Source organism: Pleuronectes platessa, chromosome 15, assembly GCF_947347685.1.
Source record: "Pleuronectes platessa chromosome 15, fPlePla1.1, whole genome shotgun sequence".
NCBI lineage: Eukaryota > Metazoa > Chordata > Actinopteri > Pleuronectiformes > Pleuronectidae > Pleuronectes > Pleuronectes platessa.
The window spans coordinates 5,138,885-5,210,973 of NC_070640.1; the positions used below are offsets into that span (position 1 = coordinate 5,138,885).

Here is a 72,089-nt window from a genome sequence, read left to right on the forward strand (position 1 = left end):
CATCGCGGCGGCGGATCCCATCCAAAGCATCCGAAAACAGTCCCTGTGCCAAGGCGGTGTGCGGAGAGGAGAACAAACACGCTCCGGTGTCTTTGTTTTACGCGTAAAGGTTAGAAAAAAATCCCCAAGTGCTGCACGGGAGTGGGCTGGATGTCGACACGGTGCGTGCGCCCGGACCCTCCACACTCTCCGCGAGAAGAGCGCGCAGGAGTTTTAAGTTGTGACACTTGAGAGGCTGCGTAAAAGCGCCACCGCCCATCTCTGCGCATATTGGAGGATCCTCCGGGCTGCGCTCCTCAGCCTCGTCCGCGATAGGCAGCTCGGCTGAGATTCACACAGGAGGCAGGGCACCGAGCCGAGCCACACTGATATGATTCATTCATCACTGAGCGGGGACGAGTCCTGAGGGATGTGATAATGTAATGTGGCCCTGGAGAGAAACATAATCATATTATCATTATCATAAAACTGTAACCCCATGGCTGAGAGGATTATCAACACTTTCCATATTAGAGAGAGAGAGAGAGAGAGAAATAGTTAGACCACTAAAACAAAACAAAATATAAGATGTGAAATTATAGAAAAGCCAGATTAGTAACTATAGCTTCACTGGTTTGATAAATGTATGAAGAATTGGATCAATGCAAATGCAAATAACTCTTATAACAGCAAATATTAAAACATTTGTGTTTCTCTCACAGGAATTCAGATCATTTCTGCAGTAGCAATGTGTAAGTGCTCATTCATAATTAAGTATTAAACAATAAAATGCAGTAACAGAGGATTTTGCACATTTTGGTACTTCTTGTTTATATTGTTAAAAAAAACAGCCTTGATCACGTTAGAAATAGCTTTACAAACATTGAGTACTAGATCATACTGAAGTTGAATCTAAGTGAAACAAGGCACTGCCACGATATGTGATTGGCTCCTGATGAAATAAACGTTTACAATCCGTTTGGCATCCTCCTCTAAAAAGACACTCTGCTCATTGTTGGATTAGTTTCCCCAAAACACCCCTGACATCACATAAATCGATAAAAGTGAGATAGTATATAGCTTTTTTTCTAATCATTGTGTTGACCTTTACCTTGTGGTGAGTAAAGCAGGTGGAGGTCGGCCATCGGAAACACGTTGACCTTCGCAGCAGCGAGACCAAGAAGCCACGTAGGACCTCTAATTACCCAGGAGGCAGTGGGGCCCGAGCGACCCCGGCCTTGTCAGTGCGGCTGAGTAAACTGAACTCGATGCAGAGAGACAATCCACAAATAGTGCTCCAAGCAGCAGAACAGGGATATGAAATACACATTCAGATGTCATGGACTCCCCCCTACCCCCTGACAAAAAAAAGATATCGATGCAAATAGTTTCTTAAGACTGGAGAAAATCCATCCTGCCAGATCTCCCAGGTCCTGGGGGGGGGATTTTTTCAGCAAGTTGAAACATCTGTCAAAGCGAAGTCATGAGAGAATAAACTCTCTCCCCCCCCCGCTCTGCCAACAGGCCATTTTTACATATTTTTGCTGAATACTTATTATTTGATTTTGAGCATCGGGGGTGAGGGCCGTGCGGTGGCATCAGCATTGGAGGATGAATCAAATATAAATCAGAAGTCAGAAATTCAAATATTTTCTATTGGATATGAAAGATGTGTGATGACTGAGAAACGTGTGACACTTTTCAGGAATTTACACATGTTGGTGTGTTACTGCTGCATGTGTTGTGTGTTGAGAAGAAGAAGCTCCATCTTGACTTTGCCTTAACTTGACACTTATAAGTTTACGTGTCGTTCTTGGACGCGACCCAACACAACCCGTCTACACAAATTACAACTCGTCCAAAACCTAAAAGAGCAAATGACTCTGATTTGAGCTTTTCTCCATCGGCTCACACTAGATTTTAGATTTGATTTTTGATGCCGACTCTCTTATAGACACATTTGTATAGGCATGCTTTAGTTCTGATCTCCCCTTATAGTGTTTTATTTGATCTTGTTTTTACTGTCTTCTCATCTGTAACATCTTTTATTTCTGTATCTTTGCTCTATGCAGTGTGATCCTCCAATCAAAACAAATGAATTAGTTTCCTATTGTTTTCCTTCAGTTTCTCATTCTTAACTTGAACAGCACCTTGTAGGTTTATCATTATTATTATAATAAAGTTGGAACATGTGAATGTGTGATAGAAGTGACACCACATCCTGCTGCCGGTGTGAGTCAAATTCATTTAAACGCTTTGTATAAATCACTATGAAACTGGATACAAGCAGAGGAATTATCAGGACCAGGTTTCAAACATGAATATTTGAAATACTGTTCTCAGGAGCCCGACAGCCTTGAATTTAAAAAAATGCAGAGCGTTAGAAGTGCTGCTCATGACTGCATTTTGTTCTCGACTCTTCACCACCCACGTTTAAAATGCCAGGTGATTAGAGGGCTTCTGGTGCCTTGTTATTTCAAAGTACATGGCAGCCCCAGCTTTTCCAGCTGTCGCACTCTTTACCCGAGCCGGAGGATTCTGCCTGTGCCTTCACATGAGAGACGCCACTCGGATACGTGAGCAGGCTGGGTGTGCTCTGTGAGGAGCCAGCACATCCACACAGATTGGACTGAATACTGAAAGTCTGATGAGACACAGAGGGAGAGAGAAGGAAGGAAAGACGGATGTATGAATTATTGTTATCAGGCCCAAGATTAGAGACTTTGTTCACCTGGAGCTTGAATCTGCGGTGTTTGTTTCCCATGGAAATGCTTCCTATAGATAAACACATAAGGGAATTCCATATGATGAACAGCTGGTTGGAACTCGTGTCTATTATTTTGGCTCCCTGGACGTCTGGTTGCTTCACAAACATTTGCTCACGTCCCATTTGACTAATTTGCACCCAAACTGCAGCAGCACTTTGAAGAACTTCTTTTCTGGGAAAGTCCGGCCTCAGATTTATGACATATTCATGGAGAACGGTGAGGCGCTGGGTTCCTTCTCCACAGCAGCTGCTGGGCTGTGATAAGGACGCACGTGGAGATTTCTGGTGTTGGAGCCATCGAGAGAGATTCAAACCTGACAAGTAAAGAGACGGCACGAGGGCGAGGAACCCATCAGATTTGGAGCATTGGCATAAAGAAAAACAATCTGTCGCTCCCTGCTTACCACAAAGACTAATTTATTTGAATAGACATTGTGTGACGAGCCGTCTGTCTCCTTTTTAAGTCAAAGGAATATTCACCAATGCAACACACAGGATTATTGCAAAGAAGGGGCTCATTCATCTAAACACATTTTTCTCTCAGTGTTAATTGCCAAAGATTAGTGTTTCCTTTAAATACATATAGAAAATGACTTTATCTTGTTTGCCGGAGATGGAGGTTTTTGTTCTCTGAAACAGGATTTGTTTTACTTTTGTCCTTGTTGCATTTTAATAAACATAAAATAAATGACCCAGAAACAATAATGTTCATTGTGTTAAATTTATTCATACAGAGAATCTATAGGCACAGAAAATATATGCATACATGAGTGGGGGGAATAAAACAACTGCATTTGGATTAACACTTACTTCTTCACTGTATTTCACGTAGAAGTAAGGGAATTTTTTATTCTACTTTATTCAAATCGGGTCACGGAGGGAGCCAGACATTAGGTGAGAGGGAAAGTTTGACCTGGACAAGTCGCCAGCGTATCACAAAGTGTAGAGAGCAGCAGCCGTTCACTCTCACATTCACTCTTAAGGTCAATTCAGAGTCTCCAGTTAACTTCTCACTAACCCTGCATGTCTCTGACTGTGGCAGGAAGCTGCAGAAAACCCACAGAGACCCGAGGAGGACATGCAAACTGCAGAGAGAGAGACCCCCGGGCCAAACCAGTGTTCACACTGTGGCTTCCCACTGCACCACCAAGCCTCCCCACACTAAAACATAGACGGATATTCAAGGCCAAGGCCCAACCGCCGCGTGAAGCCACATTTAAATTCCCCAGACCATAATGTCCTAACATAGATCTAAAACCATAGAAGATACAAATTGTTGATTACCCTGAATCCACATGATCTCAGCTACACATTGGTGGTAGTTACAGGTTTCTATAGCTCTATCTGTCACAGTGCAGCGGCTAAACAAGTCCTCCCCCTCGTGACACCACACTTAAATCCACTAGTTCCTCGAGGAATAATAATCGAGGAAAATGAATGCTCTATCTCGCAATGTTTAAAGAAGTGAATCAAAACTTCCTGGATCTGGACACATAAAGGAAAGAGACTTAAATATTTGATCAGACTGTAAAATTTGATGTGTTATTTTACTTTAAACTACACAACAGGAAATCAAATAGCTACAAACCATTCAGAACTAGAAAAAACACTTAAATGCTCTGTACATATAACTGCAACGTGAACAATAAACCATTAAAGTCATCGAGGTCCGTTGAAGGCGCCGCTCAGCGTAATAAGCACCTTGTGTTTCTGATCACACAGCTGTTACTCTCATGCTTTCATCACTGCACAGGAATGAAAGGCTCGGGCCTCCTGTCACTCACTGCCGCCTCCTCACCGCCTCCCTGCCTGTGACCTGGGACCTGCTGCGTCTTGAGGAGTCCAACGCATAAAATCTACAGCTCCGCGGGTAAAACCAATGATTTTTTTAAGCAGATCCAGTCTGCAATTACTTGATGATTTGTGTCTGGGTCAGCGGAAAGTGTAAAGAGGAAGTTCTCCCCCCCCCCACTCTTGCACACAAACACACACGTTCACACAAGCACTAACAAAAGCATACACACTCACATCTGGTCCATCTTTGTTCCCATGTTACAGTCGTGAAAAAACGTCGGCATTCAGAGCTCACACCAGGAACTCTCTGCTGCAAACAGGCCTCTCAGTGCGGCCGCTGCTCTGTAATCACCGACACAATGAGCATGTGAGTTTACGCAAAGTGCCATCCTGCCCAACGTTTACCGTCTGGTGAAACCTCCGGTCTGTTCCTGCGTCTCCACACACTCATTTACAGCACAGATGACAATGCTCCAGCAGGCCTCCGACTTTCAGTGAGAGGATCAAGGCCCATTATCGGGGAATTGGGTAAATATCTGTTGTAGCTAAGAGGGAATCTTCTCATGGATTCCATTTCTGACAAAACCTGTGAGAAAAAGACACTTTTCAAAACACTCAGCGTCCATTTCACTCAGGACAAGCAGCTCCTGCAGTTCTGTGTCCCACGCTGATAATCACTGGTGTTCTGCAGAACAGCCCCTGGACCGATCTGTCAGCTTTTAATGACTTGTTTACTGCTCACGTGTGATATATCTGTTTCCAGCTGGTTGGCAACGTGACATTTCCCCCCTGCAGAGCATATTCTCTCCACTTCACGTGATTCCACCGAGGTGACGAGACTAATAAGGGACGAGGCTGCCACACTCCATCAGGCGTGAGACAGAGCCCTCAGCCCTCAGCCCGGCAGGCAGAGACAGTTCACCGGGAGCAGGTGGCTGCTCGGCTCTCGTAGCACATCGGAGGTGAATGTTTGTTACAGTACTGTTACAGTAGGAGAGGAAGAGGAGAGGAGGAGAAGAGAGGAAGAAGAGAGGAGAGAAAGAGGAAGAGCAGAGGAAGAGCAGTTTGAAGAGCAGAGGAAGAGGAGAAGAAGAGCAGAGGAAGAGGGGTGGAAGAGGAAGATCGGAGGACAGCAGAGGAAGAGAAGAGGAAGAGGGGCAGAAGAGGAAGATGGGAGAAAGAGTAGAGGCAGAGGAGCGGAAGATGAAGATGGAGGAAGAGCAGAGCTACAGGGGAGGAAGAGGGAGATGGGAGGAGGAGCAGCGGAATAGGGGAGGAAGAGGAAGATGAGACAAAGAGCAGAGGACGATGGGATGAAGAGGAGAGGAAAAGGGGAGGAAGAGGGGAGGAAGAGGAAGATGGGAGGAAGATGGGAGGAAGAGCAGAGGAAGAGGGGAGGAAGAGGAAGATGGGAGGAAGAGCAGAGGAAGTTGAGGCGTTTATAAAGCAATAAGACTTCCTGTTGTGCTTCCACTTTAAGTGTTTTCTATTTTTACCCAAACCTCTTGGAGCTTAAGTAAAGATGAGACAATCAGGCAACAAGAACAAATTAAACTGCTCAGATTCCTCCTGAGACTAAACATTATTTACTTTCTACAATTATTTACTAAGGCCGGATAAATGCCATCTTGCAAATTAAATCAATTAAATTGAGTGATGATTTAAATCTGAGTAATCCGGGAAATAAATGGTGATATTTCTTTATTGGACTACTGCCCTCTGGTGGCAACAAGCAGCAGCAGCAGCTCAGGAGTAAAGAGCTGCAGCTTATCAAACCATCAACGTTCACTAGAAGAGCTTAAAGCTCTGCCTCGGCCCGACAGGCCACTTCAATTCAATCATGCTGCACCAAAGATACCAGTCCACTAAACGCTCCTGATGATTATCATCAAGATCCTTGAATTGTTCCCTGGGAAATTGGTGAAAAAGAGAAAATATAATCACACCTATCTCACCATGTTAAGGAAATGAAAAAATAAATCCTCTATCTGTCCCCTGATCTGGATCCGTGTCAAAAAAAGAAATCCTTCCTTCAGCTGTTGAATAATCCTGCTAACAAACAGACTACTGTCAGTAAAGCACACACCTCTGCCAGGGCCACACAGTCCCCTCATCCAACCACGTTTAAATTCACTAGATCCAGATTTTCATTTGGATCTGCACCATATTGTTCACACCAGTAAGGCCCTACAGAGATTTTTATTTCATCAAGATCCATGAATTATTCTGTGGAAAATAACAAATATTCCCTGCCTGGCAATTAAATGAAAATGTCTACATCTGCCCCCCTGATCTAAAACTCAATAGAATAGAACTCCTTCAGTGTCATTGTCAAATGAGGCCAATGCAACAATAGGTTAAGAATCAGAGTTTAAAATCGTCCTTGCTAATTTTCACATGCATCCCAGAGTTGTTATACAAAATTGTTTCCACAGATCTCGACACAGATATTATCATCTGGGTTTATCGTCCACCTCACAGATCAACGTGCTCAGGAACTGTGTGAAAGCAGCAAGGCGGCTGTATAAGAAAAGAGAGAGAGTCCGAGTCACTAATGACAAAGTTTAAAGTCTCACTTACTTTAAACTTTAACGCTCGAGAGTCGGAGCAGACGCTTCAGCTGGTTTCAGAGTTAACAGCATTTTCTACGAAACCTTCTCCCTCTACTCCAGATCTGCTTTGTTCCAGTCAGCTGTTCTCACACACACACACACACACACACACACACACACACACACACACACACACACACACACACACACATACGCACAAACACACACACACACACACACACACACACACACACACACACACACACACACACACACACACACACACACACACACACACACACAAGAAGTACACATTCACAATTCTCTTTCTCTCTCCTCCTGCTTCATCCAATCCGATTTATACATAATCTCAATCAGCCAATGGTGTTGTCGCTGTGGAATTTAAAGGTTCGTGGTGTAAGATTCAGATCTATTTGCAGAAATTAAATATAAAATAATTTTAGCCATGTTTTCACTTGTGTGTTTCATCTAAATTGTATGAATTGTTGTTTTCTTTCCCCTCGAATACTTATATTTAAATATTTCATATTCACATCGGGAGCGGGTTCTCTCTACAGTAGCCCAAACTGGACAAACTAAAGCTTTTGAGGTTTTATGACAACTGGAGGTTTCCACAGGTTCTATTTCATGTTTGGAAGGGGAGGGTGAGGTGAGGGGTGTTCAGCTGCAACATGCAGCTTCACCACTAGATATCACTAAATTCTGCACACTGAACCTTTAAACACTGTTCTCTCTTCTTCAGCCTTCTCTTCATCCCATTAGCACCCGATTCTATAGCATATTAGTAAAATACCATAAGCTTATTTTAGCATTAAATACGGGGTTTGATTGAAGCTGATGGGAACTTCATTAGTTCTGCAGATATTTGATCATAAACAAAGCTGCCTTGGTGATTTGGTTCATCCTGAGGGGAACATGAACCTGCACCGAATCTCATGGTGCAATCGACCGAGATATTATAACAGGAAACAACAAGGGAAAGTCAGGGGATCGTCAAACTCATATAGGAATAATAATCACGATAACTGTGAATATCTGCATTTGAGTTTTAAAGACAACTCAAAACAGAAAAAGTAGATCTAAAGTTTACGCTACAGGAGATGTCAGGGGCCCGATTCGCAGTTTGGGGACCTCGAATGTGGAATCCGATTTCTGTGGAGACATTTCAGACCCGACAGTGACGTCCACCGAGCTGCCGGCGTGTCTGAAAAGATCAGAACAACACAGAGATACAGAAAAGTGTAGTTGTGCAGTTCTTAAGCGGCCTACGTCTCTGCACCCTCAGCAGCATCATGCACTGTGCTCCGTCACTCTGACTGGATAAGCTGCTGCTGGAGAAGCAGACGGGCTCAGAACTCCCTCTCTCCGTCCGGACCCAAGCTTCACGGGTAAACCGCAAACAAGCTCAACACGCCTGGGGCTGCTGTGTCCTTAAAAACACACTCTCCGAGCGCTTTATTAACACTCCCACAAGCCTGCTACACACACGTCGGTGCAGAGAGAGGAGAGACACAAAGAGAGAGAGGGGGGGATTATAAAAGATTAGCTGTGGGACTGCCTCCACAGATTTAAGAGACCATTCACTGTGACTTAAAGAAGTGAGACGACTTTTTGGAAAATGTTTCTAAACGTAGAAACAGAAGAGATGGTGTCAAATCCCAGCCTGTTGTTTTCACTGAAGAGAAACCACAATACAGCATTGAGTGTTTTGTGTGACTGTTGTCGTCTCAACTGTTTTGTGACTTTACTATAAAGAATGCAGTGATACAATAATGCAGTGATCTCAGACAAATTGAGGTAATATCAATTAAACTATTTTGTAGATTTGTTTAGTTCCACAAGGTTCTTAGTTCACTTCTGTACTCGTGTATAATTGAATGTTTATTGGGATTAATTCTATTTGCGGCTGACATGTATAATTAAATATTTGTATTCTGCATTACAATAAGTTGTCAGGGTCATGTGACTAAAGGAAGGGAAGCATTGGTCCTAAATACAGAAAGGCTTTAACAAGTTCTCATCATGTCCGGCCTCATTGGTTGGAATATTTTGCGTTTTTCATTAGATTTAAATTTGTTTGATACTTTTGGCTTTGATTAATGTGAAGTTTGTTTCAACTCATAGACTCATCGATGGTTCTGCTTTGTTTCTTTACTTGGTTGTTGTGTTAAGTATTTACAACATCTTCTCTGTAGATGGTCTGAGTGTGTGTCCTCTTTTCTTTGTGATTGTCAGGTTGGTTCACTTTTCATCACATCAGTGAGGACGTTGAATTACTTTATTTATTTGTGTTGATTTGACTTCAGGCCCTGAACTGTATCTATTCTCTGTTTATTTTCTATTAATTTCTCAGTAAATAAATCCCTGATGTTCAAAATATAAACTCCTCGTGCCTCCCACCTCAGTCCTTCACAGGCCCTTCAGCCGCAAAGAGGATTAATCCATTTCATATAGAAGAAGTGACATTGTGTTAAATAACTCTGAAAATGAAGGACAAACATTTCTCAGTTTTTATCCGATATGTTGTTCTAGAGTTTTTAACGGGAAAGCAAACAAGAGGAGCAGAGGGAAGAGGCAGACGCTATTTTCCAATAACTCAACAACCGACCATTTGATGAGTCAGTTTTTGGAGATGGAATAAACGGATCATTTTGCATCTGAGGAGCGTGTGTGTGTGTGTGTACGTGTGTGTGTTTGTACGTGTGTGGGCTCTTTCTATACAAAATGTCTTAGAAATGCTGGCAGGTTTATTTATCTTTACAACACATTGGTTTAATATCAACATCAGTGACAAATCATTTTGTCTGTGAGAAGAGAAATACAAAACAAAGTTAAATTTCAAAGAAGAGAAAAACATGATTTTAAAATACAATCTGGATCTTTTTCAAAGCCAAAACATGCAGCCTTGCTTTGCATCCACACTAATCATCCACTTTTCAGGATTTCAGATTCTTAGATCTGTGATGAACCTGAATCTTCCTCGTGTCTCGTCTCATTTCTGGATCACAGACAATAGCAGCACGTCTAAAAAAGTCCATATTCTTTCCTAAATATCTGAACTCCATCAAGACTGATCAGGCGTCGTTCTGCAGAGGAAGATCCAACAGCGGCTGTGCTCCTCTGTGGGAGTTCCCCTCCAGCTGCTGTACTTATTTTAAGACAGAAGGGGGCAGAATTAGGTCATTAATATAAATAAATAATCTTAACGTGGAGCCTCCCAGGGCTTTCAATCAATATCCCTGCAGAGATACACCACCTGGCTGTGTGTGTGTGTGGTGGTGGAAGAAACACACCTGCACCGTGCCATGTGTGTGTGTGTGTGTGTGAGCGACAGATGTGTGAGAATGGGCGGGATGGGTTGTCAGGTGGAGGGGGGGGATAGTTCCCACTCCCTGGTTCGTTCATTTCTCCACACGGCTCACTGACCTGTGGCCACAGTGCTGCTGGTCTTATCTCCACTGGAGTCTGCGGAGGACCATCGGATCTCATTTTGGATTGGCTGCCTTTAATGGGAGGCCGGGGGAGCACACTCGACAATGTCATTTATAAACCAGCGGGGGGGGGGGGGGGGGGGGGGGGGCACAAGGGACCGGGGGGAGGAGAACATGGAGGAGTCGGTGGGAGAGATTCATGTGATCAGCTCATCGTCCCTGTGTCAGCATCGTGTTCCTCTGCCTGTCAACCGTCTTCAGACTGAGACACTCCAAAACACCGTGGGACACTTTGGACCCGTCTCCGGCTCAGATCATGAATCACAACACAGACGGATCGATGAATATAACAACCTCGGTCTCTGTGACATTTGAGAATTCTCATTAAAGTCCTGACAAAGGCTCATTTGTTATTTCACTGTTCTCTAAGACACAACTTGATAAAACAATATATTTGGCACATTCCTGCACCGAGATGCACTCGAGCATTTGTCTCAACTACAGTCGAGTCTCTTCTTCCTCTCATTGTCCAGAAATGAAGCCAAATTATCCCAGATACAACCGCCGCCATCTTGTGCCAAGGAGGGAATTTGGAGAGAGAGGCTGTGTCAGAAATCAACCACTCATTCATTAACCTCTACTCAATATATAGGGTTTTCTATTCAGACGACTATATAGTGAGAAAACGCAGCTTTAAGATCTGTACGATGAATCCACAGTTGTCCACATGTAAAACAGGAAGTAAGGACCATAATGCACTATTGCGGAGTGATGATAACGTTACTCAATGTTGCCACCTTGTGACCAATGTCTGTAATAGCAAGTAAAACAGTGGCAGTCCAGTTAAAAATCAATCACTAAATCTACAGTCGACATGAAACAGTAAAGAACACACTCAGGTCAAATGGAAGCAAGAGCGGAAAATTTAAACTGAATATATTCACCCCCCCGGTTATAAAATCAAAAAACCAACAAACAATATTTTTACTTAATTAATTATTTAATGTTAGCTTTTTAATTTGGTCAATGTCCCATTTGCTAACATGGAGGCGGTGGGGTTTACAACAGCAAGTCACCAGGGGGCCATTCAGACAATTTGACATCACTTCTGGGAGCTTTCATGAGGTTTATCTATATGATCTATAATCTATGGTTTCAACAGATTTGTATTGTGGTTTATTTAGGAAATTCAGATAAACATATCCAAATATGTGTGCGACAACTTTAGTGTCAATCCCGTAGTTCTTCTTTTTTCTATGTTTGTCTAAACTCAGACAGGTGCAAGAGGCCGAGGAGGAAACAGACTCTAAAAGAGGAGAAACTGGAGTGGGGACTTACAACCGAGTCAACTGAGCTTCACAGGTCAGAGGTCAGAGGCCTGAGGAAGTGTGATCCACAGACAATCGACCCCGTCAGCCACATGATAACAGTCATTACAGAAGGTAAGATCACATCCCCTCCTCCATGATTCCTCTTTGCTTCTCCTCTCCTCTCAGCCTCTAACGTGACACCTGCCCGAGAACCCCCCCCCCCCCCCCCCCCCCCCATAGAGCCGACAGTCTGTGTGTTTGCTGCATCATTTGACTCATGTGGAGTTTCCCCGCTTGACCTGACCCCCCCCCAGAGCCGTGACGGACTTGCCGAAGCCTGGAAAAGTGCCGGTGCTGATACAGAAGTGGATCAGAGGACTTTATTTCTTCCTGGTCCGGGTGGCACAGGGATCCACCGTGCAGCAGCTCGTCCCGACTCAGAGCTCAACCTGAAATATGATCATAAAGCATCTTTCTACATGGTTGCTTATAAAGATTAAACGGAGGCACCATCTTTGTTTAAGAGTGAAATTTTTAATTTCATGCCTGAATGGGCATAAAATCCCAGGTTGATGGAAAGAGCTGATTCCTTTGATTTTTTATTAAATGGAACCTTGTTATCTTTTGTCTGCATGTGAAAGAAATCTTATATTTGTGCTGCCATGGGAACAAACATTCAGATTTTAAAGATTTAAACAGATTTTTTTTTTTTTTTTTCATTCATGTTACTTCACCAAACAGACGCAGTAATTAAGCCTTTTTCAGAGCAGCGAGGCCAAAACACTTTCAGGGCTCTCTGTGGTCTTTAGTCATTTCAGACTTCAGGTGAATGAGTCTCACGGTGACTTGATTAAAATAAATGACAAAATCCATTCATGACGGCACACCTGCCCCCCCCACCCGGATCTGAGCCTGCATCCTAATGGAGGCTGAGACACAAAGGTGTGTTTTCTCTTGAGTATTCAAGCTCGCAGGATAGATTGTTCTCTCTTTCCAGGGTGTGAAATGTGTTTTTCACCAAGTTCACAAATGACTCAGACCTTCTCAGATGATAGTGATGAATGTGGAGGGCGATAATAATCTGCCTTGCTTCATTAATCAGTCAGAGGAACAATAAAGCCACCTGCTGCTCCAACTATTACTCAGTCAATTGTTTGAACGGAGAAACGTAAGGTGAAATTATATTTTTCTGCTCGATTTGATGATTTGAATTGAGCCAAAAGAACAAACACGCGACTAAAACACAGAATCAAATACTTTGTTTATTTCCCCGGAACAATCCAGTGCCAGAACTTCTCAGACACATTCAGTGGATTTTGATCGAAGCGTTTTTTAATTCACAGCCTTGTTTTCTCGGCCACCTGCTCCTCGGCTCCTAATGAATCTGGCAGAGCATATTAAAAGGTTTGATGTCACTCAGGCTGATTTATTGTGTGACACCAGGACACGACACAGGGTTTTAGAAGCAGAGGCAGCTCATGTGGGCGAAGGACAAGCTGATGTTAGAATGTAACCTGGCAGAGGGCAGCAAAGATCCATGCGTCAGAAACAGAGACACAGCTCAACAGACACGTCTTTACATTAGCTGGTATATTTTCTTCTCATCTGTAGATACACTCCTCTAGTTATGGATGATGGAATGAAATTATCTTTGTCAACAAGTGCCTGACAACAAAAACAATAATGTGAACAGACATTTTTACAAACATCCAATAAAATGGTTGTTAAAAGCATGTTAAACTTTCTTTTACATTAAAACATTAACATATTAATATATTAACAATATTATTAAAAAGAAAAATAGACATTGCAAATAGGGATGTGCTGTTAGTCATGTTTATTGACATTTACAAAGGTAGAAAAACTACTGTTGACGCAGTCGTTTCTTGATCTTTGCTAAAATATTTCCCAGGATGCATCTGATGTGTTAGTCTATAATGATTACATGATATCTCTGTGAATTCTGGTTACTGATTCCAACCTTCTGATGGAACAACACTTACGGATGGAGATAAAATGACTGAAGAAGCAGGGACCATGCATGAGTGAGTTCAAGTCATCGTCAAGTTTAAATATATATATGTTCTCATGTGAGTCACTGTCAGTTGTGGGCCAGAGAAATAATAACGACACGCACTGAGGAGTTTCCCGGGTCTCAAGTGTCAGATGATTCTGCCGGATGAGTCATTACGCCGTCAACGAGGAAACGCAGCATCAGTCTGCTTGTCCTCCCACTCTGTCTCTGGGAATGATGCGGAGCTCCGAGCCGTGTTTTAGAAACACATTTCCTGAAACACAGGACAGAGCAGCACGTAAAGATCACAGTTGGTGGAACACACTTTCATCAAAAGATACAATTTGTCTATCAGAAATGATGATAATTTTAACTCATGGCACGAGCACACCTGTGTTTCTTCCTCCATTGTTTATTCATTTTACATATTTCCGTGAAGATTTCATCTTTTAGATGACTAATACTGAATCTAGTTGTGCTACGATATGAAAATGTTAATGATTCTTTTTTCTAATCTGTGTTAAATCTACAATAAATAAGTTCAAAGCAAAAAATAAAGTCAGTAAACCAGTACTCTCATATTGAAGCTGTTGTTTTAAAGCAAAAAGTTGCATAGTGTTGCTTTGAAAGTTAATACAAGGATTAATAGATTTGTTTACATAGTAGGTTACAAATCCATTTAGTTTAATTTACCATTTCAGAAATAAGGTCAGACAGATTTCTAAATGGAAAAATAAAACTATTTTCTCGGGCCCATTTCCCAGCCTATTTGTTTGTCTACATCATCTATGGTCTCCAGCATCAATTTATTAAGAAGTGAATAAATAATGTATAATGGAACCACAGCAATCTAATTCATTTACTCCCTCCTCCAGTCAGGAATCACGCTCACTTTTCATACATAACTCATTCTAGGGACCATCAGCATAAGTGCACCTCTGTTATTCCACTGGACTCGTGTGATGTCGACCTTTAATAACGACGTGAGAAGAGAAAATGGTTGTAAAATTACACCAGCGTGTCCTCAGCCTTATGAACATGAGGTGTCTGGGCGAAGGAGGCCACGAGACAGAGGTGTCTGAGCTCAGGCTATTCCTGGCAGCACAACATGGATGTTGCACAGATTCAAAAAGCCGCTGTGAATGCCCACCACTCATTTCCTTTCCCCAATCTTGCCTTTGGTCAAACCAGACATTACCTCATCCTGCTGCATGCAGAAAACCCAGTCATGTGTTAACTGGCCTTGTTTCAAATGAGGACTTGCATAAGGAGAGGTGGGCTACAACCTCAGGGAAACACACCGGAGGCTGACACGGAGAAAAAGTGATTCACTGAGGCTCAGCAATATTATGAGAATCTCAAGTCTAAGTTATTTCTGACTAAACAGCCGGGTGCGTCTACTTCGCCTCCAGTCAGAGGTCACTTTCTGATTACATTTAACATTTAAATACAACCTCTCGGGGGCTCAGCATCTAAATCCATGATTCATTTAACACCAGTTTCATATAAACAACTCTGAGGCTCAAACACAGAGGCAGTTTAAAGCTCATGTTTAGAGAATTCAGTTCTTCAATGCAGATTTCATTCAACTCCAGTTAGATCAGAACAGAAACTAAATCAAGTCGATACTCTGGCTTATTGTGGTTGGCTTTATTTTCAGCAAATGTATTTATTTCTAACTCTTTTGCGCTTCATCCTCCATCTTTATGTTAAGTTTATGTTTCAAACCCGACTTAAATAACCTTGATCCACTTCCCAGACTGATTTGTGGCGTTGCCTTGAGTGAGGATTTCTGTGTTAATCCTTCAGTTTCTGAACATTCCTTCACGGAACCACCCACATGAGTCACTGCCTCTCGCAGCCTTATTGAAGTGATCTTATTAATTATATAATAGATGCATTTCCACCAGCATTACCAAAGTGTCCTCTGAAAGAAGCTTTATTTTAGTTCTGTATTGACTGAGGTTACTTCAAAGAACCTTAAAAAAACAACTGAACAGAGGAATTAAAACCTCTTACAGCGTCTCGAGAGGCTTTTATGTGACAGAACAAATAAAATGTAGAGAAACAGCAGCTTTTCTTGAAGATTATCCGAGGCTCCAAACCAACAACTCACCTGCTGTCTGGGCCGGGTTGATTCCTATTCCGTCTGCGAGGCAACAGAGAAACAGAGAAAACAACAGCAGTGTAAAAGGAAGAGATTGTGATGCAAATGAGCAGCGCAGCAATGAAGGCTATTTACAATATCATCAGTTTATCCATAATGATGTAGTACGAGGCAACGGAAAGGGGCGCGTGCCTCAGCAGCAGGCAATTCCATTTGGAATAATAACAGAACACTTATTAATTTCTGCAACTGGAAAACTAAAAAATCCATTTAAATAGAAATCAAATGTCCAATATGGTTCCACACTTTATGACTCATCTCTACACAAAGTGAGGAAATACATTGGACATGTTAAAACAAGATGTAAACAGACATCATCTCGCTTCATAGTTTAATGAATTAAACATGTTTCCATCTAACACACACAATTTACTGTGTTCATGTTTGGCACTTGACAGAAACTCTTTCTTTTTTTTGCAGTCCAGATCGAGTCAAATCATCACATTTCAACTGGATTAAAAATAAACACCAGTAGCAGTAAATCAAGTAAATAAGAGTTTCTTTGAACATCAGCATCGTAAATCTTTCATTTAGGTTTGCGAAAAGTTCTGAGCTGACTCGTCTCTAATGAGCGAACAAAGTGGGATTCGGGGGGGCTGAGATAAGTGGCATCAGCACTTTCAGAGTTCCAGCTGGTAGCCGATACAGATCAATAGAGGTGGAGCGGAATTAAAAGCAGTAATGAGTAATACTCGTACTCGGAGACGCTGATGGTGAAAACTGCCTCTGGAAGTAAAGAGACAGGGAAACGCAGAGTTTCTCCTTTAAAACCTCAGGAAATTAATATATATTTATATTACATCATTAAATGTTCCATTCATTAACTCTGCCATATGTTTTCACCCCTGTCTGGTTTAATAGTAAGAAAGATTATGCAAAAGCTACTGGACAGATTTCCATGAAACTTGCTGGATATGGGTCAGGATAGAACCAAATGGTGTAGATCTAGACCAGGGGACAAATCCAGGGAATAATTCATAAATCTTGATGAATAAAAAGAATCTGGCAAATTAAGAGAACAGATGCCGCTTGATAACATTTTATGGGATTGTTGGGCGTTGGCGGTGATACACGCTCTACTGAGTCATTATGAATCCATATTTTTTTCATATATGATCAGTAACTCATATCCCCTCTTTGAGGAAAAGGAGTCTGTTCATGTAATAGCAGGAAAGACTTCAATAAGCTATTGAAACTGGACAATTAGTGGGAATTTTAGGGACTATGTCCAAATCTAAATTGAGAAAACAGCAAGGCAACAATGCATTTTCATTTCTTAATAAACACATATATTCTTTAAATAAATCCTTTAAGCTTTAGGTTGTAATAAAAACATGTATAATAAAAACAGATGACTATGTTGAAGTGACAATTAGCAGGTTTGCTGGAGGATCTTCCACTGAACATTAAGATGTATCATCTGACTCCACAGTCTTTACTTCATCGCTTTACTTCAGCATCACTATGCAGTTCAAAGACTTGCCGTAATCTCCCCATCATTTTGTTCGAGCGCCGTCAAATCCTTCCAGCTCGGCGCTGAGGTTTTAAATCTTATCTGGGTTTCCAAACCTCCATGTCGGGAGAATGAGGGTCTGTCTCTGGTGTAAGACACGTCTAGTAAACATCTCACTTTTGCAGTTAGTTTGCCAAAGACACCTTAAAAAAAGCATTGACTCACCATTTGTTATTATTGCACTGGTGGCTGATGGCACTTTGAACTGTGAAAGGGAAAAAAGAATCAAAGATCAATGCTCAAACCCGACTTAAAGAAACAGAAGCTACTCTTTGACATTATCGTGAATTTCAGGATTACTAAAAACGCTTTGCAACACTTTGCAACCCAACTTCTCTTGAGCTGAAACAAGGTGTGAATAAATCATCAAGGCGAGAAGCTTCATCCACTGAGTCAGCGCAAAGAGAGAGACACAGACTTTGTTTGGTGACAGCTTCAAAAAAACAGGAGCTGCTGTTACGAAGACTTCAGGAAAAAAATCTCTGAAGAAAAGGAAAAGAAACTGCTGTGTAGTGTGTTTTGTTTTGAATCCTTTGTCTGCCAACTTTAACGCTTGTCACACACACACACACACATATATGTGTATATATATATATATATATATATGGAGGAAGAAGGGACACAGCCTGAGGGAAAGATAGCCACGCTTGAAATTCTGGAAGAAAATCACTCAGCCTGGTCACAATACATCCTACTTCAGTGTCCATGCGAGGGGAATGTGGGCTGCTGGGATTTGTTGAAAAAAAAGAATAGATGGAGGGATCAGTCTGTCGCCAGGGAGAAAGGGTTAGCAGACTGCTGCCAGGTAGCAGAGCAGCTCACAGGAGAAACACGATCAAACAGGAACACATGTGGACGCAGCTTCGTTTGATGTCACATAAAACCAGTGGATTAAAGATAGTTTGGAAATGGTTTAAGTAAAAAAGAATCTGCACAGTGTTCTGAATCCTGAGCTGCTGATTTCTAAATATAAATCATTTACATTTTTTAGTTACGTCTTTCAGGTAATAACGTTTCTGTTATTTGTAAATCTATAAGTTGTCTCTGTTTCTGTTATAATGACTAGTGCCAGACAGATATTGATGCATTACTAGTATTATTATGTTGTGTATATGTCTAATAAACATGAATGTTAATGCTTATTAAGATGGTGTTACCAAAACCTTATGACAAATCAATTTTGTTGCGGTTTGATTTTTTATAGTTTAATCATAGGCTGAATTTAACAAATACATAGAACCTAAATTAAGAAAATAAATGTATTTTTTATTAAGATAAATGTACATCTTTTCTGCATGGTTTAATCTATAAAATAAAAAGTAAACTCTGATACCATTTTATCTGTGAAAGGCTCATATCTGATGTTCTTATTGGTTAACCTATAAATCAATCAGGCTCTTATATCGATCAACATGGGATTTAGATAAACACCTGTTGAATAAAAGGGTAAAATCCCATTTAACATTACAAACCAGTCTGACGAGTGAGGTTCTCACAGAGAAAAAGCTTCAACCCAGTGCTTTGATTAGAATAATACAGATGATCTGACTCAACGGCCTCTGTTGGGTTAATGGAGCCTCCACCATTAGCCCACACAAGGCCAGATATGAAATGTGAAAGTGATGCTTCATCAGTGTCCTGGTTTTCAACAGCAGCTCGTCAACACCCTGTCTGCACATTATAACAGCAGCACATCACATCAGCAGCAGCCACAGTGATGCTGATGTGTTTGTGTTGGTAGAAAACAGAGCCTAAAAAGAGTCTGTGGGTTAGAGTAGGTGACATGTGGGACATTACTCGACCTGCTCAGACAACTGCATTGATTTAAATACAAGCCAGTTGAGAAAGAAGAGTGAAAAACCTGTCTGGAAGACTTCCTGTGTCTGAACCACTCACGGCTCTAGGACTTAATTTCAGTTTAGAAAAGGTCGTGTGTAATTGCTGACAACAAATCTGCACAATTATCAAGCTGTGTAGGTCAGACTGAGATTAAAACCTGATGAATACTGGGTATAATAAAAACATCAGTTGACACCAAAACAAAAGAGAAAATGATTTATTGGTTGATATTTATGTCAAATCATGAAAATACAAATCATCCTGGATGACAATTCCGTAAATTAGCTTGGTAAGCACTTATTTATTTGGTTATGAATCTTCTTGTGAAGATATTATTCTGATGTTAATTATTAATATTTGTATATGCAGTGAATCATCAATAAATTAAAAAAATAAGTGTGACCAACATATGTGTTGAGCAGATGGCGACGACAACAAAAAACGCACTCTGAGGAACAAAGCTGTGCGACGGTGACACTACAGATGAACTCAAACATCTTTACACACAGCCTCGACCATATGTACATCCATATTCATCTGCGATATGTTCAGCCTAAATTCCCATGAGATCACGGTATTGAAGAGTTGGAAGAGTTATACTTGGTTATTACATTATATATGAAGAACAAAAAATACATAACGTACCTCCTCAGCTGCAAACTTCAAAACTGCAGTGAATGGCGTGCTGTCTGGAACACTCAGTCTGTAATACAAACAAAAATCAGGATTTTTAAAACACCATAAAATCCAGCATGTTTTGATAAGTCACTTTTTTTAAAGGAGGACTTCTTTATTTAAATATCATATCTTTGATCGACAAACACCTGCTTTGCTTTCTGCTCGAGGTGTTCACAACTACAACTTATCTCTGGTGGAAATCTGTAGCCGACACTTTCAGTCGGTTGCTTCTCCAGTGACATGTGATTCAAGTTATCAGCTGGGAGCAAAGAACCCAGAGGGCAACAATAACAAAAACAAAAAACAAAAACCAGAAAGAGATATATCTTGCTGAGATGTGCGATAAAAAAAAACAAGCCAAGTGATATGAAATCCCTAAATAAGGCAACGTGGAGGGAGCCGAGGTGGTGGAGGGCAACAAAAAAAAATCAATGGACACAGTCAGAACAGCAAGTAGCTGAGAGAGGAGCTGAAGATGAGCTGCAGCTTTATCTGTGTGAGTGTTTACAGAAACTATCCCACTGTCTCACCTGAGAGAGAGAGGGGGGGGGGGGGTTCGAGCTCATTTCTATGGCAGATTAACACGTCGCCTCATTTACTTTCATCATCATCCCTTTATTTGTGCTGAGACATTAGCAGCAGCACAGACTCTCCACTCATCAGAGATTTGACCTCCACTGATGGTTTTTCAGCTGCTTTATTTTGCAGTTGCACGGATCAAAATTCAAACTGAAGCTACGTTATGAAATTTGATTTGAAGGGTCTGCCGTGTATATTACTGGGAAAATCTAACTCTTCTATGGTTTTGTTGGTTTGAGACACGCTGCTCTGGTGACAGCTGATTCTTCAATACGACTACGCACTCATACTCGACCATTACTGACAACAACTCTCATTTCATGTCATTGCTGCTCCCTTCATCTCTATCAGACATTCTCTTATGTACAAATACTTTAAAACACACTTTTCCATTATGTTACAAACTGTTTCTTCTAATCAATCTACTGTACTTCTGTCTGTCCTGGGAGAGGGAAATCCTCACACGTGTCTTTCTCTGAGGTTTGTATGTGTTCTCCACGGTTAATAGGTTGGAGTTTGGTAGTTTTTCCTCACTCTTGTTGAGGATTAACAACAGATGATGTACCACCTTATTAAGCCCTATGAGATAAATTACATTTTGTGAATATGGGCGATACAAACTAAAGTTGATGATTGATTGAAAATCTTCCTAATAAGCCTACAAACAATTGATGAAAAGCAGTAGCAGACGAATAAAAGCTGCTTCAAAAACAGTATATATAGTGAATTGCATCATTTAAAAGGGATAATTCACAGAATATTCACTCTTTATTTATTTACCACTATGCTGACGGAGGAGTTGGTTTAAGTGGGTAAATACTTTTGCAGCCAAATCCAATATAATTGAAGTAACTGGGGATCAATTGTCCTGTGTCCGTACGCCCCGACATTCAAATTTGACCCACGAAATGAATTGGATTTGGCTGCAACACGTTTCACCCCTGAAACTCCAGAAGTGTTTTGTGGACTCAAACACTTCAACCACCACCTCCACCTCTAGTGGCGAGTAGAGAATGATTGAAGTTTCATTTTCAGGTGAACTATCTCTTCAATGTGGGCGACAGGGATAGAATCAGGGGTTTCAAAATGTATTTTATTGGACAGTTAATGGTCCGAATGAAAACTGTGTCGTCCGACCAGAATTTGAAGGAAACACCTGAAGAATGAGAGATGGCAACTGACTGGTTTGATTAGGAATTTACATTATGATTACATTCTGCCACATGTGGAGTATATTTTCTGTTGATCATCTTCTTCCTGCTGATTCCAAATCCAATTCAACCGCTTGTTTTGTGAAGATGGATTCAATTAAAAATGCATTGTCACATTTTAGAGATGGAAACGTGTTGGAGACGTGAGGTTATCACACAGATGCATGAGTTAAAGATCCATTAAACACACATCTATGACAACCTGTGATCACCACGTGTAGGGTCACACGTCCATTCATTCCATTAGTGACACCGTTATGAGCACGTGGCATATTAATAGAAAACATCTAAACAAGAGGGGAGGTAAACAGTCAATGGAAACAGCTGTTCTCCCATTGACCACCACAGTGCACGTAGATCTCGTTGAAAAGCACGTTAGCTTCCACATTAGCAACAAGCAGACATGTTGTTTAGCAGTAACATGGAAATCAAGGATTTAAAGAAGTAACAGACGTGGTTCTCGAGCTGTCAGTGATTCACTCACACTTTGTACGGCAGCCGCGGGTCCGACGTCAGGGTGATTTTAAACGTGACTTTAGACCTAAGGACGGAAACGGAACCACGGTTAGCACCAGCGCCATGTTGGGTAATTTAACTTGAAACATGTTCGGGGACATTTTCACTCAGAGCTGGAAGAAAACTCACATTTTTGTTTACGAGGCGACTCAGTCCGCTGCCTGTTTACACACACCCGGAAGTCCGAAGGACCCACAACACACACGTCATCCCGTTAGTGGTTTTTAAACACATATTTAACATGTATGTGATGGTTGTATGTGTATTAAAATATTTTTAGCTTTGTTTTAAATCTTCAATCTTTTAAATGTACGTGTTAGAATAAAAGAAGAAGCTATATTTTGTGCTAATAATTGAAAGGCATAATACTAGACGACTAACATTTACCGTAAGTATCAGCGGTAAAGCGCACTCACATTGAGCACCTATTCAAATGAATGGAGAGAGATCTCAAAGATCAAATTGCACATTTATAACTTCAAACTTTTTTCCCAATTAAATACTAAAATAAATGTTAATTGTGCCTTTCTACCGGCTTCGTGTGTTATTACACTCTTAAATTTGAACCTGTTTGTTTGTTTGTTTGTTTGTTTGTTTGTTTGTTTTGGACACAACATATTGCCACTTGGTCATTGGACCGGAATGTCATGTAGAAGAGTTAATACATTTTCCACTGAAGCATCACATCAGTCTATTTAATAAAGTCACTGGTGAACTTTTCATTTTCTCCAGTTTAATAATGTTTGTCATGTTGGTTTTTCAAGATCCAGTCAGATTTCAACCATTTTAGATTTAGCATAAAAAACGATTATATATCAGATTTTATTGAGGGAATTTGTGGCTTTGATTAACATTATAAGTCCAAATAGTCAATTGAAAGAGATGAACGTATAAAATCACAATTTGTGTCCATATTTCTGTGTTTCCAGGTGTATAACAGCAAAGGGTCATGTCTCTGTTTGCAGGAAATATGTTTGCCATGTTTTCTAATGTCCACTTTTTTGATCTTCCTCAAATAAACTGTTAATTCACATTTAAGTGACACTGACTCCTCATATAACAACAGTGGGGCAAGATACGGCTGTGAAAATACTACAAATCCCAGGTGAATATTAAGATGTGAAATGAAACTCATGTTCTTTCCATGCCAGTTCACCTCCTGCTGCTGCTGCACCACTTGTAGTGAGACACAGAGAGAGAGGGTGGTGTGCAGTGTCGACCGTGGAAAGACACACAGCAAACAGAATGGGAGCAGACATATTATGATGACTCAGAGTTACAATCCAGATGCTCAGGCACACACCTCGGGGGACTTTAGTGATGGGTCCTCTCCAGAACGGAGTACAGACGCAGAGGAGGCTGTGGTGACGCTGGGGAAAGAACAAAAGAGGGAGACCTATATAGAGGCATATGCAACAAAGGCAGCGTGGAGAAAATATACTGTGCAGGATGTCGCTTCCTATTGAAGTATTTTATAGATATTTTGTTTAAGTCTAGACATGAAAGAAAAGCAGACACGGCATTTTTTTTAAATATTATACAATTGGCACAAAGCTAGTGATTTCCTTCGGCGTATCCAGGAAACAGCAGACTGTTTAATAATTTAAGTTTCTTGCCTGATCCCATTCTCCAAAAGAAAATTAGATAATTGCGGTATTAAGGGACTGGCTGTTTTTCAACTGGCTGTCTGAATCCGTTATTGTGGCGTAGGCAAAATATTAGTTTTGAAGCTTTAATTAGAGTTGAAAATACGACATTGCCTTTATTTTTACTCTCAGACCTCGAGTGTGTTCAAAATGCAAAGCACAGGCGCTGCGGTCGCTGTGCAGCCTCCACTGACAGAGTTTATTACAGTTTTTTTTCGATTGCATAAACACTAAAATCAAAAGTATAACACAATTATCAAACCTGACACTCAAGGAGCAAAACAGGGGCCCAGATCTGCACCACTATGAGCACAATGTCAGCTTCACACTTTTTGCAAAACAATACACACAGTGATCTGTAAAACACTAAACACACTTGTATACATTAAACACAGAAGTATATCAAGATGTCACTTCCTTGCAATTCCTAAGCACTGCCTGTCAAATGACCACCCCTATGGGCCAATTGGTTCAACACAGCCATCAGGTGTGCAAACCCAGCATTGCTTAATTGTAGACACACCAATCAGGTTTAAGCACTTTAAAAATGCATCAGCTGAGTTCACCTGTTTTCAACCAAAATGGAGCTTGTGCTCAAAAAAGAAGAAGATCGAGGGTGAGAGGGGGAATCCACAGAGGGGGAGAAGGCTGCGGCTGCAGTATCAGTATTGTTCACTTTAGCACTGTGATGTTGCATACTGCACATATAACTTTCATAATGTAAATGTACTGTATTCCAGGCCTATGCTGAACTACACAATCTTGTCTTTCACTGTATTTCTGAGAGTTTTACAGATGGATGCTGAGGTAATCGCATGAATTCATATACATAGATGAGACAGGGTTCATAGGACAAAATCAAGAAGGAGAAGCAGAAATACCATTGGCCACGGGGCTATAATCCATGTCCCAGGGCAACGTGGGGGTAACATCACCCTTTGCGCTGCCACTACACAGAATGGGGTCCTCCTCCGTCACGCCCATATGATCCCTTACAACACACCTCACATTCTCAAATGTTTGGACCGATTACACAACATCGTCACAGCAGTAAACCACATGCACCAGATGCAATCCATTGTCATCTGGTACAATGAGTCATTCCACCGCTCTGCTCTGGTCCAGAACTGGTTTCAACACCATCCACAGTTTACAGTACCATACCTTCCACCATACTCTCCGTCTCTAAACCCAATCAAAGAGTTTTTCTCGGCATGGCGGTGGAGGGTTTACGATCTCCAGCCCCAGGCTCAGGTGCCCCTCATTGAAACTGTACTGGATACAGAATTTTCTGCTTGTCTGATATTTGTCGAGCATTCAGTGTTATGCACACTCCTGTAGTAGCATGATATCTGGGACATGTTTTGTTGTGATTCTCCATGTTGACATGTTGACTGATGACAGTCCACCAGACCCGTGAACATTGGCTGAGTGACCAAAACACGAACACCACACAATGTTTGTGCTCCATCTTGAATTCCAGTTTTACCTTGAAATTGTCTTTGTTTAAAATACAGCAATGCCTAATTTAATGACCAATGCGTAGGTACACTGAGTGGACCTAATGCAGTCCCATACAAAATGCCATATATTATATAAGAAGACATTTTACTCCAAAATTGAAAAAGTTGAGATCTCAAATTTCCTTTTAATTTAAGACAAACACAATCAAGTAACACTTTATCAATTTACGCTGGTTCTGTGCAGCAACTGTGACTCTTATTCTGAAAATATCTGAAAGTTAGATGCTTACTATTGCTATTTGATCACCAGCCATAATGAGGTTACTCTCCTCCGCCTTATACAGCTTTTGGGACCTAAGTTCAGGTGAAGGTGCCGATGGCTGATGAATTAAAGGAAGAAACTTGCACTTGAGAAACAGTGACATTTCAGCTTGAAAAACAGCAAAACTTTAGTCTGTGTGGAATAAATACTGAGAACAAATAATTCCATTTTAGAAATTTTATTCATTTTTATAAATGTTGGGATAACAGGAGCACCCTGAGAAAACCCATTGGAGAACTTTAGACTTAGTAAAAGCCATGTCAGGAGTAATATCATCCACCTATTATCTCCTGAAGAAGGAAGAGATGCCTGCTCTTAAAGAGGAGAAGAAGCCAGGCTTTTTGCACAGGCGTCTTCTCACAATGGAGATTATTAATATCTCAAGTCCTGGATCTCTTCCAAGAAGGGAAGACATTAGCGTCTTTGGAGAAGGCCACTTCTTACACAGCTCCTTGTAAATGTCCATGTCAAAGCTTCTTTTCAGGATGTAAGGTGAGTCAATGTCTTTGACCTCGGCCCATATTCTCTCCAGCAGATGGTGCCTTGTATCATCATCGTTACAGGTCACCTTTGCCTTTTTATAGATTTGTGTGACGAGCTTGTCCGAGAGAACACTGACGTACATTTTATATTTGACCTCTGCCTGGATCTTTTCAATCTTCTCCCTGGCCCTCCTGTCTGATGATCCTGAGTTCTCACACTCTTTGCTGACTTCTGATGAGGAAGACTGCTTCGATCTTTTCTTCCCACTGCTGCTGATCACTGCTGGTGTTGACTGCTTCGGTCTTTCATTCCCTCCGCTGCTGACTTCTGAGGATGAAGACTGATTCCATCTTTTACTCCCACTGCTGCTGACCACTGCTGGTGTTGACTGCTTAGATATTTTCTTCCCTCTGCTGGTGACCACTGTTGGTGTTGACTGCTTCGAACTTTGACTCCCACTGCTGGTGACCACTGCTAGGGTTGACTGCTTGGACATTTTCTTCCCTCTGCTGGTGACCACTGCTGCTGTTGACTGCTTCGATCTGTTACTCCCACTGCTGTCGACCACTGCTGGTGTTGACTGCTTAGATCTTTGACTCCCACTGCTGGTGACCACTGCTGGTGTTGACTGCTTCAGTCTTTCATTCCCTCCGCTGCTGACTGCTGAGGATGAAGACTGCTTCGAACTTTGACTCCCACTGCTGCTGACCAATGCTGGTGTTGACTGCTTAGATATTTTCTTCCCTCTGCTGGCGACCACTGCTGCTGTTGACTGCTTCGATCTTTTACTCCCATTGCTGGTGACCACTGCTAGGGTTGACTGCTTCAGTCTTTCATCCCCTCCGCTGCTGACTTCTGAGGATGAAGACTGCTTTGATCTTTTCTTCCCTCCGCTGCTGACGTCCGAGGATGAAGACTGCTTCGAACTTTGACTCCCACTGCTGCTGACCACTGCTAGGGTTGACTGCTTCAGTCTTTCATTCCCTCCGCTGCTGACTTCTGAGGATGAAGACTGCTTCGAACTATTACTCCCACTGCTGGTGACCACTGCTGGGGTTGACTGCTTCAGTCTTTCCTTCCCTCTGCTGCTGACTTCTGAGGATGAAGACTGCTTTGATCTTTTCTTCTCACTGCTGGTGACCACTGCTGGGGTTGACTGCTTCAGTCTTTCATCCCCTCCGCTGCTGACTTCTGAGGATGAAGACTGCTTTGATCTTTTCTTCCCTCCGCTGCTGACTTCTGAGGATGAAGACTGTTTCGATCTTTTACTCACACTGCTGGTGACCACTGCTGGTGTTGACTGCTTCAGTCTTTCATTCCCTCTGCTGGTGAACTCTGATGATGGTGACAACTGCTCCGATCTTTTCTCCTCTAGGCTGTTGACCTCTAATGATGATGACTGCGATGAGTCGATGGTCATTAGAGCGACTGACACTCTGTTTGTGTGGCGGTTAACTTGGTTGTTCAACCACCAGCTTATCAAGGACAGAAAACAAAACACCCTGGTCTGAATGTCTGCATATATGCCCCTGTGTGAAGTAGGAACCCGAACCTTCTTCACTAGACCTGAACCCCTGTCTGAATTCTTGCCAGGTGCGATGTGCGAATAGATTAGATCTGAAAGCTGTTTTGTGAATACAATAACCCTTTCAGATCGAGGCTTTTCCAGTGTTTTGAATGCAGAACTTTCATTTCCATCTCCTGGCTTCTCCTTCTCCAGAAGCACAGCGTCAATACTAGCAATCAATGACTGCATCGCCTTCCTGCTAGTGAATTTTGGATTCTCATTGAATTTTTTCGCGACCTTTGACAATATTTGGAGCGTCCCTGCTGCGGCAAAAGTCTTTATGAAAAGCCTATTGATCTTTCCCATCGCTTTACCGTTTGAGAAGTTTGTCTCTGGATATTCCTTTCCATTTGTGCTTTCCTCACTGATTGACTCAATTATTTCATCTAAAGCCAAATCAATCTCTGAAGAAAACAAGGAATTGAGAGAGAGGCTGTCATTGAACTCATTGAAGAAGTCTGTGATGTCAGTCAAACTCTCGTTGATTGTTTCCTGGACAAGCCTCTTCACACTGTCCACACTGCTTGATGTTGAACCTCCCTCTGAGGAACTACCTGACTTGGAGCTTACTCGTGAAGAGTAGGAGCTTGAAGAAGTCCTACTAACCAGAATGGGATCGTCAGAAGGGTCCTGTTCCTCTGAGGAGATGGCCCAACTTTGCTTGACCAATTGGTTGATTCGTCCGTCTGTCTTTAGCGACTCGCAGGCATAACAGATCATCTGTTGGACTTTAGCGGGGTTAATAAGGCGGGTTGGGATATGCTTCTCAGAGCTCACACAGATGGAGCTCGCAGACAAGGTGGAGTTGACAGTCTCCGTCACCTCCTCTACAACCAAGTCTGTGAGCTTATCCAAACTCTCAGATGTTGTTGTGCTGCCTGGTGAAAGACTGTTGTTGAGAGTGTCGCCCAGTATGGACCGAACTTTATCCTCAGACACGGGTGAACGGGGACGTCGCTTTACAATGGCATTTGAAACAGACGTCATTAAGTTCAGCAGAAGTTCTGCCAACATAAATGTTGTAGCTTCATCCGGTTTGCATGACTTCAACCTCTCCCACTGCTCTGCTGTGAGCTTCGTAAAAAAGCTTTCAAAGTACGGGCGGACAGTCTCTGGATTTATGTCCATTTGTTTAACTTTCTGAGTGAATTCCATTGTTGCTGTTTTTTTCGCTGTTCGAAATGTGTTTTGCATGAAAAATCTCTTGTTCTTCTTTGTTCTACCAAATGGCTGGTTGCTGCAGACTGATTTTCAATGAAGCAAAGTGGACACTAGGAATTGAGGCAAAGGGGATTAAAGGAATTGAAGCAAAGGGGATTAGAGGAATTGAAGCAAAAGGGGTTAAAGGAATTGAAGCAAAGAGAGTTAGAGGAACAGAAGCAAAGGGGGTTAAAGGAATTGAAGCAAAGGGGATTAAAGGAATTGAAGCAAAGGGAGTTAGAGGAACAGAGGCAAAGGGGGTTAAGGGAATTGAAGCAAAGGGGATTACAGTTTTTTTTCGATTGCATAAACACTGAAATCAAAAGTATTACACAATTATCAAACCTGACACTCAAGGAGCAAAACATGGGCCCAGATCTGCACCACTATAAGCACAATGTCAGCTTCACACTTTTTGCAAAACAATACACACAGTGATCTGCAAAACACTAAACACACTTGTATACATTAAACACAGAAGTATATCAAGATGTCACTTCCTTGCAATTCCTAAGCACTGCCTGTCAAATGACCACCCCTATGGGCCAATTGGTTAAACACAACATGTTTAACCAATTGGCGTTCAAACACATGATTGCTTAATTGTAGACACAACTATCAGGTTTAAGCACTATAGCAATGCAGCAGCTTAGTTCAACTGTTTTCAACCAAAATGGAGCTTGTGCTCTGTTACGACCCTGGTTGTCTATATGTGTTACTGTGTATATATGTTATTGTTCTGTTCCTCCCTCTAGAGTGTGAGCAGTCTTCTTGAGTGAGTGTGTGTGTGGGTGCCTGATTGCTAGCAGGTTGGACCTGCTGATTGGCGTGAGCCACCTGATTGCTGCTCCAGGATTGGCCAGAGGGAAGAGAGGAGCCTATTTGAACCACTAACTGACTGCAGTCTTCCTTTTTCCACCAATTCTCCCACAACCAACTTGGACCAGTGTCGGATGAATTATTGTTTTGTTTGTGTATGGATGAAAATAGAAAACTGTGTGTGGTAGCCCTGTAGGAGGGAGAAGCCATTTTCTTTTACCCTTTTCTCCTGTGTTTCCTGGTTTAGTAGTTAGGTAAGCTTTTGTCTTTTTGTTAACATTTTTGGTTTGTAGCAGGAAGGTAGGGAAATACCTTGTTTTTGTTTGTTGTTTTGGCCTGTTCTCCCTCTGAAGTGTAAATAAAAAGCTACCCGTAAACATAAATACCTGGTGACACTGGCCTGCTTGGGAGTGGGAGAATGGGAGAAGCACCGTTATGTCTCTGGGTTCCCCTAGACCAGGGGCGTAACAGCTCAAAAGAGAAGAAGGGTGAGAGGGGGAATCCATGGAGGTGGAGAAGGCTGCGGCTACGGCATTAGTAATGATGTTGTGTGTGTGATGTTGCATACTGCACATATAACTTTCATAATGTAAATGTACTGTATTCCAGACCTATGCTGAACTACACAATCTTGTCTTTCACTGTATTTCTGAGAGTTTTACAGATGGATGCTGAGGTAATAGCGTGAATTCATATACATAGATGAGACAGGGTTCATAGGACAAAATCAAGAAGGAGAGACAGAAATATCCAGTGGCGGTGCGTCAATACAGGGCGCTGGGGCGCCGCCCACCCTACAATTTTGAGATGAAAAAAAAAAAAAAAAAAAAATGACATGTCAAAAAACATTATATATCAAATAATTTAATAAGAAATGTACTGTTTTAAAGCGTTAAATGTGTGCCGGAGACCGTAAGCCCCTGTCAAAAACCACTTAAATGTGACCAAATATAATATATTGCCATTCGTTGAATGATAACATACGATAACGTCACTGAGAGAGAAGCCACTCCTCCCTGTGGGCGCCGGTCAAGTGGAAGTCTATGGAAGCCAAAAAAAGGGGCAGGAACATTTGAGCAAGGACAGTTCTCATTGGCGGATGACAGTTCGAGCCATGGGCGCACGTACCTTGCGCCCACAGCCAATGAAAGGGTTTCTAACAGGACTGTCCAATCAGAGACCTTTTGTGATTCCCTCACATCACATATCTACAGGTGCAGCATAGTTAGCACTTAGCAGATACTTGTTTTAATCTGAGAGTATGGCGAATGAAAACTCTATTGTAGCTATTCACAGAACACCATTCAATCGACGATCGGATGTCGATAAAAAGAAACTAAAAGAAATGGGACCTGACCGTCCGGATTTAAAACTTGAACAGATAAGCACTGACCGCGGAAGAACCTACAAGCGGAGCTTCTCCTCCAGCCTTTATGCTAACCGGAGCTGGTTAGCGGGCTGTGCAGTGAGTAATGCGTTTTTTTGTTTCCCCTGCTTGTTGTTCCAATGTACTGGGACTGAAATACTCTGGACTACAACGGGGATGAGGGATCTAAAGCACTTCACCCAGAAATGCAAGAAACACGAATCGTCTCGCTGCCATCTCACTAACAGCATGAAGCTAAGTCTCTTTGGGAGACTGAGTATAGCGGAACAGCTCGACGAAGGGTACCGAATTGGCATCCGTAAACACAATGAGGAAGTAAGGAAGAACAGGCACATTCTCTCAAGAATTATAGACTGTATTAAGTTCTGTGGTGCATTTGAGTTGGCACTGCGTGGTCATGATGAGAGCGAGAGCTCTGATAACCCAGGGATATTTCGTGGCTTGGTGGACGTTGTTGCCTCACTCGACGGTGCACTGAAAGACCATCTCGACAGCGCGACTGTGTTCAAGGGAACATCCAAAACGGTCCAGAATGAACTTCTTGACTGTATGCTGGCTGTTGTTAGGGAAAAGATCATAAGCGAGATTCAAAGCAGCGATTTTCTATCGATCCAAGCAGATGAGACCACGGATATTAGCACACAAACCCAGCTTGTGCTTGTGCTTCGCTACTTAAATGGTGCTAACCTGGAGGAAAGATTCTTTGAGTTCATCCCTCTGCAGTCAGCTACAGCAGCGACCATTGCCATGGCATTAAAAGAACGCCTTGCTGCCATCCTCCCAGGTGAGCAGAAAGTTAAACTCATCTGCCAGGCATATGACGGTGCCAGTGTAATGAGGGGTACCTCTTCAGGTGTTCAGAAGAGAATCCAGGACGACTACCCAACTGCCCACTATATCCACTGCTATGCCCATCAGCTCAATCTTATAATGCAACAGGCCACCTCTCACATTGTTAAAGTCAAGAACTTTTTTTCTGACTTGGGTGGATTAGCTGCGTTCTTTTCAAGATCCCCGAAGCGGACCGTTGTCCTTGATAAAACAGTGGCCCGTAGACTGCCAACGGCCAGCAATGTGAGGTGGAACTTTCACAGCCGTGCCGTCAATACTGTGTTTGAGCACAGAGATGACCTCATTGACTGCTTTGAAAGAATTCGAGCATCAGATGGCTTTGATGACAAGACCAGCCACGAAGCAGGAGGCCACATCAGGCTACTGGAGGATCCTGATTTCAACTTCTTCCTTAAACTGTTTCATCGGATAATGCCACACGTGGACATTCTCTATGCCAAGCTCCAGAACAGAAACATAGATTCAGTCTATATAAATCGCTGCATCCAGCAGTTCCAAGAGGACATACAAAAAATCAGGTAATTTCATTATTGTTATTATTCTGTAAGCTTAGTCATAACATTCTTATTTTACATTAACCATAGTAATAAGACAAATGTGATATTTAAATTATTATTATTTTTATTTACAGAGATTCAGTCCATGCAATGGTGGTGGAGCACAGGAGTGGCTCTGAGCAGCCGAGGAAGCGCCGGGCTATCGATCAAGATGAGCTTAAAAGGATTGCCACAGAGGTGAGTGTCAAAATCAGCAGATGCCTGTGTTAAAGTTCAATGTTTTGTCTTTCCCACAGCAGAACACATGTTGGAAATTGTGAGATTTGTGTGGATATCATATCAGACTATACTTTATCTAAAATACCAATTCGAAATGTTGATGAGCCATCAGACCTAATTCCTGGCTTTTGTGTGTCATGGAGTGGGGGTGTGTGTGTTTCATAGCACCAGGCTAGTTCCTGGCTTTTGTGTGTCTAGAGCCAGAGCTGTTAGACTCTGATTGTTGGCTTTTGTCTGCAGCCAGGACAAGATGGTTGAAGTCAAAGGTTATTAGCATCTAAATGCCCCACACCTTATCTGTCTGTCTCTCTCTATATTTATCTGTAGGTATGCGACACCATACTTGGACACACCAAGGAACGCTTTGCCTTCAAGGACCACCTCATCAGTGCCACCTTACTGGACAGCCCCCAGTTTGACCACTACCTCGATGCATTCCCTGAAGTTGCTCTGGCCACAACATTGAAGGCCTATCCTGTGCTCGATGGAAGTAGGCTGAAGACAGAGCTTACCCTCATCTATGGCTCAGAAGAATTCCGAACCTGTCGTGGTGCTGTGGATCTTTACCAGTTGTTCAAAGACAATAACCTTTCTGAGGTATTTTCAGAGACAGAAACACTGCTTAAAATCATCATCACAACTCCCATGGCCACTGCTGAGGCTGAGAGGTGTTTTTCAACACTGAAAAGGGTTAAAACCTTTCTCAGGAACACAATGACTCAGGACAGACTGAATGCCTTAGCCATGCTCTCAATGGAAAAAAGGCTTGTCACAGACATGATTGACTTTAACCAGAAGGTGATAGAGAGATTTGCCAGCTTGAAAGAGAGGAGGGCTAAGTTTCTTTACAAGTAGTAGGGCCTACTCTTGACAAACAACAAATGTAAAATGTTATGTCTCTTCTGCTCTAAACCTCTTTCGTGTGAGGGTGTGGGCACCTTTTTTATTCTGTTCATCTCTGAAACCCTACCCAATGTCTCTTACCTATGTCCCTACCATTCTGCTCTGAACTGTCATGCCCAAAGTAACAGGTTATTGTTATTGTTGTTGGATACTAGTGTTGAGCACTGTATGTTATTGAAATAAAGCTATGTTTTTTTTAATATTCTAATCAAAACCTCAGTTTTTTTTTCTCATTGCGGTGGGCTATTTAAACCGCGCCGCTCAAGTGCGCCCCCCCCAAAAAAAATGTCACCAGCCGCCACTGGAAATATCATTGGCCACGGGGCTATAATCCATGTCCCAGGGCAACTTGGGGGTAACATCACCCTTTGTGCTGCCACTACACAGAATGGGGTCCTCCTCCGTCACGCCCATATGATCCCTTACAACACACCTCACATTCTCATATGTTTGGACCGATTACACAACATCGTCACAGCAGTAAACCACAGGCACCAGATGCAATCCATTGTCATCTGGGACAATGAGTCATTCCACTGCTCTGCTCTGGTCCAGAACTGGTTTCAACACCATCCACAGTTTACAGTACCAGTTTTGCAAAGGATCTGAGGTGTTCTGCTGATTGGGTGTGTGGTTGTGCTGATTGTGTTTAGTGTTTGAAACACAGGGCCCTGTTTTGAAAATCGTGCTTAAGCAATCGAAAAAAACTGTAACATACCAACACTAGGTCTCGTGGGTAGAGGGAGAAAAACGGCAATTACCTGCAGAGGTATAAGGGTAATCAATGCTAATACTGCTGCCTATGCAGGCGGCAACACTCAAACACACACACATGCACAAATACAGTAGGTGTGCAGTAAATGCATAATACATTTGCTTGTGTGCATACAACAGCCTTCATGGTCAAAAAGGCCAATTTGAAACATTCTGTATTATGTTTTCACTGGATTAGTATTAATATAAGCACGACTACAGACACTCACCTTCAGGAACAGACATAAACGTCACTGTGACCCACTGAAAACAAACAAAGCCACATGAGTATTAAAGTGAACAGTGTGTAAATCAAATTCATCGTCTACAGCCGCTTTTGAAAAACACTTACAAACGCACACATCCTTCTTTATTCATATGTAGGACATGCTGTTAATCTTTGGTGGTTTGAAATCAGGGTGGGATTAATCCAGCTGCTGTACAGCAACAAGTCAGGCTACAAACCTGCAACTGCCACTAATGTGTATCTGAGATAATGTAGATTCATGAAAATAGATATGTCCTCTAGTCAGCACTATTCTTGTCGACAGAAGTATTGGCAGCACATTAAGAAAATATTAAACTTGAGATTGTTGACTTGTAATAATTAAATCTGTAAATAAACGTTTTTATAGCAAAGAGTCAAATCCTTAAAGTGTCACCCCTGAAAGTTGCTTAGATGAAAAAGATTCCTCCGTATTCAACAGTCGACTGTTTGGTCTTTAATCTTTTACAAACCATGATGATGAATAACAATCTGTGAAAACTATTGCAAAGAGACCTCAGGAGCCGACCCCCGTGTGTCACTGTTACCAGGTTTACTTACTTTGCATAATCCCCGGCACACTGAGTTGTAATTAAATTGTAGCTGGGGAGTAAGTTGCCCTCGCTGTGTTGACACGGAGAGAGGGCACGATAAGCAGAGGATTTTTTCCAAACAGTTGAAATGTTACTCAGGGGAACGTTAGGCCACAAAATGCTGATACTCTAAAGAACTCTGCTCCGTCGCCTCATAGCGGCATGAATATTGTTGATGGATCTATCTTAATGCATTCCCAAGATGCTCCTCAGGAGACGAGTCATTATCCTGGTGAGCCCAAACGGAATAAATCACACACGTAAAGTCAAACACACACACACACACAACAGTTACCACCATCTAATGATGCATGACAGAATAATTTAGTTGGTTGCCTGCTCGGTGGGTTCAGGAAATAAATAAAGCAAATGGAGCAAAAACATGTGTTTGTGTTTTAATATTTGTCTTCAAACATCATTTCACATCAGGAATCCACCTTATTCTCCTTGATGGTTAATTCTTCAAAGTAAATAATGTATTTCTGTATTCAAACTCATCATGATAGCAGCAGCAGCAGCTTGTGCTCAGCAGACTGTTGTCAGGTTCAGGTGAGTGAAGAGGCGTCAAGATCATGTCGAGATAGAAACACGTTTTAAGAGCAACAGCTGAGAGGAGAGAAGAGCAGGCTTGGATTTTAATTACATGCTTCATTCAGGCTGGAGCGGAGGTGACGAATAGGAGCTGCTGAATGTGGAACAAAAGGATGCATGAATACAAGAATTAGAGTAAGGAGACGACTGAGGGAGAACAATGTGTGAGGAGAGAAGATAGGCAAGACGAAATAAAAAGCAGTGAAGTGAAGTGTGTGTGTGTGTGTGTGTATGTGTGTGTGTCGTCTTAATGAGGCACAACTTCATTTCTAATCTCCTGGTTAAGGTTAAAGATGAGATGTGAATTGTGGTTATAAAAGTTAGAGTTATGCTTGAATTGGTCATGGTCATGATAAGGTTGGTTTTGGTTGGTGAGGGCATTAAAAGTGTAATTTATAATTTAAATGATTGCTTAGTGTACAAATGCATCAAAACACTCTTAGTGTCAGATTCAGGATGTCACTCAAAGATTCCTGAGTAAAAAAAATATGCTGAGTAATGGCAAACGACAAGATGTTAGTCTAATAAAAAAGAAAACTAAAGTTAACCATTATATTATCATTGAATATAGAATGATAAATGTGGTCAGGATGTGGTGTGCAGAGAATAAACCTGCCCATTTGTAGGTTAATGTATTGAAGTAATGTAGGCAATCAAAAATCGTATTAACGGTAGTGTGTGTCTGTGTGTGTGCGTGTGTGTGTGTGTGTATGTGTGTGTGTGTGTGTGTGCGTGTGTGCGTGTGTGTTGTGCTGGTGACCAACACGTCTGACAAATAATTAGCAGCAGCCTCCATTTCAGCCTGATCAGTGTGTGCTTTTACACAATATGTAAAAGGTGTTGAAATCACAAAAGTGTAAAATGTTTGCAGAAAAGTTGGAACATTCTCACTGTTGAATTTTTAACACATCTTCACCTTTCAGCTCTTCCTCTTCTCCCCTCCTTCTGGAATGAGTCTTTTAAAAATATCTCTTCATTCACGGCTTCCTCCATTCAGCACAACAATCTCCCCCCCACTCGTCCTCAGAACTCTGCATCCAATTTGTCATGTTCCGTCTTGCTGTCACTGTGTTGCCCCTCGAATGTGGGTATTGAACGAGCCTCCAACAGTTGAGCCACCTTAACAGGATTAAGGGGGCTCAATGCTGATGTCTCCCTCCTCTTCAAACTCTCCAAAGGTCGAACCTGAAGCAGCAGCACCTGCAGGATCAATACCAGTAAGACCATTACATGCGGCAGGTTCCTCAGAGGTTTTCCCACAAGCAGCGTTGTCATTAACAACCTTATTAAGTATCTCTCCTCCAGCAGGTTTGTGCAGCTGTCTAAGCCTCATGGTTATTCCAACAAACAGTATGAACAGATAATACATGCATGTGTGTGTGTGTGTGTGTGTGCTTGTGTGTGTGGAAGCATGAGCAGGGCATCTATTTGTGTGAAGACGAGGCCTAAAGCACCAATTAGAGCGTCTATGATTACAGCTCCGTCCCCTTCTTCTCATCACACTCACGCTTCCAGGCTCAACCAACTGCAGTGTGTTGAATAGAGAAAAAAATCTGTTTCTGGAAGAAAGCGCTGCAACACAAATAGTCTGGAAGGGTGATGACTGGCATCTCAAGCAAGGGTTAGTAGTTATTTAGAAACCTGAGCTGTAAATGTGGACGTTTTACATGATGTGTTTTTAAAAGGCGTCCACACAGGAGGAGGAGATTTGCACCAGCGATGGTTTTGTCCTCACTTTACGCATCGGAGCAGATTAATTAGAGAGTTTGTGAAGTCGATACTCACCTGCTTAACATTCGTTATCAGGCTGCACAGACCTTTTCAGGTTGTGTGCTTGAGACAGTCTAATGAGTGAAAACTAAGTTGTGCACGGTTTACTGGCAACAGACCTCGATGTGACTGAACCTGCCAGATACGCTCTGCGGAATAAATAAATGACTGACTTTTAAAAGAGCAGCGGAAACAGATTGATTAACACACTCCTGTAATAAATCTTCTTCTTCCAACTTGCCAGAACAGTTTTATTCATCTACTCAGTAACTTTATTTGAATCCTTTGATGAATAGAACATATTAAAATGATAAATAGCTGAAACTCGGCTATTTGCAAAGATACACTAAATGTCATTGAGGATTATTATTATACTTGGATAAGAATCGATAGGATTTACACTGTGGTCGTTTAAACTCTTCTGTATCGTGCACATTGAGTTTGTTCATGTCCAAGTTAATGAAACTGGAGCCTGTGTATATTTACTGTGTATCATTTTGCAAGCTCAACCATCCATGCAGGGCTGAGAACTGATTCAGACTGGAGGACACGTACTGCTCTTTGTGGGGACCATTGTGTGATGTGAAGGAAAACCAACACTACCTAAAATAATACGACAAGTAAACACTGCAGTGTTATTTACAGTGAAAATCCTATTGGGTTCAGAGATGCCTTCCAAATTTATATGAAAACATGCAACTAGCAGTGAAGAGAGCTGCACATTCAGAGGAAACGTGAACAATGCAGATAATTCTCTTAGAGGAACAAGCAGAAAGTTGTCCAGTTATGCAAATGTACATTAACTGTGACACTCACAAGATTCCTCTGATTAACCGTCATCCTAGATTAGCGTGGCCCAAAAATGAGACAATACGAGTGAAAAAGAATAAAAGAAAAAGACCAAAATAGATTGATGAATGTCCGTCACAACTGGGAATGAAATGCTCGTGAGTCGTGTCTCAAATGTGAGAAATGATGTGAAGCTGCTCACGGTCTGTTTGTCAGACAGATTGATGATGATGGGCTGAGCACTGTCTTCTGAGGAGCTGTGTTCAGCTCTAATGTGTCTGGTCTCTCCATCTACTGGCATGTAAACACTAGCTGGTCATTGCAGATGGCCAGTGTCTCGCGCACACACACACACACACGGAGAGAGAGAGAGAGAGAGAGAGAGAGAGAGAGAGAGAGAGAGAGAGAGAGAGAGAGAGAGAGAGAAAAATCATTGCTCTGGTGCTGTCATGCTCACAATCAATTTCATGGATGTCATTTCCCATCAGTTAACCCTCCTGTTCCTGTTACTGCAGATGTATCACACCGTTTAATGGCTACATGCACATATTGAATATCGAATGCATATGCAACGTTTGCCACCTCTCATATATTTCATAACTGTGATTAACTTCCTCTCTTTCAGTGCGTGCTGCGATGTGGTTGATTAATATGTTCCTGCCCCAGTGAGGAGGCATCTCGGAGACACAGGATTTGATAGACGGGGGACGGGACGTGTCATCTGATGTAACACTTGACATCAGTTAAAACGGGGCAGAGCTTTACAGTTTTTTTCGATTGCTTAAGCACGATTTTCAAAACAGGGCCCTGTGTTTCAAACACTTAACACAATCAGCACAACCACACACCCAATCAGCAGAACATCTCAGATCCTTTGCAAAACTAAACACTCTGGTTAAAAAGTAAACACTTATTTATCAAAACCATATTTTTTGGCCATATGAAACACATACGCTTCGTACTACTTAATTCTGCTTTAGCCAGTTACACACTGCTGTTGCTAACCTTAAACACTTTTAGCAATTCCAGTTCTCAGTTATTAGAGTTCTACAAGTGAAGTACTCTGAGAAATTGCAAATATACAATAAATTCACCAAACACTACACAAGACCAATGCTGCAGTCCCATGAAAATTGAATGTATTTCTCTTCATATCCCCAAATCAGTCAATATGTCAACATGGAGAATCACAACAAAACATGTCCCAGTTTTCATGCAACTACAGGAGTGTGCATAACACTGTAAGCTCGACAAATATCAGACAAACAGAAAATTCTGTATCCAGTACAGTTTCAATGAGGGGAACCTGAGCCTTGGGCTGGAGATCGTAAACCCTCCACCGCCATGCCGAGAAAAAGTCTTTGATTGGGTTTAGAGACGGAGAGTATGGTGGAAGGTATGGTACTGTAAACTGTGGATGGTGTTGAAACCAGTTCTGGACCAGAGCAGAGCAGTGGAATGACACATTGTCCCAGATGACAATAGATTGTATCTGGTGCCTGTGGTTTACTGCTGTGACGATGTTGTGTAATCGGTCCAAACATTTGAGAATGTGAGGTGTGTTGTGAGGGCCCATATGGGCGTGACGGAGGAGGACCCCATTCTGTGTAGTGGCAGCACAAAGGGTGATGTTACCCCCATGTTGCCCTGGGACATGGATTATAGCCCCGTGGCCAATGGTATTTCTGTCTCTCCTTCTTGATTTTGTCCTATGAACCCTGATTCATCTATGGATATGAATTCACGCGATTACCTCAGCATCCATCTTAGTGGGGTTCCGTGTATAGGCAGTATGTCATTTTCATTTCAAATTGATGCAAAAGTTTCGTTTTCACTTCTAAGTTGTTTGTAAGGGTCTATAGAACAATTTTGGTCCGAGGGCCAGAAATGCCGGTCAAAAAATTGCCATCTAGGGGGCGTTGTTGGCTCCGAACCTACCACCAGCCTTAATAAAATATGGTAGCTGTTATAATTCTTGATCAGATTATCTCATCTGAACATAATAAGTATGTATTGATTCAGGATCAGGTGTAGCAACTGATATCTTTATAATATGACCGATATAACCCATATGTATACGAGTGAGGCAGGATTGGTCCACTGCTACCTGCTTCTGTATGTGAGTTTATGCGTAGACATTCTTGGTCCATTCCAGGCTTCTGTGTTGTAGGAAACTGAAAAAGTGAAATCCCAGTTCCATGGAAGGATGAGGTAGCACTACGTGATGTGGGATTATGATCCAGTTTATCCACGGCTGCAACTGTGAATATGCACTGACGCAAATTTGTCTGAAGAAATATTTTTTGCGCTGTTCCTTGTTCGATCTCCAATAGCCTTTGCAAAGCTAGCTTCAATGCTGAGGACCTACTTATATGACACGCTAAGATTATATTTGTGATGGGGTTTGACCAACTTCTTGCTTCTTGTTTGCAAATGCAGTTCGAGGGCCAGGAACACTGCAAGTGGAGGCTCATAATACAAGTTTGAGGAAAGAGAAGTCATATTTAGCATGGCCATCTGACTCACAGAGAGTATCTCCCGAGAATTCTCCTGTTCGGGTGATGATTTGGGTCCTGAAAGGAGATGACGGAAGAAATACTTCATATACGTACGTGGAAGAGATGATTCTTCACAGTCTTTGGGAAATGAACCATCACAGGTACCTTTCTCTTCTGTCAAATCCGGAAAGTGTTTGAGGACTGTTTTCTTTAGGCGTGTCCGGTTCACATTCTTCTGGATTCCACGTCGTTCCAATCGCTTTGTCACCAATATCGGTCAGATCTTGTAATGCAAAGATGTTGCAACCTCCAGCTATTTCTTCCTGTATGAATTGGAGCAACTTATTTTCGGCTGTGACTTCAAAGTCTTCACTAGCTGTATCCCGTTTACAAATTGCATTGTAACGACGTTTGAACCCTGTGTAGCAATTGCGAAGATACTTGGCCTCAATAGTGACAAGATCTCCCTCTGAAAGGAGTACCACAATACGATCTTCCCCCAGTGCAACTGCCATGTCGTGTATCTGATGGGATAGTTCTACCTTCTGGAAAGAATGGTCTGCTCTATTTGTTTCATCACCACAGAAGATACATATTTTACGATCTACAGGTGCACCAGTTTGGCAGGATCTTCTTGTGGCAGGAGTCAGTCCTTCAGAATAACGTTTTTTTGCATTGTCAAGTGTTGTTGGCTGGTAAAGCTTACGACACTTGTGCCGTGTTTTGTGCCAGGCAGCACCATTCTGATGCATGGATTCATCATCTGGAAGTTCTAAATTTGGGTGGGGAGCAGCACCAATTGCTCGGAACTGACGTGCGAGGCTGATAAGATCTGTAAATGCTCCCTCTCTACGACTGACAATTGGATTAGCAACAGGGCAAACAAGTTTTTCCATTGTTTGGTTTTGGCAAAGAATGCATAGCTGCCAATTCGTTGTCCAGGCCATCTCATACTACCTGTTACATTTAGTCGTTCACCCTTTTAGGGTTGGTTCAGCAGTAGCAGTAAAAGAAGGAATACTTACTTTCAATGTTCAGTGCAACGTATGCAGTCACTTCAAACAGTACAATGAGAACTTATTCCGTAAAGAGCCAAATTGTTTAGTGAATTTTGATTACTGGGGGGATTACTGATGGAATTACTATATTCTTCAGGCATTTATTCACTCATCACACATGGACTGAATGGACTTTCCAAACGAGGAACACAGACGAAAGAACTTTAATCTATCCAAGCAGTAGAATAGAGAAAATAGTGAAATGAGAAGATAAATAACTAAAGGGCATGAATTGTAAGATTGTAAAATATTCTTGACATACATCAAATGACTGTATATGAAATAGAATAAATAATAAACACCTTCCCTTATTCAAAATACTCAGGACATTCTCCAAAGTTACTATAGCTATTAAAATTATTTATTTAAAAAAAAAGTATGAAAATTGGTAGCCCCCTTATTTTTTTGCCATAACATGATTTTCATAACTTCCATATTTCAGCAAAAGTTCATTCCCAACATAGTACTGACTTGCAATACCAATAAAAAATAATATATCATAGCAAATGTAAGAAAATTAAGACCTTTTAAAAAATATATATTTCCGATTTTGGCCATTTTAGAAAATGGGCCCAAAACCAATTTTTTTTAAATCTGGTTTCTTGGCCCTCAGACCAAAATTGTTCTATAGACCATTATGTTCAATTTAGAAAAGAAAATATAACTTTTGCATCAATTTGAAATGACTGAGTGCCTAGGCACCCCACTATCTGTAAAACTCTCAGAAATACAGTGAAAGACAAGATTGTGTAGTTCAGCATAGGTCTGGAATACAGTACATTTACATTATGAAAGTTAGGTGTGCAGTATGCAACATCACACACACAACATCATTACTAATGCCGTAGCCGCTGCCTTCTCCACCTCTGTGGATTCCCCCTCTCACCCTCACTCTTCTTCTCTTTTGAGCACAAGCTCCATTTTGGTTGAAAACAGGTGAACTAAGCTGCTGCATTGCTATAGTGCTTAAACCTGATTGGTGTGTCTACAATTAAGCAATCATGTGTTTAAACGCCAATTGGTTAAACATGGTGTGTTTAACCAATTGGCCCATAGGGGTGGTCATTTGACAGGCAGTGCTTAGGAATTGCAAGGAAGTAACATCTTGATATACTTCTGTGTTTAATGTATACAAGTATTACACACTTGTATAATGTATAACAGTATACAAGTGTGTTTAGTGTTTTGCAGATCACTGTGTGTATTGTTTTGCAAAAAGTGTGAAGCTGACATTGTGCTTACAGTGGTGCAGATCTGGGCCCATGTTTTGCTCCTTGAGTGTCAGGTTTGATAATTGTGTAATACTTTTTATTGTGTTTATGCAATCGAAAAAAACCTGTAATCCCCTTTGCTTCAATTCCTTTAACCCCCTTTGCTTTAATTCCTCTAATCCCCTTTGCTTCAATTCCTTTAACCCCCTTTGCCTCAGTTCCTCTAACCCCCTTTGCTTCAATTCCTTTAACCCCCTTTGCTTCTGTTCCTCTAACTCCCTTTGCTTCAATTCCTTTAATCCCCTTTGCTTCAATTCCTTTAACCCCCTTTGCTTCTGTTCTTCTAACTCCCTTTGCTTCAATTCCTTTAACCCCTTTTCCTTCAATCCCTCTAATCCCCTTTGCTTCAATTCCTTTAACCCCTTTTGCTTCAATTCCTCTAATCCCCTTTGCTTCAATTCCTTTAATCCCCTTTGCCTCAATTCCTAGTGTCCACTTTGCTTCATTGAAGAATCAGTCTGCAGCACCCAGCCAATTGGTAGAACAAAGAAGAACAAGAGATTTTTTATGCAAAACACATTTCGAACAGCAAAAAAAACAGCCACAATGGAATTCACTCAGAAAGTTAAACAAATGGACATAAATGCAGAGACTGTCCGCCCGTACTTTGAAAGCTTTTTTACGAAGCTCACAGCAGAGCAGTGGGAGAGGTTGAAGTCATGCAAACCGGATGAAGCAACAACATTCATGTTGGCAGAACTTCTGCTGAACTTAATGACGTCTGTTTCAAATGCCATTGTAAAGCGACGTCCCCGTTCACCCGTGTCTGAGGATAAAGTTCGGTCCATTTTGGGCGACACTCTCAACAACAGTCTTTCACCAGGCAGCACAACAACGTCTGAGAGTTTGGATAAGCTCACAGACTTGGTTGTAGAGGAGGTGACGGAGACTGTCAACTCCACCTTGTCTGCGAGCTCCATCTGTGTGAGCTCTGAGAAGCATATCCCAACCCGCCTTATTAACCCCGCTAAAGTCCAACAGATGATCTGTTATGCCTGCGAGTCGCTAAAGACAGACGGACGAATCAACCAATTGGTCAAGCAAAGTTGGGCCATCTCCTCAGAGGAACAGGACCCTTCTGACGATCCCATTCTGGTTAGTAGGACTTCTTCAAGCTCCTACTCTTCACGAGTAAGCTCCAAGTCAGGTAGTTCCTCAGAGGGAGGTTCAACATCAAGCAGTGTGGACAGTGTGAAGAGGCTTGTCCAGGAAACAATCAACGAGAGTTTGACTGACATCACAGACTTCTTCAATGAGTTCAATGACAGCCTCTCTCTCAATTCCTTGTTTTCTTCAGAGATTGATTTGGCTTTAGATGAAATAATCGAGTCAATCAGTGAGGAAAGCACAAATGGAAAGGAATATCCAGAGACAAACTTCTCAAACGGTAAAGCGATGGGAAAGATCAATAGGCTTTTCGTAAAGACTTTTGCCGCAGCAGGGACGCTCCAAATATTGTCAAAGGTCGCGAAAAAATTCAATGAGAATCCAAAATTCACTAGCAGGAAGGCGATGCAGTCATTGATTGCTAGTATTGACGCTGTGCTTCTGGAGAAGGAGAAGCCAGGAGGTGGAAATGAAAGTTCTGCATTCAATACACTGGAAAAGCCTCGATCTGAAAAGGTTATTGTATTCACAAAACAGCTTTCAGATCTAATCTATTCGCACATCGCACCTGGCAAGAATTCAGACAGGGGTTCAGGTCTAGTGAAGAAGGTTCGTGTTCCTACTTCACACAGGGGCATATATGCAGACATTCAGACCAGGGTGTTTTGTTTTCTGTCCTTGATAAGCTGGTGGTTGAACAACCAAGTTAACCGCCACACAAACAGAGTGTCAGTCGCTCTAATGACCATCGACTCATCGCAGTCATCATCATTAGAGGTCAACAGCCTAGAGGAGAAAAGATCGGAGCAGTTGTCACCATCATCAGAGTTCACCAGCAGAGGGAATGAAAGACTGAAGCAGTCAACACCAGCAGTGGTCACCAGCAGTGTGAGTAAAAGATCGAAACAGTCTTCATCCTCAGAAGTCAGCAGCGGAGGGAAGAAAAGATCAAAGCAGTCTTCATCCTCAGAAGTGAGCAGCGGAGGGAAGAAAAGATCAAAGCAGTCTTCATCCTCAGAAGTCAGCAGCGGAGGGGATGAAAGACTGAAGCAGTCAACCCTAGCAGTGGTCAGCAGCAGTGGGAGTCAAAGTTCGAAGCAGTCTTCATCCTCGGACGTCAGCAGCGGAGGGAAGAAAAGATCAAAGCAGTCTTCATCCTCAGAAGTGAGCAGCGGAGGGAAGAAAAGATCAAAGCAGTCTTCATCCTCAGAAGTCAGCAGCGTAGGGGATGAAAGACTGAAGCAGTCAACCCTAGCAGTGGTCACCAGCAATGGGAGTAAAAGATCGAAGCAGTCAACAGCAGCAGTGGTCGCCAGCAGAGGGAAGAAAATATCTAAGCAGTCAACACCAGCATTGGTCAGCAGCAGTGGGAGTCAAAGTTCGAAGCAGTCTTCATCCTCAGAAGTCAGCAGCGGAGGTAATGAAAGACTGAAGCAGTCAACACCAGCAGTGGTCACCAGCAGTGGGAGTCAAAGTTCGAAGCAGTCAACACCAGCAGTGGTCACCAGCAGTGGGAGTAAAAGATCGAAGCAGTCAACACCAGCAGTGGTCACCGGCAGAGGGAAGACAATATCAAAGCAGTCAACACCAGCAGTGGTCAGCAGCAGTGGGAGTAAAAGATCGAAAAAGTCTTCATCCTCAGAAGTCAGCAGCGGAGGGAATGAAAGACCGAAGCAGTCAACACCAGCAGTGATCAGCAGCAGTGGGAAGAAAAGATCGAAGCAGTCTTCCTCATCAGAAGTCAGCAAAGAGTGTGAGAACTCAGGATCATCAGACAGGAGGGCCAGGGAGAAGATTGAAAAGATCCAGGCAGAGGTCAAATATAAAATGTACGTCAGTGTTCTCTCGGACAAGCTCGTCACACAAATCTATAAAAAAGCAAAGGTGACATGTAATGATGATGACACAAGGCGTCATCTGCTGGAGAGAATATGGGCCGAGGTCAAAGACATTGACTCACCTTACATCACGAAAAGAAGCTTTGACATGGACATTTACAAGGAGCTGTGTAAGAAGTGGCCTTCTCCAAAGACGTTAATGTCTTCCCTTCTTGGAAGAGATCCTGGACTTGAGATATTAATAATCTCCATCGTGAGAAAACGCCTGTGCAAAAAGCCTGGCTTCTTCTCCTCTTTAAGAGCAGGCATCTCTTCCTTCTTCAGGAGATAATAGGTGGATGATATTACTCCTGACATGGCTTTTACTAAGTCTAAAGTTCTGCAATGGGTTTTCTCAGGGTGCTCCTGTTATCCCAACATTTATAAAAATGAATAAAATTTCTAAAATGGAATTATTGGTTCTCAGTATTTATTCCACACAGACTCAAGTTTTGCTGTTTTTCAAGCTGAAATTTCCCTGTTTCTCAAGTGCAAGTTTCTTCCTTTAATTCATCAGCCATCGGCACCTTCACCTGAACTTAGCTCCCAAAAGCTGTATAAGGCGGATGAGAGTAACCTCATTATGGCTGGTGATCAAATAGCAATAGTAAGCATCTAACTTTCAGACATTTTCAGAATAAGAGTCACAGTTGCTGCACAGAACCAGCGTAAATGGATAAAGTGTTACTTGATTGTGTTTGTCTTAAATCAAACAAAGAAACATCAATTACAATCAAGATATGATTGGAAAAAACGAACATGAAACAAGGTTCTTCGTGAGTATTGAAGTCTATTTCTTGAACTTAATTAGAAATTGAACACACTCATGTCAGTCTACATGAGAAATGATTTTTGAAGAGAGAAAATCTTTGGAAGACAACAGGCACGTGCACAGACATTTTAGGGGGCAGGTGCTCAAACCCCCCCAAAAATGGCACCCATCGCCAAAATTATTTACCAAATTAAAAATAATAATAATAAATAAATAAAAAACACAGTAGGATATTTTCAACTTATATATTTATTTTGTTAACAAACTAACTCTAATTATCAATTTGAATAAATAAATGAATAGTAGGCAAAAACAGAAAAAACAAGGCCATATTGAATAACCAAATAATATGTTAGGGTTAGGGTTAGTGATGTGATGGGCTCCTCTGGACCAGGTAGGGTTAGGTACTGCAGTACAAGGTCGATCCAAGTGGAAAGCGCAAGCACACGTATTGTCTGTGAAACAAAAGCCTAATACCAGACTAATGGATATAATTGTTCGATGAGTTCTTTTTGTGTAACAGTCAAAGTTGAGGGGTGTGGCTTATTGTCACTTCAGAGTTTCCATTGAATTTATTTCTCTACATATCCCCAAATCAGTCAACATGTCAACATGGAGAATCACAACAAAACATGTCCCAGTTTTCATGCTACTACAGGAGTGTGCATAATACTGAATGCTCGACAAATATCAGACAAGCAGAAAATGCTGTATCCAGTACAGTTTCAATGAGGGGCACCTGAGCCTGGGGCCGGAGATTGTAAACCCTCCACCGCCATGCCGAGAAAAACTCTTTGATTGGGTTTAGAGATGGAGAGTATGGTGGAAGGTATGGTATTGTAAACTGTGAATGGTGTTGAAACCAGTTCTGGACCAGAGCAGAGCAGTGGAATGACACATTGTCCCAGAAGACAATGGATTGCATCTGGTGCATGTGATTTACTGATGTGACGATGTTGTGTAATCGGTCCAAACATTTGAGAATGTGAGGTGTGTTGTAAGGGATCATATGGGCGTGACGGAGGAGGACCCCATTCTGTGTAGTGGCAGCACAAAGGGTGATGTTACCCCCACGTTGCCCTGGGACATGGATTATAGCCCCGTGGCCAATGGTATTTCTGTCTCTCCTTCTTGATTTTGTCCTATGAACCCTGATTCATCTATGTATATGAATTCACGCGATTACCTCAGCATCCATCTGTAAAACTCTCAGAAATACAGTGAAAGACAAGATTGTGTAGTTCAGCATAGGTCTGGAATACAGTACATTTACATTATGAAAGTTATATGTGCAGTATGCAACATCACAGTGCTAAAGTGAACAATACTGATACTGCAGCCGCAGCCTTCTCCTCCTCTGTGGATTCCCCCTCTCACCCTCGATCTTCTTCTTTTTTGAGCACAAGCTCCATTTTGGTTGAAAACAGGTGAACTCAGCTGATGCATTTTTAAAGTGCTTAAACCTGATTGGTGTGTCTACAATTAAGCAATGCTCTGTTTGCACACCTGATGGCTGTGTTGAACCAATTGGCCCATAGGGGTGGTCATTTGACAGGCAGTGCTTAGGAATTGCAAGGAAGTGACATCTTAATATACTTCTGTGTTTAATGTATACAAGTGTGTTTAGTGTTTTACAGATCACTTTGTGTATTGTTTTGCAAAAAATGTGAAGCTGACATTGTGCTTCTAGTGGTGCAGATCTGGGCCCCTGTTTTGCTCCTTGAGTGTCAGGTTTGATAATTGTGTTATACTTTTGATTTTAGTGTTTATGCAATCGGAAAAAAACTGTAAATTGAAGTCCTGTCAGATACACTGTGATGCTCTGGACAGAGGAAGAGAAGAAGACAGTGTCGTATATTCGTTAGAGTAAAACATTTGGATATATGCTTCCAAAAACAAAGACATTCTCAGAGAGTCCACCGGATGTGTGTCTGGTTTACTTTACCCTTTGGGGGATGACCTTTGACCTAGGGAACCATCACTTACCAGTTAACAAGATGGGCTCAGAAGGAATGATCTTGACCAGTGTGCCTTCGTGTTCGGACACAAAGATGTGCCCTTGTTCAGTCGGAAGTCCCATGTGGGATGCGTTGTGCCTGGGGTCATGGGGGGAACCAAAATCCCTATATATGTGTGCTTACATCCCCTGCAAGTCAGATTTCACTATTGGCTTGTGTGTCTCCGAGTCTCTAGAGCTCGTCCTGACCTGTGGTTTCTTGTAATAAACTTTGTTACACTGAAACTACTGGGTCCTCGGAATCCTTCCTTCATCATCAACAACTTCTACAACATCATTGACCTCTCGGCTGCATCAAATATACGATAGAATTGGCGTCACGAATCGAGACGATTTGTGTCCTGCTGCATCTTCAGACGACTTCAACCAGGGTGAGCATTTTTCACTAGGCTGTTCTGTGTCTGCTACGGGGTCACACCGTTTAAGAACCTGTTTTTGGGGATGTGTCTTGTTGTGTTGATGTGTAGGGTGAGGCTCCGTGCTAAATTTGACTTTATTTGCGAAGTGCACGTCGCAAATAAAGGGGGGGAAAAGGTAACATTAATTAACGAATGAAATAAGGTAAAGATAGGACATAGTTTAGAATAGCTTAAATTGTAAAGATGAGGTGGTAAATCTGCGCAGGATTAAGAAAAATGGTACCTCAATTTCTTAACAGTAAGTCACGGTAATTCCATTGTGTTACAATTTGCTAAGGCATAGCCAAGAATTGAGTTTAAGAGAAAAATTGGGGATTACCTGGGCCCAGGTCAATTTGAATTAATAAATAAGTGTAAAGTGATAAGAGAAAGAGTAATTAGAGAGAAATAAGGAAATGATCATAGGAAGAGCCGCAAATTTGGATAGTGGAAGCCCTCAGTGAAGGAGCGTTAGTATGGGCCGCAAAAACCTCACCACAGGTCAGTTTAATAACTGGAGATTGTAAAATTAAAAAATTCGATTGATGTTCCCACTCTGACATTTGTTGACGAACAGTGTCTCATTGGATGATTTACATCTCATAAAGGTAGCACAAATTTTAAAAGAAGTAAAGAGAAATAGCGGCAAAAAGCATGCTCGGGTGTGAATGAGCTTTTGAGCTGTTGGATGAAAATGAGTGTGCGTGTATGTGCAGGGCGTCGTGGGCTGTGTGTAACAGGAACAGCCCCCCTTCTCAAATAGTGGTTTGTGTGTGTGTGTGTGAGACAAAAATGCAGAAGGGATATGCTGTGTGATTGTTAACTTGTTTTTGAGAGTTTAGGATGAGTGCTGTTTTGTGTTTGTGAGTTGAATTTGCAGTGTTTTTTGGATGTGTGTGCCAGAAGTGAATCAGCACAACTGAATAAACATATGAAAGGACTGCTAAAATATGAGCCTTGTAATATCACAATGAGCCTCTATTTAAGGGGACTTGAAACTATGAGCTGTTCTTATAAAACAGACGTAATGAAATAATGAATCTTCTTAGGAGGACTTAATTAATATAACCACACCTTTGATTCCTTCCCACTGATAAACATTTTTTCCATGTGCTGGTGAGTGTGTGATAAATGTGGACATTGCTCTGTTCTAGCTGTGTGAGAAAAATGCAGCAGGCGCTGGTTTGTGTGATCTAAAGTTAATAACAAAAAAGGTTTTATGATTGATTAAATATATATATGTTGTGGTTGCGAACGGGAAATTTGATAACTTATAAGGACAGATATTTTGTTCTCTGTATTAGAGAAAGCAAATAGCCCCTTTCAGGGAACTATTGCATTAGTCTGTCTTCCCTTGTATTCACAGCCCCCACCTTTCTGGAGTGTGTGTGTGTGTCTGTGTGTGTCTCTCGTGCATGAACATGACTCTGCATGTAGAAACGTGAGGGGGATTTTCATTGTAATAACAGCCTTCTGTGAGACACAGGGACAGAGTCACAAAGTATTTTAAAACCAATTCGTTAATGGGGTTTTAGACAAAGCTAAAAAGGACAATTTGTTTCTTTGTTTGTTTGTGGGAAAGCGAAATTGTGCCGACAATATTAGGAAATAAAGTTGTTTGTTTGATTCACCTAGATTGGATACGTCTGTAGTTCCAAACAAAATATTTCACTGTTTGAACTTTCTTGCTTCATTTGGTTTTCATTAAATTCGACAATACTTAGTTAAGGGTTCACTTTGGGAACAAATAGGGTTTAATTTGACATTTTGGCTTTAAATGCTGGATAATGATAATTTTGATAGAAGGAGAGATAGTCAGAATTTTATTTTAAGGTGATGACGTGAGGAGATTGTTTGCATTGACTAGAGAATGCAAATATGCTTTTATTAAGAGTATTAACATCTCCACTATGGGCTTATATAAAATAAGAATAACATATCTGTTTTTCCTCACTGGGTGTTAGAAATGTGCGATGCACAGAGGGAGAATCATTAATATATATTTGTTTACGAAAGGACTGCTGAGTTTTGAGTACAGCCGTGAATAAATAATTAACTATTGAGAACTTTAAAGATATTATTAGACTGAAATAAACTAAGGTATACATTGATGATGCATTGTAAGAAATTATGATGGGTGTTTAAAGAAGAGAAAACATCTGTTGACCTAAATGCTGGCAAATAAAGGGTGCAAATGTGTGCAAATCATACTGAATCGCTTGTGTTGTTGTTAAAAGGATATAAAGATACTAAATCATTGTCTTTTTCTTTCCCTTACGATGGGTGAGAATTGAGGTGGAGAGCCGAAAAGACAGCTGGCCGTTACAGGTCTCGGCCTGAGGCTTGCTGACCACTGCGTGTGCTGCTTCTATCTCCACTTTGATCAAGGCGGGTAGAGTCTATACACAAACTCTTTAACAAAAACCTGCATCTTACATATTTGTATTTGTTCTCATTTATAGTTATTATTGCTGATAACCATTTCAACCTGCTTTCATTTATAAGCTATTATAGGAGATTGATAGAGCACATTCATCTGCTTACATGCACATGAAAAGCTACATGCTGTAGTCAGTCAAATATGAGGATTGACAACAGACTGACCAGTTAATGCATTTAATTAATTAATGGAATAGGATTATTGGTTTAAACTCTGCTGAGAGTTGCAAATGTGAGTTTCACTGTTTGTGTTTGGTTTATTCTGATCTGAGCTGTGTTGGTGATACACTATTGTTACTTTTTGATGATCTGAGATAAAATAGGTGGTTGTCTTGTTGCAATTAGGAGCACATTTGGTGACAGTCAGTCACTTGTGGGAGCGCAGGATCTTTTTGTCAAACATTACAAGCAGATTTTGAGTTGTTATATTACATTGATGAGCTTTTTGATTCCTTTGGAGTTGGGAAGTCAACTTCATTTCTATTGGCTGCAGTAAATTAGTGGTTTTACTACATGATTTATGAATTGATTAATTTGTTGAGCTGTTGAGTGCTTGATTGATTTGTTGATTAATCAATTCCTAAAAGGGGGGAGGAGTAATCTAAAAAGCTTTAAGTAGCTTTAAATCTTAGCAATTACTTTTTAAATTTACAATAAGGGAGCAAAAGGTAGCTGCTACTATGGGGGAAAATGACACTATAAGTCCAAATAGAATTACTCCTGTTGATGTAGTACAGAAGAATAATCCTTTGGTTAATGACATCTCAAACATTACAAAGATATCGGAGAGATGGCACAAACGTTGGCCCAAGATAGAACAACCATGGCCAGTAGAGGGAACTCTCAACCCGGATGTAATCTTAACAATGCGAGTACTTGTGTCCACGTACAAATCAGAGCAAGATAAGGGCAAACAGGGACAGAAACGCAAGGAAAAGAAACAGGTGGAGCTTGGCATTCTCCAGTTGTTTGAAATTGAGGGACAGAAACTGATCAAAGCTGCAAACGATAAGAGAGATAGGGACGTAGAAAAAGAGGGACAAACAGAAAGACAAATAACGCTGAAGAACCAGGTAGAGGAGTTGCAGACACAGAGGGAAGGGCTGCAGAAAAAAAGCTTCCAATTACTGTGCATGGAAGATACTTTGCGCTCAAGAAAACAGTTGACACACAAGAAGATGCTTCCTGTTGTCGTCCGAGGGCAGAATTTGGAGTATAGGCCTTGGCAGACTACAGATATGTCAAACATAATTGAGAAGTTACCGATTCTTCAAGATGGAGCACATTCTTGGATTTCAAAGTTGGAAGAGATTATGGTGGGAGAACAACTTGCCATGGGAGATATTAAGAGACTCTTGGCTAATCTCCTTGGAATTCATGCTATGGGAGATATTCTACAGAAAGCAGGACTTAATCAATATGTGGGAACTGCTGTGAATGATTCAGATTTGTTTTGTGCAAATAGAGGTCGAGTATGTAGAGCGCTGAAAGAGACGTTTCCGACAAATGTACATCCTGACAACATTCTTATTGAACCACTGGGACAGGAAGAAAACCCGAGGGCATATGTGTCAAGAGCTCATCAAGTGTGGAGAAATATCACAGGAAATGACCCTGATTTGAATCAAATGGAACAGTCAATTTTGAGAGCCAAAATACAGAAGGGGCTGCCCCTAACAGTGGGAAGAAAACTGGCAGAGGTGGTTGGTCTGGGAAGCATGGAAAAAGGTGTTTATACAGATCATATAGCCCATCAAGTGGTGCTGTACAGGAAAAAGGAACATGACCAGAAGGAATATGACAAGGATGTTCTTAGAAAACTCAATCAAATACAACTGGTGGATAATAAGAAAATTAATAAGCAAGCTCTGGTTATACAGAATCAGGCTGCACTAGATCAATCACTACTACAATCACAGCTGAACCAGGTTCAGCTCCAATCGTTCCAGCCATCATTAGTGGTTCCAGTCATCTCCTACCAAGAATCAGCATTTGATCAAGCACAGAACTGGAGAGGAAGGTTTAATCCTAATTTCCAACAGCATTCAGAAGAATGTTATGATTGTGGACAGTTTGCATGTGAGTGTAACAGCTGGATAGAATATGGAGAAGGAGAATACTGAAGAAAGTAGGGGGCTACATGACCCAGCCGGAAAACACTGGATGGTCTGCAAATGCTTGGTTGCAAGAGAAATTAGGACCAATAGGAGCAGTTTCTTATTATATTAGTGATGTGTTTCCAGGGGGGAAATGGAAAGGGACTTATAATTTCACATTTACTTATAGAGTGTTAATCTGTATTTGATGTTTTAATTTGTATCTGTTTTGTTGTGCAAAGATACTGGTTTTCTTTTCTTTCATTCTAGAACATATTGGGGGAAGATCACTGAGAGGGTGATTGATGTTCAGGGACTCAGACACTTCAAAGATGGAAAATACGGATTGACTGAAGGACTCTGGACAAAGATAAAAATATCCAGATTCAACATGTCATCGATACTACAACTGAGAGTCAATACTGCTGAGAAACGTGCAGTGTTCTTTATTTTTATGTTTTCTCCGTAGATGTAGAAGTGATATTAAAAATGAATTATATTCTTTGAAATGTTAATTACTTGGAAAATGACATTTTCTGTTATTAGGTAAATATACTGGGATCTCAGATGTTTTCCTTTTCGTGATCTTTAAGGATAGTGGTGTTAGGCAGGGAAAGGTCCATTGGAAGCTCCAATGGGATGACCAGGCTGACTTTGGACATTATTTTGTTTTTATTTGCTGAGATTCCATATGAATTTGCTTAAAGTCTTTTTCTTACGTAATTTGCTAAATTCCTCATTTCAGTAGCATGGAGTATGACGTATGGCCGCCTGGGCAGAGGGGTCGTAAGAGAATTTTCCTGTCTAGTTTGTTTGATGGATATTATAGGAAAGATAGCTGCCTGACAGGTTTTTCACTCTTACTCTTAAATACTCCATAACTGTTGCTATGTTGTTAAAATGATGCTGTAGATGGTTTGTTGTTTTTGTAATGATCGTGTACCTGTATGTTTTATTCTTTTGATTGTTTCGAGACTTTGTTTAGTCTCGAAGGGGGGTTATGTCGTATATTCGTTAGAGTAAAACATTTGGATATATGCTTCCAAAAACAAAGACATTCTCAGAGAGTCCACCGGATGTGTGTCTGGTTTACTTTACCCTTTGGGGGATGACCTTTGACCTAGGGAACCATCACTTACCAGTTAACAAGATGGGCTCAGAAGGAATGATCTTGACCAGTGTGCCTTCGTGTTCGGACACAAAGATGTGCCCTTGTTCAGTCGGAAGTCCCATGTGGGATGCGTTGTGCCTGGGGTCATGGGGGGAACCAAAATCCCTATATATGTGTGCTTACATCCCCTGCAAGTCAGATTTCACTATTGGCTTGTGTGTCTCCGAGTCTCTAGAGCTCGTCCTGACCTGTGGTTTCTTGTAATAAACTTTGTTACACTGAAACTACTGGGTCCTCGGAATCCTTCCTTCATCATCAACAACTTCTACAACATCATTGACCTCTCGGCTGCATCAAATATACGATAACAGTTTAGTGGCTTTCTTTCATTATGAATCCAGCAATGACACTTCAGGCTACGATGAATTTTAATTCAACCCGCAGGATTAGAAACTGATAATAGCTTCTCTAAAAGCTCCTGTTTACCAGAGGATGAAACAGAGATGAAAAGTGCACATCAAAACCTGTTGGTGAACATTGTTACTGAAGTGAGAAAAAGCATCAAGAGCATCAAACTGTACAAAGCTGTAAGTCCCTCACAAAGAAATAAGATGAAATTGTGCTTTAATTCACCCGACAATGAAGATATTTCCGAGGAGACAGCTCTTATTCCAGGAGAATAAGTGCAATTTGAATTCCAGGTTCAGCCACATCATGCTCTGTGGTAGAAGGGTTGAGAACAAATCAGAATCAGCTGTCGGCTTGTTCACGACTCGGTCATGACAGACGGAGGATTGAGTCGTCCTGCAGGTTCGCTTCTGACCCGACACTTTGCTGCACGTCTTCCCCCATTGTCTCTCCTCACTGCTGTCCTGTCAATTAAAAACAATATTCATTCATCATAGATAAGTTCCAGGTTCCCTCGTCACCTTTGCTAATGTTTTTTTGCCAGAAGTATTATGATTAAACTGCTCCACAGATTTTGACAATAAAGTTTGCACAAAGGGTCACATGCTGGAATTTAATTCTCACTTTCTTTAATATTGTAAGAAAGTTTTTTATGAAATATCTAGGAACAAAGGATGGATCTGGATGAAAGGAAATCGGAGGATTGATCTCCATGAGTGCACTTTGGGGAAGTTCGATTGGCTGTAAGGTGACGGTTGGTCCCTGGCGCAGATATGTGCTCTGAAGTGCCACTCTACTCTCCCTTGTTTCCTCTTCAGACCGAGCAGGGATAAGAGCTTTGAGAGGTGTAGACGTGATTCACTGGAGGTTGAGGATGTTGCAGAGGGAAGAGTGTTTCTGTGTCGAACAGGAGATAAAGGTCAGCGTCAGTGTCCTGGCAGCGCTGCAACAGGACGGCAGCACTGACGTTACTGGTGAGTAACCTTTCAGCTGCTTCTTCCACATCGACACAGTACTTGACAGTTGTTTCCTGCTTTTCTTGTTTCGAGGCAATATATGCATGTATTGCATGGAAAGTGGCTCTATATCCACATTCAATTAAATGTAAATTGTATTTTCTGGTCATTCATCTTGTACACATTGTCAACGTATAAGTGCAGAGCAAGCAGAAAGCCTTAACATTAGTTACTTTACTTTCAATCTATTGCACTCTCCCTGTGCTTCCCTCAGATGCATAACAAGGCCGGAGCTGACGCAGGAGAGGAATGAACACATTCTTGTGCTAAAACTTAACATGTTAGTAAGAGAGAGCACGAAATGGCAAGAGAGTGAAAACCAGTTAAGGCTGTGAGGCTGGTGAAGATCAGCCTGCTGTGCTCGGCACCAGGGGGGTCTGCACACAGTGTACCCAGGGCCTCCTTCAGCAATCACAGGCTGAATGGTTGGATGGCTGCGAAACTGCAGGCGCTACACCGAAGTAATGGAGGTCTGACTCTGCATGTGCCTTTCTCACACACACACACACACGCACACACACACACACACACACACACACACGCACACAAGTGATTTGTGTTTGCGACGCCCACCTACTCATCAAGACTCAAGCGGAGTTCAAAGTCTGTGCATGTTCATGGCTTTGGCATGTAACGCATGTACTTGAATCCTCAACATGGCCTTTAAGCAAGAAATAAAACTGATGTACCCTGCAGGGATGTGTGAGTGAAACTTATCAACTCTCACTATGCACCATGTTCCCCTCCCACACTCCTCAACGCCCAGAATATCAGGATATCAGTGCAGACGGGTGTTTGGACTCTGAGGATTTTCTTTTTCATTTCCAGTCCTCGGTTATTTGCACTTTGCATTAGAATGTGTGCCTCTTAATTACAATATAATACAACTTTATTAATCCTGATAGAAATTGGACTGAGGGCAATTAAGAGAACCAAAACAAGATACAGACACAATACTGACAAACATCCACTAAATCAATGACACAATTAAACACCATGAAAGAGCTAAAGAGCAATTTTTTTTTTTTAAATTACTAATTTAAAACACAAAGTTATTATTGCTACTGTGTCTTGCTGCTTTATTTTTATATTATAAGTAGTTTGTGGTCTGTAAGTTCCAAAGTAAAGAAAGTTTATCACCAATAAACCATGGACAATGTTACAGAGGAAATAGTGAAGGTGGAAGAGTCCAATGGTTTTAACACACTCTGCTCCTGTCTGGCTGTAAGATAAACAAAACATTTCTAACTTCGTTCCCCGAGCAGCAGAGAATCAACCCTACCCGATCCCTAACGCCCTAATTCTAATTTAATTTTAGACGTCGTATTTGAGGCTGTGGTGTTTTTCAGTTCAGCGAACACGAGGATATCAGTTTCCTCTGGTGGTGGGATCTTTAATTTTAAACGCACCCCAGTGAGGGAGAAAAGGAAACTTTGATGCAAAACGTCTCAGAATGTTTTCATTCTATATAATCCAGCCTCTGCCATGAAAGCCCCAAAAAGCCATGTAGTGTTTTTCTCCAAAATGATCCACAAGTAAAGATCCCATAGAGGGAATAGAAAGTGAGTTTTTATGAGGTTATATGAATAATGAATAATGCAACAGGCTACCTGCAGTACATTGAATTAACAGATAACAAGTTGTAAATGGGTCCAAGTTGTCAGTTATTGAAAAAAAACTGCATTTGAATTTACAACATTTGCACCATAACAGAATTTGTTATCATTACCTTAACCAATCCCCTCACCCCATCCAGCTGGCTTATTAACAAACTCAATTGCTGAAAGCTAGAGTAAATTATCACAATAATGTGGTCGTCATTATGACAAATCCCTCCTCTTGTGCGTTAGCGGGGGTGCGGGGGAAGGCTGCGCTAAACTGGTTAAGTCAAATTGGATCACGTTATTAACTTCATCAGGCGGCGAAGACGAGAGGTGTTTTGTTCTCAATGGGAAATTGTGGCCGGTCTAATTTTAGCCGTCAGGTCTGGTTTGATGAGTCACAACGTTGTGCAGCTGCTGGAGATTCTAGAGCCGTCTGTGCACTTCTTTCACGGCGAGTCACTCACATTATTTATCACTTTTATGTTGTTGCTTGTTATGTATATTAGTTGGCATTACTGCAAAAACTACTGGATTACCACAGAATTTGGTGGATGGCTGTGGTAGAGCTCAGGGAAGAACTCATTCAATTTTGATGTGGATCCAGATTATTGGGGCGATGCGGGAATTCACTTTCTCGAACATTGATTTCACAGAGAATAATTCATGGATCTAGATGGGAAAAGAATATCAGGCGTGTGTGTTGGAGACTGACAGTTACGAGTGTGTGTAGAATTTGGTGCAGATCCAATTCACAAATCTGGATCTAGCCTCGGCGGATGTCTGGCTCTAAGTGGCCTTCCAGCTGATGTCATTGTCATAAGATGCACGATCAGCACTGAGGCTGTCACTCTTTATAAAAATCAAGTTTGAACAAATTTGTCCTGGTGCGTATTTCATTTTGAAATATTCAAATCCCCCCCCCCTGCACAATTCAGATGAAGATGAAGACTTGACATTTCTCCACCTCTCTGTGTTTTCAAATAAAAAATGACAGCACTAATCAGCTCAGTGGATGTTTGAGTCCACACTTGCTTCATGTCTAGTTTGGTTTATATCTAGTTCTGCGGATTGTTTTCGACCCTTCTCAGCGGCTTTTAGTTCAATCTACTGTGTTTTTTGAGGCAATTAACGGTTAATTTAGTTCTGCATGTTTGTGCATTGCCCCTCCTCCCACCTGTTTACAGTAGTTCTGTGGGAAAGTGCTGTGATTCCTTGAGGAGCCACATGCAGCGGCTGTGACAACAACAAAGGCTTCAGAGATTCCTAACACCCCGAGGCCTTCGGGCTTTTTGTTCACGGTGTGACGGTGACCGAGTTCAGAGTTTCTCCCTTTTTCAATGCACCAACAATTTCTGATGGTGGAAACATAATGAGCGCTGGGATTGAATGTTCCTCTATATGTCATGTGAACAGTGGGAATACTAATAACCTGAAAAAAGTGCGTGTGTGTGTGTTGCATGGGTTCTAGTCGAGGTTAATGGATATTACGGTAGATATGTAGATATAGAGAGACACAGGGCCGTATGGATTATGAACAAAGCTCATTTACCATCTTCAATCACGTATAGACAGACTCTCTTCATCATCGTCTCCATAAAGGAATAATTCATCATGAAGCCGATACGCACGGCTGCGCTGCAGAGAGGTCGGACCTGGTCGATCTTAAACACTGCAATGCTGAGAGCCTGCACCACAGCGCCCCGTGTGGCCGGCACAGACACGCATCTCGCCTCAAGCTGCTTTCCCAGACGATATTTTGACGAGTCATTGAGGGGATGAACGACAGCAGGGAGCGGGAAGAGAGAGGAGGCAAGGACAAAATGAGCAGGATAATCTCTTCTGAAAATAACTGAGAGAAAGGATGGATGCCCCTATACAAACAAAATACTGGAACCGTGCACTGTAAATAAAGATGGAGGACACGTCTGAACTCGCTGCTGTTGACCAAGACCAAAAAATCTGAGTGCCGCCATCTTCTGTTTCTTTGCAACATCAGCTGCTTTTATCCTGAAAGAAAAAAAACTAAAAGTAAATGTCAACTAAAGAAAAACACGCTTGTGAGAAAAAATTCAAATTTACTCCGAGAATCCTATAAAAAAGTTTTCATTATGTTTCCAGATGGTCAACATTTCAGAACAGGAGGTGCTGACATTTAAAACTCATATAGAGGGATTCATGACTTAAATCTAGTACATGTATTATACTAAGCTACATGTATATATACCAGAGGTATCATGTTATACGGGCATTTACAATCGCCATGAAATATAGGAAATCAAATATTTATATCGTACATTATAATAACATGTAAATAACTATCTGATTCACAATCTATAGTAGGTCTTTGTAATTTGAATTAAATAAATTTGCAAAAAGAAGAAGCACAGAAACAACAATTAATAGATGAATTTGAATTTGAAATCTTTCGGCCACAGTAATTGGTATGATTTTAGATAGTGTGATGGTGCTAATATACATACGACTTTGTATATAGATGATACATATGGATGCAAATAAAACAGATGAGAAGTATGTGATTTGAGTTTGGATTCACCTCATTTGATTCATTTCACACATTTCCGGAGAATCCTTAACACCCGTGTTCCACTGAAGCTACTTTCCCAGCAGGAGATTGGAGGTGGGAGGAAGAGCAAAGGTTCTGAGCTGTGAAACCAAATCAATCCACTCCATCTACTCCCCCACTGGAACCAGTGACGTGTCCAGTGAGTCGGAGAATGTGTCCGAAATCACTCACTCACTTTTCCCCACTTCACTATATAGTGCTCTGCTGTTATAAAGGACTAGATAGCGAGCTCATCCGGAAAAGAAAAACAACACCTTTGACACTTCTCTGCACATTTTCTCTTCGCCGGTGATGACGTCATTGTCGCAGGATTATGAGGCAGTACAACAACAACAACAACAACCTTAATCGCAATGCAACATTTGTAGGATGGTTTCATGCTCAGTTTCGGACTCATTACACCCCCCTGAATTTTCCCTATTTCTCTTAAGCGACCTCTTTGATGTATCCAAGAGGATGTAAAAAAGTGTGACTGCCCCTGATGGCTGCAGTGATTTCCCATTTCTGCTCTGATAGAACTGATGCTGCTCGTCGTCTGCTCTCATCCGATGGCGCTGAGTGACTGAACAGCTTGAGGACATTTACATTCAGATCGTTGAAATAGAGAGGTTTGTTTATAATGTACTTCCCACCCACATTTCAGTTATTACACTCATGCATTCACAATCACAACCCCAACCCTCGTACTGCTGTTTATGTGAAGACACTCATTTATATAATGCTCTAGTTATTAAAACTTCAACTAATTATAATATTAACCATTAAACCACTCAAACATTCCTCTGAAGTTGTGAGGACCCAAAATGTCAGAGGCATTATCAGAAATGCTACTCATTCATTTTGAATGGGGGGAACTTGTGCGTTGCTGAACATGCATTGCATTGTGGTTCCTTTGTGTTGTGTTGCTCATGCTGGAAACTGCAGAAGAACTCAACAAACACATCAGCCAATCAAATCTTGTTTAAATTAATACTCAAGTGCACGTGCTAGCCAATCACATAGTGTTATTGGAAAAGAGACAGCAAATGCAACGGCGCCAAAAAAAGACATTTGAAATGTGTGCAGAAATAATCCCATTAGATTTAAGTGGTGCATCCAAGTAAAACACATTATCCTTGATGTGGTCAAACCACAAAAGGGAACATAAGGAGGCATCGTTTCATTCTTAATTTCATTCCTCACCTCAGGGACTTCACAGATGAACGTGATGATTATCAAAGCTCACACCTGTTCACTGCAGGTCCTTCAGAATAAAACGTCCACTGCTTCAGAATAAAGAAAGTAAACAGTGAGAAGCAAATCACAACCCCTCCCCCTCATTTCTCTCTTTCACAACAGCCAGAGCAGATTTCTCCTCCATCCACCTTTGCATTAACTCACCATTATACCGAGCAATGATTGGTTCGGTGGAATTGTTTTGGAGTCCGCCACATAATAGAATGTATTTTTGGGTAACTGGCATCAGCTATGAAATGTCACCGGCTGAATATATTAATGAGCGCAGGACATTTTCAAAAACTCCCTCTCGGGTAAAATACACCATCAGTCTTCCACCGAGCTCAGTTGACGTTTAATAAAAATACTTTATGTAAGGCCACCGACTGCAGGGCTACAGCGTGAACCTGTAACATCCAAAGTTACTGTTGAATATGCATCAGGGCCGGCAGGGGAAGCAGTGCTTGACGAGTTTAAATTAGACATTAATTAGAACGATATTTAGAGTGGAAGCAAAAGTTAAAATAACTCTATGTCTCACAAAGGAAAAGTTTTGATAGCACACCACAGCAGCACGGTGGGGCTCTGCATGAGCACACAGGCACTACTCTGGATGCTCGACTGTCAGATAAGACAAAACCACCATCTATTTATTAGTAGACAGAGCTTTTTAATACATTTTGTGCTTGCAGCTTCCAAATACATTCTGTTGAGACTATAATTTGGAGAGCTTCTAATGAAAGACCATACCATTCGGTGGTTAGGTTTACGTTGACAGCAATATTCCAACTATTGACCTTGTTCTCTATCTCCGCTTTCTCTGTCGGGCGGCTGGCCTCGACAGAAGAGAGGGTGAGGAGTTCAGACATCTGTAGGGAGCTCGGAGTCAGTGAACCTCTGCTCCTCTAGTAGAAAAAGGATAGTTGTAAGTGGCTCGGGCATCCTATTAGGTTTACCTGGCACACCCAACCGGGAGGAGACCCCAGGGCTAGACCCAGAACCTGCTGGAAGGACTTCATATCGCATCTGGCCTGTGAAAAAACACACAGGATCCCCCAGGAAGAGATAGAAAGTGTTGCTGGGGAGAGGGACGTGGTACTTGGCTCTCTACCTCTGCGACCCGAGACCGAAGAAGCAGAAGACGATTGATGGATGGATGGATGGATGGATGGATGGATGGATGGATGGACCTTATTATGATGTAAAGCAGGCAACTTCTGGACATGTCGATGTTGCAAAATGTGATAAAGATGTAATAATATAACAAAGGTCAGTTCTCCACTTAATTGGATTATTGCTCTTTCTGGTTATGACCTTATTCAGGTTAATCAGAAAATGTACCTAACAGGATCTTATTCAGACTATAAACCTAAACCTGACTATTAATCAGGTTAAAACTGAATATTGCTGTCCATGTAGAAAGTATAGTTGGAATTAAAAGAACTCCCCTGATTCATATAGAAAAGTTGAACTTTCTTTACAGGGTTTAGAAAGTTTATCCCTCGACTTTTCTACAGCAGTGATTCATTTTCACTTGTGCAGAGAGGGAAAACCAATTAAACTTAGTGGCTGCCTGACACTTTCTGACTCATGCTGCATACACTGTCAGTAATGCTCAGCTGAATGCATCCTCTGTAATGCAGAGCGTATCTAAAATTATGGATACTTTCTAAAGCAATTACCGACACCGGGAAAAGCTTTAAACTATTGTGTGGCTCCGAGGATTTAGAGTGATTTAGTGGGACTGGAACCTTATGAATATAAAACTTACCAAATGTTCTGATTTGACACGTGTTTGAATGGAGCGCGGGGGGGGTTTCTGCTGCACTCTGTCTATTTATGAGAAGTGAAGTAGTGATCTGTGCGAATGGAGATATTTGCGTCGCACAACCAAAAACAGAGTAAACACAACGATCTCCTGTAAAAGTTAATGGTGATATTGATTTCCTGACATTTCGAAAAATAGCGCATCAGTTGTGTTTAGTTAAAAGATGACGCGGCCGGATGCAGAGCAAATCTAATTCATTCCATTATTTCCTCAAGAGGTTTTTCTCAAATGGTCGGACTCAAGTTACACACATTAGTAATGACTTAACGCTGTTAGACGACACAACAGGAGAGATCAAGTGCTTCCAGCGAGTGGCTCAAACCCTTGTTTAGCTTCTTTCAAAAACCGCAGCCGTTAACTTTGAAACCTTCCTGCAGTTGTATCGCTTCATCTCCTTCTCGACCCTCAGACCTTTGATTTTATTTCTCTGAAGGCCTCTCTTTACTCCACGGGCAGATCTCTTTCACTTTGTTCCCACACATATTCAGTCGCTCACGTTGATGAGGCCCAGTCGCTGCTGCTGCAGAGTGCTGCTCGCCTGTTTATTTAAAGTTTATAAATATTTAATGTTTTTAATGTTCAAATCAATTCAAAACTGCACTTTCATCGGTGCTTAACAAAGTGTTAAGCTGATAAGATGAACGGTTCATATGAAAAGCAAGTTAACTAAAGACAGACAGATAAAGAGAACTGGAGTTATTAGATCATTAGATGTGTTTAGATGTGTTTATATTTTTCCTTTTATTTAAGTCTAGGCGTGAGATGACCAGAGCTTGGACCAGAACCTGCGCCGCCTTCTGAGTGAGAAAGAGACGTGTCCTCCTGATGTTGTGCAGCATGTACTCAAATACAAATTTGTCAAAATAAACAATAAACTACAAATTCATGAATTTACTGAAAATAACTTATGAAAACATTTTCTAAGATGGCTCTGGACAAAGTGATTCGAACACCTTCAACGAGATTAAACTTTTCACCCTTGACTGGTTAGTGGTTTGTTTGCATGTTAGTGGGATTACGCAAAAATTATGGAACCGATTTCCACCTAACTGGTCGATGGGATTGGACCTGAGCCTCAATTCTGATTCGTTGTCTGAAAAGAAAGTCATTGAAGTTATCAAACCACTTCCTTTTTCTTTAATATTTCTACTAGACAATCATGTAGGACTGTTTGGCCTTGGTGGAGTGATGCACTTGACCCCCATTGTAGTTGGGTAATTGTAGTGTTTTGATTATATAATAGAAAACATCTAACTGGAAACCATGGCGGCTTTATCCCCTCTGGTTCAGTGATGGAGAAGCCTGACGGTTTGAAGTTTTCATCAACAGGATCAAGTATTGATCAAATGTTGGATAAAAGAAAGTTAATAAATAAATGCAGAAAATATGATTGAGTACACTTCGGTTTGACTCTAACGACTGTGTGTGTGTTGAGAGTTGTTCCTGCTGCTCAGGAGGGGAGAAGTTACTGCCACAGCAAGGCCGAGGTATTAAATCACTCATCCGAGGCTCCGGGTGAACCACAGACCAGACGGGTCGAGGTCTGTGTGGTGCCACTTCCTGTTCTCCATCAGCTGACCTATTGATCGTCTGTTCTGAGAGAGGACGCTGCTGTGTAGAGCCGTTAGAGCTTTTGACTCCTTATTTTCTCCAACTAAAGTTCAGTTTCATTTCTTGCCATGATTCAAGAAAGATGGATATTCTTTCACATATTTCTCTATTAGACTTTAATGCCGACAATCACCCGAGGCTGGATATGTGGTTTCACACACGGGCTGTGATTCATTGTGCAGTGAGAGTCAGCGGACATGACGCGCCGTAGAGTCGCAGTGCGCTGCCACGCAAACCGAATTTGAAGGCACTTCGAAAAACAATGGTGAGCTAATGTCGCTTTGCCATTAGCCACACGCAGAGAGACCTGAGTGACGAGAGGGGAAAATGGCTCGCTGAGTAAAAATGTCAATAACAAGGCTTTATTAACCCCGAGCCTCGGCTTCAGCCACTGGACGAAAACCACCGACCTTTAAGAGCCGAGATATGCATATCATTCGTGATCATGGAAATACTGTAGGATGTTTATTATGTATGTTTATATTTATGTGTGACCCCGTGGCTCTGGATGATTTATTTTTCCACCCAATTAAAATATAAGGAAGACGGAAGTAAGTCAAGAAAATCTTAACAGAGCAATTGTAAATTTGCAGTACTGAGGTTTAAACAGTTAATATTCAGTGTTTGAATGTGCAGCATCAAATAAACTGAGATAAAGATTTGAAGCTCTTATTTAAAAGCTGTAAAATGTCACTTGATTCTCAATCATATGAGATATCACAAGATTTACAATGTGCTACTTAACACCTTTAACCCTCTTGAAATAAAATATTCTGTTTTCACAATCCAGCAGCAAAAGAGGATTTGCACATGTGGAAAGTGGTAAAATATTGAATTACAAATTGCAGTGTGACCTTCATCACGTACAGAAACATCCGGAGTATATGATTTTATGACGGCTGATCTACAGGAGGGTGTTTGTGTTGTATTAAAGTCAGGATTCAGTTGAAGCCCCGCAGCCAGTCGTCAGATTAAGTGCTGTAGAACGAGTCATTCACCATCTGAAAGGTCAGAGATTCGATCTCCAGCTCCATCTCCAAATGTCCTTGGGCAAGATAATGAACCTTCACCTGCCCCTGAAGGCTCTGCCATTATTGTGGGAATCTATACTGTAAAGAAAAGCGCTATATACAATATATAGAAGCTCATATTCTAAGATGAAGAGCAGAAACAGCTACAAACAAGGTAAATTCATAATTTTCTTTCATTGTGATTCACACATCTCTACTCGATGTCTGGAGGCACAACCAGGTAACTGTGATCATCACTTAACATTCAAAAGAGGCATGAACAGCCCTGATCTGTTTGTTTGCCCTGTTTGTTTTAATGGAGGAGTGAATTCCTCATGAGGGAATGACAGAATATTCATTTTCATATTTTTGAAGTGGCTGTTGTCTTTGCTACAGATTCCCTGTGGTGATTTATTTAGTCGCTTGACTGAAAGGCTTTTGGCTTTAATGGATTTCACAAAGCTGTGAACTGTCCTCTCTCTCTCTCTCTCTCTCTCTCTCTCTCTCTCTCTCTCTCTCTCTCTCTCTCTCTCTCTCTCTCACTCTCTCTCTCTCTCTGCGTGTCTCTATATAACATCTCTATCTCTATATATAACATCTACATGAGTTTGAAATACAACATGAAAGCACATGATTGAGGTTGTTTGAGTGTCTATGTGTGTTTAACCGAGATATTTTACATCCTAGAGAAAAATCCCCCTTTTCACCTGTGAGGTCATTTTAATTAAAGATAACAAACACTCACTATAGTTCCTCTTCTCTCTTATCTTAATTACTTCTCCCTCCATCTTGCAGCTGTTTATAACTTCTACATTTCATCCTTCAGTACCAGATTCATTCTGTGTCTCAGTTCATGTACCTTCTTTATCAACAGCAACCATTTGCCCTAATATGCTGAAACATTACTGAATCCGTGAAAGTCCATTATGTTGCACACTCAATGTCTCGTGTTCCATTTAACTCGCCTGGGTCCCGTGTGGTTCAGTGAGCTCAGCGGGCGCAGCGCACTGAGGTAACACCTCCCGCTAATGTGGCAGCTGAAGTGAAAGAATGAATATGAAGAAAAATGGAAATAGAAATCAGAGCATATTGGAATAGAACAGCGCTCTGAGAGCCCACACCTCCACCGAGGCAAATGTCCTCTCTACCCACGTCACAGCCGAGGTTCCCATTCATTATCTAGACTGTGGCTGTCCAACATATTCTAATAATATATTTTCACACTTCTCATTATAACATGAGCGGCTGCTAACTTGGTGTTTTGCTCTGTTGTCGCATTGTGTAGTTATGTGCGCTGCTTGAAGCACTACTTGCTTGCCCTGTCATCCATAAAGTTTTAACTGTCCACGCAGAGCATCATTGCAAGTTCTCTGTTATTCCCTCTAACTCGCAGACAAACACAACCTTCTTGGCGGAGGTAGCTATCGTAACATTACAATTAGCATAAGAGCTTTTAGTAGCAACTTAATCACCTCACATTCACCTTTGACTGACTGAAATTTGACACTTTTCTTTACAAACAGTATGTAAAAGGACGGGGGGTATTGAACAGTGTGTGTGTGTGTGTGTGTGTGTGTGTGTGTGTGTGTGTGGGTGTATGTGTGTGTGTGTGTGTGGGTGTAGCTAAAAGCTGTGACATTCACTGGCTAAGCTCCCTGGGGCTTAAGAGACCTTTTTCCATCTTAAAGCTGAAGAAATAAGAGCTTTGTAGACATTTAGTGTGACCTCACTCAGCTGGTGTCTTTTCACAGTCACTTTTCCTTTGTCCCCTCTCGTCCCACTCCCGTCGTGTCCTCCAAGCCGGTCCATTAACGTGACGCTAATTGCCGAGTGGAGTGAAACTGCTGCTGCTGCATGTTCCAGTTCCTCTGAGACCAATAATCACATCAGTGTCGTGTCCTAATCACCAATTTTATTCCATCAGCATCATTTCCATTACATTTGCGATGACGCATGTGTTATTGTAGTCCAACATCCCCTGTTTATGATTATTATTCTTTCCTGAAACAAAAAAACAACATGTAAAGTTTCTTAACACAAAATTAATCCCAAACATGCCGGTTTGTTCTTGTAATTACCTCCATTCAGATTGTGTATGCAGTCATTAAAGTCTAACAACCAACCTTGATTGGTAAAACCCAATTTAATAAAAGAATTGTAATTAAAGTCATCAATTGTGTTAATATAACTTGAACTTAAATAAACCTGTTTGCTTTGTGCGTTAGCAATTGAAGCATCTTTTTAAAAGTTGCTAAACATCTTTATATCTTTAGCGTGAGAATGACCTTTTAGTTATTGCCAGAGGAGCAGAGGAGCTCCTGTAATACAGGTGACGCCTCACTGCCTCCTCTGTTCAGTTTGGTTTTAAAGACAGAGACACAGGGTGATAACTGTCAATACTGCTTGTGTTTGTTTAACAATTTTTACTATTGTGTTCTTTCTAGTAAAATAGCAAAACCCTGGACTGATACAGTATTAAGGTTACTCTTTTAAAAGGATCCAAATTCACTTGGAGCAAAATTACAAGTTAATTAAATAGTCAGAACACTGGTCGTGACACTTTAAACAATAAACACAGCAATTATCTTCAAAGAGGCACAAAACGCTCTCCTTCATCATCTGCAATCATTTCTCATTGTCACAGTGACGACGGCCTCTTTTATCGAACCGCGTGATTTTCATCTTATTGATTCCTTCACAAACATTATCACTGGCATTGTCGACAACGTGGATGGTTTACTGGTGATACTGGGATTGGGGAATTCAGGACATGGCGCTTGAAGTCGTCCTCCAGAATACAGACAGTCCCTACAGGTGTGGCCGACATTTACTTTTGACAAATATATTTTTTTTAAACAGAGCTGTAACATCGACCTGTAAAAGCAAAGTCACAAAAAAAAAAAATGTGACTCAAGATGTAATGTGTTTCTAGAGGAAATACATCTGATGCATAAAAGAAAGTTGCTGTTGAGAAACGTCCCCCAGCAGCTGCAGAAGAAATGCAAATCCATAATTACCACTGAAGTTATGCCAACAACAAGTATACAAGGCTTTGTGCTTAATGAGGTCTTCAATGTATAATTAATGTTACACTATAAGAAGCTATAGAAGATTCAGATTTCCTGTTGTTCTCTCATGATTATGTTATTCTTGCAAAGCTCTTCTGCGAATATTCAAAAATACACATCATGTTTTATTTCTTTTCCACTGAGCCCCTGCAAAGAGATAAACACAGTGACAAATAAATTATAGTCCACACGTTTCTACACCTATAATCACACTGCACGGATCATTTCCGTCATTTCCATGGTGATGGTGTCATTTCAGCGGCTTCACAAAGCGCTCTCTCTCTAACCGGGCGTCTGAATTACACTTTTTGAACATGAACATCTGCAGTGATTACACAGTGAGAGCAGAAGACAATCAGACAAGATGAAATGTAAGAAACTCAATTGTGTGTTTTGTTTAGACGGAAACAAAAAGTCTGACTGAATCAACAGAGCAGCATGAAGTCAGGAGATTGTCTTTGATATTGCAAAAATGAGAAGAGAATTCCACAGCATTGCACTTCCTACTTAAAATATTTGCTATAATGTGATGTTGTTGAATATTGTTATGCTGCGTATCAGCTCTTCTAAAAGTGCAATGCAAGATATGAGGCCAATATTGCAGCATTACTATTTGTGTGAGGAAAGTTGTGTAACTTAATCTCGCTCTTGGTGTGTAATCAAATTTTGTGAATGTGTGTTTAACCTTATGACAAGTGAAGCTGATATTTTTCATTTGTTTTGTTTGCAAAAAAGTTTCCTTGAAAAATTCATGGATATGAAACTTGTGTAATTTGAGATACAATTACACAATTGTCCACACACACACATACTAGGCCCCCTCGCCACACAACATAATTTTGAATTACTTGTACTTGTGGAATAAGACAGGACTTCCTTCTTGTTCCTCTTTGTTTAATCCTCCTCTCCTCTCCCACACCAATTAATGGCTGTCAAGCAAACCACTCAACACCCGACACAACCTGATGAGTCTGTGAGATCTAAACTCTGTTGTGTTAAATTTGTAAACCCCCAAAAAATGTTTACTTCTTCCACATAAATAAGTTACCTCAGTGTTCTATTGTATGTCACCTTAATTATATTTAACATTTCAGTTAAGTCTTTTGATTTAATGACGAACAGGTTAGTTGCAAGTCTAAATCTATACAGTTCATTAAATACAGTATCTAGCTGACAGACAGATTACAGATTGTCAAACGGTTAGAGACGCTTTTCTTCAGGGATGCTCAGTATTTAGTGACTGGTTTGCCGTATGCTGTCACCCTCTGAAATGTGTGTTTATTTTTCTGTTCACTCAGCCCAGGACTCCTCTCTCTGCTGCACAATTCATCCTCTTAAGAGGGAAACTCATAACTTTAAACGTTATGTGTGTCACCATGTTCCATTTTCCCAGAGTGCTGACCCATGTCTTCTGAGCGCAGTCGTCTTTTATTGCTCCCGGTGAAGAAATGCATTATTAACATCTGCAGCCATCGGAGGCAGGCGGCCCTTTTCCAGCACTATGGGGGGGCACTAATAAAGCAGTAATACACCTGACCTAGATCAACACAGTACACAGGCATGTACCACATATGAGCCATAGACTGACCATAAACCATGGATTGCTTTATAGGTCGTAAAACCTGCCTCCTTCATGTTAGCGGATGGGACATGGACGTCGAATAAAAAAATGTAAATATGTTTTTTGTCATTTTAGGTTCTCATCACTGCTGCACAGACTCTGGCACCAAATGTGCAAGATGGCGACGTTCATATTAAGGATATTTTGGATTATCTCCATCTTTATAGTTACAGTCTGTACGTGAACTCTTGCTCTCTGTCTACAGTCTCACACTGATGAATACATAGCAGGTGGTCGAACTTATTGATATGAAGCTCGTGTGCAGCTGAACCTTTTCATATCGAATGCATATGATCCTAACTCGGGTTCTGTGTGTTTGATGTGGGTGGTCGACGCAAGGCTTTTTTATCTTTGCATTAATGAACCACCAGTAAATGTTTGCATGTCACAGAACCGCATCTAAGACCCGTGTGTGCTTTGTGTTATGTATATATATATAAAACATAAAAGCTATGATGTGTTGTGCACACACTCTTCACATGTGGCAGATATAATTGCGCGACAGGTTCAGATGTTGAACGATGATCAAAGCCTTGGATCCAGCGAAACGTTGGTAAATAGAGGACGTCTGATTGGGGGACAAAGCCCTGGTCCACTTTGTGTTGTTACATAAAGGTCCTTCCCTCTGCCTCCTCAGAACACAACGTTATTTCGTGGTTTAGACGCTGCCGGCCTTTTCCCTCGGGTTTTTCTTAACACACAACTGGGAGACACAATCAATGCAGTTTGAGGTAATAATTGGATTTCTCTGTTTCCTTTTTTTTTCACCTGAGGCAAGAGGGTGAGGGAATAAAACCTGAGACATGACTCCTGCTCAACTTACCGCTATCTGCATGGTGATTGGATTCCTTGTCTGATAACCCCCTGACTCCGAGAGGTCGATAAGGGTAATTACCATGAGCCTCCCAGGGTATTAGTACAAGAGATAGA

General features: G+C 41.4%; 3 protein-coding genes across 3 annotated transcripts in view; 1 reads left to right on the top strand and 2 right to left on the bottom strand.

Annotated features, from left to right (window-relative positions):
* The window catches only part of LOC128457354 (FRAS1-related extracellular matrix protein 2), a 51,483-nt gene extending 51,465 nt beyond the window's left edge, over nucleotides 1-18 (bottom strand). The window contains exon 1 of the mRNA XM_053442005.1: nucleotides 1-18. This exon is cut by the window's left edge and continues 4,975 nt beyond it. Coding sequence (XP_053297980.1) covers nucleotides 1-3 — 3 coding nt within the window. The 5' untranslated portion in view covers nucleotides 4-18.
* A 13,656-nt stretch (nucleotides 19-13,674) lies between these two features.
* Nucleotides 13,675-22,589, bottom strand: ufm1 (ubiquitin-fold modifier 1). The gene is made up of 6 exons (XM_053442039.1): nucleotides 22,501-22,589; nucleotides 22,340-22,396; nucleotides 20,033-20,090; nucleotides 17,714-17,753; nucleotides 15,985-16,017; nucleotides 13,675-14,142 (listed from the first exon to the last, which is right to left on the bottom strand). Coding segments are annotated over exons 1-6 (264 nt in total). The 5' UTR covers nucleotides 22,503-22,589; the 3' UTR covers nucleotides 13,675-14,068.
* Nucleotides 22,590-30,700: 8,111 nt separating this feature from the next.
* Nucleotides 30,701-33,989, top strand: LOC128457120 (zinc finger MYM-type protein 1-like). Its single transcript, XM_053441664.1, has 3 exons — nucleotides 30,701-32,628; nucleotides 32,742-32,844; nucleotides 33,214-33,989. The coding sequence occupies exons 1-3, from the start codon at nucleotides 31,133-31,135 to the stop codon at nucleotides 33,739-33,741; spliced, it is 2,127 nt and encodes a 708-aa protein (XP_053297639.1). The 5' UTR covers nucleotides 30,701-31,132; the 3' UTR covers nucleotides 33,742-33,989.
* The last annotated feature ends 38,100 nt before the right edge of the window (nucleotides 33,990-72,089 follow it).

What these genes read in the sequence shown, in the direction of transcription:
- LOC128457120 (XM_053441664.1), top strand. Translation starts at nt 31,133, where the DNA reads ATGGCGAATGAAAACTCTATTGTAGCTATTCACAGAACACCATTCAAT. An exon ending in GAGGACATACAAAAAATCAG is followed by an intron (nt 32,629 to 32,741) that starts GTAATTTCATTA and finishes TTTTATTTACAG; the next exon opens with AGATTCAGTCCATGCAATGG. An exon ending in TTAAAAGGATTGCCACAGAG is followed by an intron (nt 32,845 to 33,213) that starts GTGAGTGTCAAA and finishes ATTTATCTGTAG; the next exon opens with GTATGCGACACCATACTTGG.
- ufm1 (XM_053442039.1), bottom strand. An exon ending in TGAAGTTTGCAGCTGAGGAG is followed by an intron (nt 17,754 to 20,032) that starts GTACGTTATGTA and finishes TCCCTTTCACAG; the next exon opens with TTCAAAGTGCCATCAGCCAC. An exon ending in CAGTGCAATAATAACAAATG is followed by an intron (nt 16,018 to 17,713) that starts GTGAGTCAATGC and finishes GTTGCCTCGCAG; the next exon opens with ACGGAATAGGAATCAACCCG.